This window comes from Prionailurus bengalensis, chromosome C1 (genome assembly GCF_016509475.1).
Source record: "Prionailurus bengalensis isolate Pbe53 chromosome C1, Fcat_Pben_1.1_paternal_pri, whole genome shotgun sequence".
NCBI lineage: Eukaryota > Metazoa > Chordata > Mammalia > Carnivora > Felidae > Prionailurus > Prionailurus bengalensis.
This window is the reverse complement of record NC_057345.1, coordinates 31,444,346-31,516,434: the sequence shown is the minus strand read 5'-3', so window position 1 is coordinate 31,516,434 and position 72,089 is coordinate 31,444,346. Positions and strand designations below refer to the sequence as shown.

The 72,089-nt window shown below is 39.5% G+C and overlaps 2 protein-coding genes and 2 long non-coding RNA genes across 5 annotated transcripts in view; all 4 read right to left on the bottom strand.

The window, feature by feature from the left end:
* Positions 1 to 15,542: 15,542 nt before the first annotated feature.
* Positions 15,543 to 17,559, bottom strand: LOC122480331. Its single transcript, XR_006296556.1, has 2 exons — positions 17,230 to 17,559; positions 15,543 to 16,605 (listed from the first exon to the last, which is right to left on the bottom strand). It is a non-coding gene; the product is annotated as an uncharacterized LOC122480331 (long non-coding RNA).
* A 43-nt stretch (positions 17,560 to 17,602) lies between these two features.
* LOC122480330 lies at positions 17,603 to 43,098 on the bottom strand. Of its 2 annotated transcripts, none has more exons than XR_006296554.1 (4): positions 42,483 to 43,098; positions 41,897 to 41,955; positions 29,198 to 29,324; positions 17,603 to 17,867 (listed from the first exon to the last, which is right to left on the bottom strand). It is a non-coding gene; the product is annotated as an uncharacterized LOC122480330 (long non-coding RNA). The 2 variants fall into 2 exon arrangements; XR_006296555.1 differs by having other exon boundaries at positions 29,235 to 29,324; positions 42,483 to 43,094.
* Positions 43,099 to 49,684: 6,586 nt separating this feature from the next.
* LOC122479384 (zinc finger protein 684-like) lies at positions 49,685 to 60,105 on the bottom strand. The gene is made up of 4 exons (XM_043573331.1): positions 59,904 to 60,105; positions 58,674 to 58,740; positions 55,269 to 55,435; positions 49,685 to 50,799 (listed from the first exon to the last, which is right to left on the bottom strand). The coding sequence occupies exons 1-4, from the start codon at positions 60,103 to 60,105 to the stop codon at positions 50,189 to 50,191; spliced, it is 1,047 nt and encodes a 348-aa protein (XP_043429266.1). The 3' UTR covers positions 49,685 to 50,188.
* Positions 60,106 to 66,022: 5,917 nt separating this feature from the next.
* Positions 66,023 to 72,089, bottom strand: part of ZNF684 (zinc finger protein 684) — a 15,452-nt gene continuing 9,385 nt past the window's right edge. The window contains exon 5 of the mRNA XM_043574561.1: positions 66,023 to 67,572. Within this exon, the coding sequence (XP_043430496.1) occupies positions 66,668 to 67,572 (905 nt within the window). The 3' untranslated portion in view covers positions 66,023 to 66,667. The remainder of the gene's footprint in view (positions 67,573 to 72,089) is intronic.

Below are 72,089 nucleotides of genomic sequence, written 5' to 3'. Positions count from 1 at the left end.
TGCAACAGATTTCTGTATGTTAAATTTGTTACTTGTAACCTTATTGAACTCATTTATTTTAATAGGGTTTTTTTGTGGAGTTTTTTAAAAAAAATTTAGCGTTTATTTATTATTGAGAGACAGAGAGAGAGAGAGAGAGAGAGCGCGAGCATGAGCATGAGCAGGGGAGGGGCAGAGAGAAGGGGACACAGAATCTGAAGCAGGTTCCAGGCTCTGAGGTGGCAGCACAGAGCCCGACGCGGGGCTCGAACTCACAAACTGCGAGATCATGACCTGAGCCGAAGTCAGACACTTAACTGACTGAGCCACCCAGGCGCCCCTTTGGTGGAGTTTTTAGGGATGTCTATATGTAGTATCATGTCCTCTGCAAATAGTGCAAGTTTTACTTCTCCCTTACCAACTTGGTTGCCTTTTATTTCTTTTTCTTGTCTGATTACTGCAGCTAGAACTTCCAGTACTATGTTAAATAAAAGTGGTGAGAATGGACATCCTTATCTTGTTCCTGATCTTGGGGGCAATGGTTTCAGTTTTTCACCATTGAATATGATGTTAGCTGTAGGCTTGTCATACATGGCCTTTATTATGTTGAGGTATGTTCCCTCTAAATCCACTTTGTCAAGAGCTTTTATCATAAATGAATGTTGTTTTGTCAAATGCTTTTCCTGCATCTGTTGAGATGATCATGTGGTTCTTTCCTTTCCTCTTGTTAATGTGATGTATCGTGTTGACTTTGCAAGAATTGAATCACCCTTTCATCCCCAGAATAAATCCTACCTGGTTGTGGTGAATGATCCTTTTAAATATGTTGTTGAATTTGGTTTGCTACTATTGTGTTAAGGAGTTTTACATTTATGTTCATCAGGGATATTGGCCTGTAGTGTTCTTTTTTGCAGTGTCTTTGTCTGGTATTGGTATCTGGGTAGTGCTGGTCTCATAGAATGAATTTAGAAGTTTTCCTTATTCTTCTAGATTTTGGAACAGTTTGAGAAGAATAGGTACTAACTGTTCTTTAAATATTTGGCAGAATTCACCTGTGAAGCCATCTGGTCCTTGACTTTTTGCGGGGAGTGTTTGGATTGCCAATTCAATTTTGTTACTAGTAATCAGGCTGTTCAGATTTCCTATTTTTTCCAAATTCAGTTTTGGAAGATTATATGTTTCTAGGAATTTCTTGTAGGACACCCAATTTTTTGCATATAATTTTATATTAGTGTCATAATTATATTTTGTAGTGTTGCTATTTCTCCTTCATTTCTGATTTTATTGAAGTACTCACTCTTTTATTCATTTTTTAAGTTTACTTATTTATTTTGAGAGCAAGAAAGCGGTGGAGAGACAGAGAGGGAGAGAGAAAGAATCCCAAGCAAGCTCCACACTCTCAGTGCAGAGCCCAATGTGCAGCACAAACTCATGACCTGAGCCAAAATCAAGAGTTGGACATTTAACCGATAGTCACCTAGCTGCTCCTCTCTCTTTTATTCTTAATTAAAAAAAATTTTTTAATTTTAGAGCGCAAGTCGGGGAGGAGGCAGAGGGAAAGAGAGAGAGAATCTTTCTTTTAAAAAGTTTATTTGTTTTTGAGAGAGAAAGCACAAGTCGGGGAGGGACAGAGAAAGAGAGGGAGACACAGAATCTGAAGCAGGCTCCAGGCTCCGAGCTGTCAGCACAGAGCCCAACACAGGGTTTGAACCCACGAGCTGTGAGATCATGACCTGAGCTGAAGTCAGATGCTCAACCAACTGAGCCACCCAGGAAGCCCCAAGAGAGAAAATCTTTGGCAGTCTCCACGCTCAGCAAGGAGCTTGACACAGGGCTTAATCCCACAACACTGGGATCATGACCTGAGTCAAAATCAAGAGTTGGCCACTCAACTGACTGAGCCACCCAGGTGCCCCTTCTCTCTTTTATTCTTAATGAATCTGGCTAAATGTCTATCAATTTTGTTTATCTTTCCAAAGAACTAGTTCTGGTTTCATTGATTTTTTTTTTTTTTGTCTCTTTCATTTATTTCCACCATAATCTTTATTTCCTTCTTTTCACTAACTTTGGTTCTGTTTGTTCTGTAAGGTTAGATTATTTGAGATTTTTATTTCTTTATGTAGGCCTGTATTGCTATAACCTTCTCTCTTACAACTACTTTTGCTGTGTTCCAAAGATTTTGGACCTTGTGCTTTCATTTTCGTTGGTCTCCAGGTGTGTGTATTTTTTTTTTTAATTTTTTTTTCAACGTTTATTTTATTTTTGGGACAGAGACAGAGCATGAACGGGGGAGGGGCAGAGAGAGAGGGAGACACAGAATCGGAAACAGGCTCCAGGCTCTGAGCCATCAGCCCAGAGCCTGACGCGGGGCTCGAACTCAGGGACCGCGAGATCGTGACCTGGCTGAAGTCGGACGCTTAACCGACTGCGCCACCCAGGCGCCCCTGTATTTTTTTTTTTTTAATTTCCTCTTTTATTTCTTCATTGACCCATTGGTTGTTTAGTAGCATGTTGTTTAGTCTCCATGTGTTTGTGTTTTTCCAGTATTTTTTTTTCTTGTAATTGTTTTCTAATTTCATATCATTTTGGTCAGCAAATATGCTTGATGCGATTTCAGTCTTTAAATTTATTGAAACTTATTTTGTGGTCTAAAATGTGATCGATCCTGGAGAACGTTCCATGTGCACTTGAAAAGAATGTGTATGCTGCTGTTTTTATTTATTTACTTACTTATTTATTTAATTTAATTTTAATTTTATTTTTTTAACTTCCATCCAAATTAGTTAGCACATAGTATGCTGCTGTTTTTAGATAGAACGTTCTGTGTATATCAGTTAGGTCCATCTGGTCTAATGTGTCTTTCAAAGCCACTGTTCCTTTATTAATTTTCTGTCTGGATCATCTATCTGTTGATGGAAGTGGAGTGTTAAAGTCCCCTGCTATTGTATTACTGTCAGTTTCTCCCTTTATGTCTGTTACTATTTGCTTTATGTATTTAGGTGCTGCTATGTTGGGTGCATAGATATTTTCAATTGCTGTATCTTCTTGCTGAATTGATCCCTTTATTATTATGTAATGTCCTTATTTGTCTCCTGTGACAGTCTTTAAAATCTATTTTGTCCAATGTAAGTATTGCTACACTGGCTTTCTTTTTCCCCCTGTTGCATGGAATATCTTTTTCCATCCCTTCGCTTTCAGTCCGTATGTGTTTTTAGGTCTGAATTGAGTCTCTTGTAGGCAGCACATATATGGGTCTTGTGTTTTTATTCATTCAGTCACCCTGTATCTTTTGATTAGAGCAATTAGTCCGTTTATGTTTTTTAAAATGTTTTTAATGTAATGTTTTCTAAATATATATATACACATACTTCTATATGTATGTGTATATGTGTATTTGCATGTATAGTTCATTTACATTTGAAGTTATTAAAATATTGCCATTTAACTTTTTTGGGAGGGTTGTTTTTGTAGTTCTTTTCTCTTCCTTTCCTCTTGTTCTCCTCTCTTGTGACTTAGTGATAGCCTTGGATTCCTTTCTCTTTATTTTTTTGTGTGTATATATTTTAGGTTTTTAATTGGTGTTACCACTGGATTCATTTATAACACCCTATGTAGATAACAGTCTATAATAAGTTGGCCACTTAAGTCTGAACAACATTCTAAAAGCACTAAAATTTTACTACCCCATCCATGTTTTATGTTTGTCATGTTTTAAATCTTTTTAAAAAATGTTTATTTTGAGAGAGAGAGCAAGAGAGTGAGTGAGAATATGAGTGGGGAAGGGGCAGGAGAGAAGGAGAGAAAATCCCAAGCAGGCTCCATGCTCAGCGCAGAGAGTGATGCAGGGCTCGATCTCGGAACCCCGAGATCATGACCCAAACCAAAATCAAGAGTCGAATGCTTAACTGAATGAGCCACCCAGGTGCCCCATCTTTTTATTTTGTGTACCCCTTGACTCATTTTTGTAGCTATAATTGATTTTACTAATTTTGTGTTTTAACCTCCATACTGGCTTGTAAGTGATGGATCTACTACCTTTACATGTTTGCTTTTACCTATGAATTGTTTTCCTTTCATGATTTTCTACTAGTTATGATCTTGTCTTTCCACTTAAAGATGTCCCTTTAACATTTCTTGTAAGGCTAGCTTGGCAATGATTAACTCCTTTAACTTTTGTCTGGGAAACTCTTTATCTCTCCTTCAGTTCTGAATACTAACCTTCTGGAGCCGAGTATTCTTGGTTGCAGATTTTTTTTACTTTTATAACTTTGAATATATCATGCCAGTATCTTCTGACCTGTAAAGTTTTTGGTAACAAATAAGCCGATAGACTTATGGGGTTTCCCTTCCATGTAACCGTTTTCCTTTTTCTTGCTGCTTTGAAGATTCTCTTTTTATCTCTACTTTTTGCCATTTTAATTATTATGTGTCTTGGCATGTACCTCCATGGCTTCTTATTAGGGTCTCTGTTTCCTTGACCTGGATGTCTGTTCCCTTCCCCAAATAAGGGAAGTTTGCAGCTATTGTTCCTTCAAATCTGCACTATTGTCTCTCTCTCCTCCTTCTGAGATCCTCATGTTGTGAATCTTATGTTTGATGATGTCACCTATTTTCATTTCTTATTTTTTACTTTTTGCTGTTTGGCTTAGTTGCTTTCTATCATCCTGTCTTCCAGATCACTGATCCATTCTTCTGCATCCTTGAATCTGCTGTTGATTCTCTCTAGTCTATTTTTTCATTTCAGCTATTGTATGCTTCAACTCTGGTTCTTTCTTTTATTTTCTATCCACTCTTTTTTCAAGTCCACTGAGTATCTTTGTGACTATTACTTTGAACTCTTTATTGGGTTTATTGCTTATTTCTAGTCCATTTAGTTCGTCCATGATTTTGTCTTGTGATTTCATTGGAGACCTATTGCTTTGTCTCCTCATTTTGTTTGACACTCTGTGTTTGTTTCTACATACCAGGTAGGTCAGCTACATCTTAGTTTTGAAAGTAGTGCCCTGTATAGAAGTTCCCATGGTGTCCTGTAGCACGATCCCTTCTGGTCACCAGAACCAGGCTTTCCAGGGGTGTGCCCTGGGTGGGCTGCAGGCACCTTTCTGTTGTGGCCGAGGCATGATTGCCTTCATCTCACCTAGTTGCAATGACCAACTTTGTCTGCTATGGGTGCACTGAGTAGGGTTTACTCACCTTACTGCTGAGAGGCCCAGCTGCTGCTGCCATGGGCTCTTTGGTGGGTGGGGTCAGCACTCAACCTAGTTGTCTGCAATTAGCTTCTCTGCCATAGCTGAAGGTGCTCCTGTGCGAGCAGTCGGCAGATCCAGCTGTGCTCACTGTGGCTGGTGGAGCATTCAGGCCAGGCTGCTGCTCTAATTATAACCATGCTTTTCACCTAAACCCATCACTGGCTGAACCAGCAACTTGTGCAAGTGACATGCGGTCCTGTTTCTGTTTCTCCTATTTCTTGTCATGACAAAAATTTCCAGACTGTGGTTTGGATGAAGGTACCAAGCACACTTCAAGGAATCAGACAGACCTTTACTATTGACTTGGTCTTGGAGCTTTGATTGTGACTTGCCACTTATCCATGGGAAGATGCAGAGATGCAGAAGAAAGACAGTGCAATAAATGCAACTGTTATTTTCAACTCTTCACTATTGCTGTCTCTACCCTTTTCTAGGTCTATTACAAAATATATATTCACTTCTGAAATGTGTAGAAGATTAAATCTTTCCCTAGTACAAAATCTCTATGGACTTAAGGAGCCCTCCCTGATGGAATAAAGTTGGTGTCTCACTGGTCCCAGCAAATGTGCTCTGCTTCAGTCAAGGAGAAGTATCTATCTAGGATGTGCAACTGTCCTGGCAGATATTTTTTTGCATGGCCCCTGTCTTCACAAACAATTTTATTTTTGAGTACATCAACAATTTCATGCGTTCATGTAATGCGTGGTGATATACTGATGAAGATTTAGACCAGGTAGAGAAGACGTATTTATTGTTTAGTCAGTGTTTATTGTCTAGTCAGCGCCCGTGAAGATTCCTTATAGTGACTGGGTACCCTCTCTTCCTCTTCAGGTTCAGAAACCATCTCTGTGCTTTCTTATTGTCAAATATACTATTCCTCGCTAATTTGTATTCAGACTCCTCCCCCTGTCCCTAACCCTGGCAACCACTGATCTGTTCTCTATTGATTTATTTTTGCCTTTTCCAAAATGTCCTATGACCTATACATGAAATCATACAGTATGTAACCTTTGGGGACTGAGTTCTTCACTTCGAATAATTCATTTGTGACTCATCCATGTTGTTGCATGCATCAGGAGTTCATTTCGTTCTCTTCTGCTGGATAGTGCTGGATACTACAATCTGTTTATCCACTTACCCATTCAGGGACATTTGGATTGGTTCCAGCTTTGGGTGATTATCAATGCTGCTTTATACCTTTGGTACGTGTTTTGTGTGAATGTAAATTTTCATTTTTCTAGGATAAATATCTAGAAGTGGAATTGCTGGGTCACATAGTATATATTTAACATTTTAGGAAACTCAGTTTTCCAGAGTGGCTGTAACATTTTGCATTCCCAACAGCAGTGTATGAAAGTGCTGTTGCTTTGCTCCCTTGCTAGCCCTTCGGATTGTCAGTACTTTAAAATTTTAGCTCATCTAAAAAGGGTGTGTGGAAGGATGCTTCTGACATGGCTCCCATAGTGTTCATTCTTCCAGATAATCACATCTTTGGTTAATCCCCTCCTCTTGAATTTAGGTTGGACCTAATAACTTGCTTCTAACCAACAGAATGAGCAATACTAATGATATTAATTTCCTTTGCATTTTCTTAGAAATGATTATGGCAGCAGTAACGGGGCGGGGGGGGGGGTGGTGTTACTTCTGTGATTAGATTACAAAAGAAAAAGACTGTGACTCTTATCTTGCTGACCTTCTCCTTCTGGCTTTTCTTGAGAGAGAAAATCTCTCCCTGACGGAGAGAGAAAATCTCTCCCTGATGGAGAGAGTCGCCTGGCAAAAAGGATTAAGGCAGCCTTTAGCCAAGAGCCAGCAAGGAACTAAGGCCCAAAGTCCAATAGTCATCAAGTAATTGAATCCTACCTATGGCCATGCCTGGCAGCAGGTCCTTTGCCAGCGGAGCTCCCATTTGAGGCTGCCCCCATCTCCTGCAGAGCCAACATCCTGATTGAAACCTTACGAAAGACTCTAAAAGAGAGGACCCAGTGAAGCTGCGCCAAAAACCATGACCCGCAGAAAGTGAGATAAGAAATATATGTTGGTTAGGGGCGCCTGGGTGGTTCAGTTGGTTGAGCGTCCAACTGCGGCTCAGGTCACGATCTTGTGGTCTGTGGGTTCGAGCCCCGCGTCAGGCTCTGTGCTGACAGCTTGGAGCCTGGAGCCTGCTTTAGATTCTATGTCTCTCTCTCTCTCTCTCTCTCTCTCTCTCTCTCTCTGCCCCTCCCTTGCTCATACTCTCTCTCTCTCTCAAAAATGAACTTTAGGGGCGCCTGGGTGGCGCAGTCGGTTAAGCGTCCGACTTCAGCCAGGTCACGATCTCACGGTCCGGGAGTTCGAGCCCCGCGTCGGGCTCTGGGCTGATGGCTCAGAGCCTGGAGCCTGTTTCTGATTCTGTGTCTCCCTCTCTCTCTGCCCCTCCCCCGTTCATGCTCTGTCTCTCTCTGTCCCAAAAATAAATAAACGTTGAAAAAAAAAATTAAAAAAAAAAAAAATGAACTTTAAAAAATTAAAAAAAAATAAATGTATGTTGTTTAAAGTTGCTAAATTGGGGGATCATTTGTTATAGCAATAGATGACTAAAACAGTATGTCATAATACCTCATTGTGGTTTTAGTTAGCACTTCCCTAAGGGCTAATAATATTGAGCATCTGTATATTCTCTGCTGTACTGTCCATTCATATTGGTTTTTTTTTTTTTAATTTTTTTTTGTTTCTTTTTAAATTGAGTTCTTTGGTTGAGTTTTTGGGAGGTTTTTTAAAAGATGTATTCTGGATATATTCCTTTATTTGTTTTGTGTCATACAAATGTTCTCTCCCAGTTTGCGATTTTGTCTTTTTATGCTCTTTACAATGTCCTTCCCAGAACAAAAGTTTTAAATTTTGAGGATATCAAGGTTTTTATCTTGCCTATGCTTTTGGTATCCTAAGAACTCTGCTTGACTAAAGGTCATGAAGATTTTCTCCTGTGTTTTCTTCTAAGGGTTTTATAAACTTACACTTTACACTTAGGTCTCTGATCCATATTAAAAAGATAGCTTAATTAAAGTATAATCTACACACCATACAACTCACCCATTTAACATGTACATGTAATGTTTAAGATTTTTACTTTATTTTTAGTATATTCAAGTTGTGTAATCATCACCACAATCTACTTTTGGAACATTTGCATCCGCACCTCAAAGAACTCCTTGCCCGTTAGCCATCAATCCCCTTCTCCGCTTCCCATCCTTAGCCTTAGCAACCACTAATCTATCTTCTGTCTGTATAAATTTGCCTGTTCCGAGCATTTCATGTAATTGGAATCATACAATATGACTTTTTGTGACTTCTTTTCACTTAGCATATCTTCAAAGTCCGTCCATGTTATGACATGTATCAGTACTTCATTTCTTTTTATAGCCGAACAATATTCTATTGTATGAATACTCTATGCTTATGTATTCATCAGTTGAACATTTTGGTTGTTTCAACCCCTTAGCTATGATGAATGCTGCTGCTATGAACATTTGTGTACACATTAAAAAAATGTTTTTAAATGTTTATTTTTGAGAGAGACAGAGACAGGATGTGAGTGGGTTAGGGGCAGAGAGAGTGAGGGAGACACAGAATCCAAAGCAGGCTCCAGGCTCTGAGCTGTCAGCACAGAGCCAGACGTGGGGTTAGAACTCACCGCGAGATCATGACCTGAGCCGAAGTCAGACGCTCAACCGACTGAGCCACCCAGGTGCCCCTTGCATTTTTATGTGGACGTACATTTTCATTTCTCTTGGATATACCTAGGAGTGGAATTACTGGGTCTTTTGGTAACTAACTTTTTGAAGAACTGACAAACTATTTTCTAAAGTGGAAAACTTTACATTCCACCATGGATATATGAGCATTCCAACCACCATCACTTGACTATTTTGACTATTGCCATGCTAGTGGTGGTAAAGTGGTATCTCACTGTGGTTTCATTGTGATCCGTTTTGAGTTAATTTTTGTATAGTGTAACATGTAGATCAAGGTTCATATTTTTGCATATAGATGTCCAGTTCTAGCACCATTTGTTGAAGACTGTCCTTTCTCTGAATTATTGTACCTTTGTCAAAAATCAATAGATTCACAGGAATATAATCAATTTCTGGATTTTCTATCCTGTTCCATTATTCTACACTATCCTTCAGCCCATAATACACTGTCTTGACTACTGTAGATCTATAGTATGTCTTACAAATCATATACAGATCCTTCAACTTGTTCGTCTTCAGAAAGCATCTTGGTTAGGGGCACCTGGGTGGCTCAGACAGAGGAGCATATGACTCTTGATCTTGGGGTTGTTCAAGCCCCACAGTGGATACAGAGGTTACTCTGAAAATTATATCTTTAAAAAAAATTGTCTTGGCTAATCTAGTCTCTTCACCTTCCTATATAGATTTTTTTGTTTGGGATTGCATTAAATCTATAGATTAGTTTGGGTAGAACGAACATCTTAACTATATCGAGTCTTCCCATCTGTGAACATATGTCTTCATTTTTTAAGTTTTTTTGTCACCTCTCTCATTAACACTTTGTATTTTTTAGCATGTAGAACCTACATGTATTTTATTACATAAGTATTTCTCTTTCTCTTTTGGAGCTCTTATAAATGGTAGTTTAAAATTTTTCAGTTTTCGCTTGTTCATTGGTATAGAAATACAATAGATTTTGTATATGGATTTTGTATCCTGCAACCCTGATAAACTTATTAGTTCCAGGAGCTTTATAGGTTCCTTGGGATTTTCTACAAAGACAATCGTATCAGCTGCGAATAGTTTACTTCTTCCTTCTCAACCAGAATGCCTTTTATTTTTCACTAGCCTTATTGCATTTGCTAAGACTTCCAGAGCAATATTCAATAGAAGTGATAGTGGACATTTTTGTCTTAGTTTCCAATCATAGGAAGAAAGCATTCCATCTTTCACTATTAAATGTTAGCTGTAGTATTTTGCATATGACCTTTACCAGATTGAAGAAGTTCCCTTCTATTCTTCGTCTGCTGAATCTTTATTATGAATGGATGTTAATGCTTTTTCTGCACCTATTGATATAATCATGTGGTTTTTCTTAAGTCTGTGGAGAATTACATTGATTTTCAAGTGTGACACCAATCCTATATTCCTGGGATAAATACCATTTGGTTGTTTTGTGTTAATTTTTACATATTGAATTTGATTTGCTAATAATTTGAGGCATGTCTGCATCTATATTAATGGGGGATGTTGGGCTGCAGTTTTCTTGCATTACTTTGTCTAGTTTTGATATGAAGGTACTCTTAGCTTTATAAAATGCCTCTTTGTCTTCTGGAAGAGATTTCGAAGGATTGCTAATTCTTCCTTGTATGTTTGGTAGAATTCACTAGTGAAATTATTTGGACCTGGAGTATTCTTTTTTGGAAGCCATGAATTAGATTTCTTTAATAGCTTTAGTACTGTTCACTTTATTTCTCCTTGAATGAGTTTTGGTAACTTGTGTCTTTCAAGGAACTGGTCCATTTCATTTAAGTTGTTGCATGTGTATGTAGAGTGTTCATAGTATTTCCTTATTCTTTTAATGTTTGTAGGGACAAGAGTAATGTCCTCTCATTTTCGTCAATTTGTCTTTTTTTTTTCTAGGTCAGTCTGGTTAGACATTTATCAACTCTCTCTTTTTAAAGAATCAACTTTTGGTTTCATTGATTTTTTTTTTTTCTGTTTTCGATTTCATTGATTTCTTGCCTTTATTATTTTCTTCTGCTTGCTTTTGAGTATATTTTATATTTGTTTTTATAGGTTACTTGGGTGAATTACCCCATTTTTGAGACTGTAAAACCATAATAACAAATCCTGACTAAAATAAAACAAAAACTCAGACAAACCTATAGGTGCAAAACTTATGTATATTTTATTAAAAATAACATAAAATAGGGAAGCTGATGTAATATCAATAAATGCTAAAAGCCATTGGCTTTCATTCAGCATTGTTTTAAAAATACCATGTTCAGGGGCGCCTGGATGGCTCAGTCGGTTAAGCCTCCAACTTCAGCTCTGGTCCTGATCTTATGGCCTGTGGGTTCAAGCCCCGGGTCAGGCTCTGTGCTGTCCTAACAGCTTCAGAGTCTCCCTCTCTCTTTCCCCCTCCCCCACTTATGCTCTATTTCTCTCTCTCTCTCTTTAAAAATTAACATTAAAAAATTTTAAATAGCATGTTCAAATAAAAACTATATTTAAAAATACAAAAACAGAAAACCCTCACTCTGACCCCTGGTCCCCAGACAACCATTTCATTAGCCCCTTGTTAATCCTGTCAGTGACATTATGCAAATATAAGCAAACATGGATATACTCATTGTTTTTAATAAACTATATAATTTTATATACTATATTTTATATATTTATATATACATGCATATATGCACATTGTTCTTCACCTTGTATTCATTTCATATTCTATCTTGGAGATCTTTCCATTTCAGCATGAGACGTTCCTTTTCATTACAGCTGCACACTGTACATCCACAGAATAGTCTATTAAACCAGTCCTCTATTGGCAGACATTTGTGGTGGTTTCCATTTGTTACTATTGGAAACAATGCCAGATATTTTCAAAGCACACCTGCAGGTGTATCTGTGGGATAAATTCTCAGAAATGGGATATCTGGGGAAAAGGTAAAAGTATCTGTAGTTTTGGTAGATACTATCAAATTCCCCTCCCTAGGAGTTGTATTTTATAATCCCCACAGCAATGCATGAGAATGCCTGTGTCTCTATAGCCTCATTAACAATGAATTTAACTTTTCAATTTTCTGCAAATCTGTTAAGTGAGAAATGGTATCTTAGCATGGTTTAGATTTGCATTTCTCATATTATGAGAAAAGTCTGACACCTCTGTACATTTTAGAGATAATATAAATGGCCCTTCATCTCTTCACATTTTTTAATGCTTTGCTTGATTTCTAAGAGCTCTTCATAAATAGGGAGATGAATCCCTTTGTGATATGGGTTGCAAATACTCTCACCAGTTTATAATCTTTACCTAGTTTGGACTCTTCCTCAGGGAAGAGAAAATCCTCCTCTTTCCTAAAGCCCTCCGTCCCTTGGGGCCTCTCTTTCCCACTCAATATTCATTCAACCCAGCAATCAATCAGGGGAATTCAACAGAATTCAATGAGTGAAGAATTCACAGCATGAAGGCAGTGGCTGGAAAAAAAATAAAACTGTTTCATGATCTTATATGCCCCACTGAATTGACACTCCAAACCAGTTACTTTTGCTTCATAATATTGTGATATTTTACAACAAAAGAACCAGCATTTTTGTCAGTAGGGACTGGGAAGCATTAGAGACTGCTTGCAAAATAATGAAAAGCACAAAATAGAAAATAAAAAGCAAACATCTACACTGTTAATATATTAGAGGGAAAAACTTGAAAAATACACTATTTGTGTCTTTACATCTATTATATTGGATGCATTTTTCTAAGTCATTAAAAATGACCCAGAATATTTTCCTTGCTGAATACTGCATTGTATAAATCCTTTCCTTTTTAAAAAATGGTAGAAATGACATTGTAATACATGCCTTTTATATATAATTCATCTGATTATGTCCTTAATATAGATTCTTAGAGGAGCACCTGGCTGGCTCAGCCTGTTAAGTGTCCAACACTTGGTTTCAGCTCAGATCATGATCTCACAGTTTGCGGGTTTGGGTCCTGTGTCAGGTTCTGTGCTGATAGCAGGGAGCTTGCTTAGGATTGTCTCTCTCTCCCTCTCTCTCTACCCCTCCCCTGTTTGCATGTTCTTCTCTCTAAATATATTTTTTTAACGAAAAAAAATATATAGATTCTTAGACATGAAATTTGAGTCAAATGGTATAAACACTTTAAAGGCCTTTGACACAGATTGCCAGACTATGTTCTGGAAAAGATGCTGCCAAAGTATTCACAGAAAATTTAAGTCCCTGAAATACAGAAAATATTAGAAAATAAATGCTAAAAATAAATAAGTTCTAAACGTGTAACTCAAGCTAGAAAAAATGACAAACCTAAAAGTACAAGGATAGAATTTAAAAAAAATTAATAGAATAGAAAATAGCATGTAGAAGCACAATATGTCCTGATTAGAAAAAACAGAAGTAAACCCACACCTAGATATACTTCATAAAATGGAAGAACACTTTTCTACTTTTCACGGTTTTGCTAAACCTTTTTAAAGATAAGGTAATCGGGGTTGTCTGGATGGCTCAGTTGGTGGTGTGTGTGACTTCTGGTCTTGGGATTGTGAGTTCAAGTCAAATGTTGGGTGTAGAGATTTCTTAAAAAATAAGATCCTAAAAAGGTAACCTGAAAATTGACCAGAGAAAAGACAGTGTCTCAGAGGGAACAATAAATTGGTTAATTATGGACTTTATTTATTTTTGTATTTATTTTGGGGAGAGCACAAGTGGGGAAGGCTCTGAGGGAGGGGGACAGAGGATCTGAAGTAGGCTCTGTGCTGACAGGTTGACAACAGTGAGCCCAATGTGGGGCTCGAGCTCACAAACCATGAGATCATGACCTGAGCCAAAGTTGGACACTCAACCGAGCCACCCAGGTGCCCCAATTATGGATTTTTTAATTTTTTTTTTCAACGTTTATTTATTTTTGGGACAGAGAGAGACAGAGCATGAACGGGGGAGGGGCAGAGAGAGAGGGAGACACAGAATCGGAAACAGGCTCCAGGCTCTGAGCCATCAGCCCAGAGCCTGACGCGGGGCTCGAACTTGCGGACCGCGAGATCGTGACCTGGCTGAAGTCGGACGCTTAACCGACTGCACCACCCAGGTGCCCCTTTTTTTTTTTTAATTTTTTTTTCAACGTTTATTTATTTTTGGGACAGAGAGACAGAGCATGAACGGGGGAGGGGCAGAGAGAGAGGGAGACACAGAATCGGAACCCAATTATGGATTTTAAAAAGCAGCCCCAGAGGCTAAGGCACTGCTAAGTAAAAATAAATGTCAATTTAGAATTCTATACCTAGCTATGCTATAATTCAAGAGTAAGGGAGAAATAACTTACACTCAGGGAATAATTTACTTCTATAAGAAACTCTTATAAGGCTTACTATGTGCTAAGCACTATTGTAACCATTCCACAAATATTAATTCATCTGATCCTTATAACAACCCCATGAAGTAGATATTATCATCCCTGTTTTATAAATATAAAAACTGAGGCACAAAGAGATTCAGTAATCAAGGTCAAAGGTCACAGAGCTAGTGATCAATAACAGAGCTGCATAGCCACCACAGGTCATCTGGCTGCAGAGTTGGTGCTTTTGACCAATGCACAAGCTGTCTCTGCTCTAGGATGCCGAGGAGTGGAATTCACAAGGAAGGAGGAAATACAAGAACCTGTGGTAAGAAGCTGGCAAATGTGCAGGTTAATCTAAACTTGCACGGTCTACTTACAACAAAATAGTGAAATATTACACAACCATAACATGTAAGGAGAAGCAAAGCAAGTGTTCTAGTCTCTACCGTTAATAAAGTTTGCATTAATGCCTCTTCTTAAGTTATGAATGTTAACAGCAAACAAAAAGAGATCAAATGTAACTACTATCTTCTAGAACAAAATAGAGAATAAATAAAACATAACCCAATGGAAGGAATGAAAAGAAAACCCAAAAATTCCAATCTGACAAATTTTCAAGGACTTTGACAAGCTGATTCTACAACTTACATGAAAGAATAAAGGGCTTTAAATAGCCAGGATGATTTTTATAAAGCTAGATCACTCAAAAATGTATTATTGGCACAGAGGCACACAAATAATGTCTTCAGTAGATTATCTGTCTGATAGCTTAGATGACAGAAGCTAAAATCCCTTAATTAGTTCTAAAACATCAGCATTAAAAAATCTCAAAAATGGAATGCTTGGGGCATAAAGCAAATTGCAAAAAAACAAAAACAAAAACAAAACAAAAAAAACTAAGATATCATGGACACACAGGTAATTAAAAAAAAAAAAACCCGAACACACACAGAAATAATACACAGCAACTTGAGCATAATGGTTACCTCTGAGCAGGGCTGAGGGAAAAGACAGCATGAGGCTGCAGTTCAATCTGTTTTTTCCTTACCACCCGCCCCCCCCCAAAAAAACCTGATGCTAATGTGGCAAAATTTAACATACTATTGTTATATTTTCTGAACTTTTCTGTATGCCTGAAATATTTTATAATTAAAGTATTTTTTAAATCTAAAAACAGAAAAGAGAAGAAGAGTTGGAGAGGAAAAAGCAAAGAGGAAGAAGGAAAAGAAACTAATATAAATGTGAGTTGTTGGAATTTTATTAATACCCTCATTCAATATTTGAGGGCCTCTCACAAGCCAGTTGCCATTATAGCCCTTGGGCATACCAACACCGGCTCCCAATGTGAGCCGATGGTCTCTGGACAGGTCAGCTGCCAGTCCTCCTAGAGCCCCAAAGTCTCTCTAATGGTGGATATCCTTCCCCTTGCAATGGCTGCCTAGGGGCACATAGTACAAAGAATTTCGACAAAAAGCTCTCTTCCTTACTCACATTTAATGATGAAGCTGGGTCCCTAACCTCTTCCTAACCTCCTGGCCCCAGTCTTCCTGCTTCATGGCCAGGCCCTCAGGCTCCGTCTCTGATTAATTTATGCCTCCTGAAGGGAGTCAGCCTTATTACTGCCTTCCTATAGGATCCCTCCTTCCATTGGGGGGGATAATGGTCCCACCTGACTTGGGCCACTTGGGGAAACAATGAAGCATGGAGTTGCTTTCCAAGGCCCTTCACAGCAGCTTTTCCACCTCTGGTCCCAACTGGCCCTAACGCTGATGGGGTCCGTCTCTACCCACTACAGCTCACCCTCTACTCAGCTCAGACTACTCAGGGAAAGCCCTGTACTGGGGTCACCACACTTGTTTGAAACTTTGGAGAAGCCTCTGGGCTTTCTACCCCCACCATCCCACAACCTCCCTCCTAGGCACTGTTCTTTTTCCTTTCCCTCGAATCATTTCCTTTCAGACTTGCTTTCCTCTCCTGACCCAGCCCCTTTCTTTAGCTGTCTCTTCTACAGACATCTACTCTGAAGATGCCTTACCTCGAGACTTCTATAATCCATGCTGCAAGGCACCCAGAAGCCTGGTGACATGATGGACGGGGAGATGCTCAATTACAGCCAGGAGGCTTTCAGTCTAGAAGGGCCTCTGCCAGGTAAGGGGCATCTTTCCAGGAGGAAAACCTTGTTTGGCACGGGTGCTGGGTTACTTACTGGTTATGTCTAACATAAACCTCTTTGTGATGGAATCAACCTTCTGTGGAGCTTGTCAGTCCAGAGCTTGACACATAATTTCATGTCACAGGATTTTTCCTGAATAATACAATAGATACATGTTTTAGCATGAGTTTTGACAAAAGTATTTTTACAATTGATAGTTTAGGGGTGAGAATTCTTATGTTAAAGGCATATAAATTTACTATAGCGGCTTAATAACATGAATATTATCTCAAGTCCATTAGTATATTCATCAGTTTGACAGGACTTCTCCCCTGCAGGGATTAACTAACGATGAAACCCATGATCTGACTGAAATCTTTACCATGCGGTATTTCAATGTGTGGACTGTGAAGTCTTTACTGCACATCACACTTAAAGGGGTTCTCTCCCAAGTGGATCTGCATTCAAGAGATATTTGTTGAATAGCTACTTGTACCAGGCAGTATGTCAGGAGCTGGGGACAAAATGGTGAACAAAGCATGTGTAACGAGACGCTCATGGGGCTCACAGAATTGTTGCAGAAACAGACTCTGGTAAAGGGGGAGGGAGGCACTCTAATAGAAGTTCTGACCACACGTTCCACACCTGAAGGGTTTGTCTCCCACGTGGGATCTGATGAAGATGAAGGTAACAAACTCTTACAGCATCTATCCTATCTAATGGTTTGTGTGAATTCTTTGATAAACTTGGAGATCTATGCTCTGAAGAAGTTCTTACCACACACACTTGTTGAGTTTCTCTCCTCTGTGGACTTTCAGACGAGCATATAAGTCTGTGTTTTCAGTTTGACGTTTGTGTGGACTCTCTGATGCACTTGGCGATCTATGTTCTGACTGAAGCCCTTACCACATTTATCACATGTGTAGAGTCTCTCTCCAGTGTGGACTCTCTGATGGATGCGAAGGTTGGAGCTATGAGGGGAGCCCTTGCCACACTCACACTTAAAAGGTTTCTCTCCTGGGGCGCCTGGGTGGCTCAGTCGGTTGAGCGGCCGACTTCGGCTCAGGTCATGATCTCGCGGTCCGTGAGTTCGAGCCCCGCATCGGGCTCTGTGCTGACAGCTCAGAGCCTGGAGCCTGCTTCCGATTCTGTGTCTCCCTCTCTCTCTGACCCTCCCCCATTCATGCTCTGTCTCTGTCTCAAAAATAAAATAAACGGTAAAAAAAAAAAAAAAAAAGGTTTCTCTCCTGTGTGAACTCTCCAATGAACACGAAGATTTGTGTTATAACTGAAGCCTTTGCCGCACGTATCACATATGAAAGGTTTCTCTCCACGGTGAATTCTCTGATGATAGCGAAGATCTGTGCTTCGACTAAAGCTCTTCCCACATTCAGCACAGTCGTCAAGTTTCTTCGCTGTGTGGAAAAGAGGATGTTTTGAGAAAAAGAAAATGTTAACTAAAAATCTCAATCAAGGCTGCAAGCAACAGGATATCAGACTGGAGAATGTGGAAAACTATATTAAAAAACCAACTTGAAGAGTTCTACTAGGATTCAAAGGGAAAGGATCAAGAAAGTGAAATTGTGAAAATGAAATTATGAGAAAAATATTAAGTCGTGAAGGCTAGATCTAGAAGATCTTACAAATGTATAGGAGATCCAGAAAGAGCAAACAAATAGAATTCATGAAAGTGTTACTTAAGCTGAAAGAGACTTTCAATCTAGAAAATCAAATAACCCTCCCCACCCAGTACCATGTAGGAGCTGAAAAAAGGACAAACATATTCACATATCTAGATGAAATTTCTGAATTTCAAGGATCAAGAAAACAAAAGCATATACAACATTTTAAAAAAAATAAAACAAGTTACTCCCCTGAAAAGAGAGTAAGAGCAGCAGAAGACAATAGTACAAGGTCTCCAGTATCCTGAAGGAAAAAGATGATACTCAATAATTCTAAAACCTCACCTGATGGTTCCTTTACATAGGCAAAAGGAAGATACCCTCAAAAAAGCAAAGACAACCAAAATTAAAATAAAAACTCATGAAGAGGGAAAACACGAAATATAAAAAGTAGAAATAAATAATAAAAATGTAAAAGCTTGGGGTGTCTGGGTGGCTCAGTCGGTTAAGCTTCCAACTTTGGTTTCAGGTCAGGTCATGATTTCATGGTTTGTCAGTATAAGCCCCCCATCAGGGTCTATGCTGACAGCACAGAGCCTGCTTGGGATTTTCTCTCTTCCTCTTTCTCTGTGCCCTGCTCGTTCTCTCTCTCTCTCTCTCTCAAGATAAACTTAAAAAAAGTAAAAGCTTTACCTCCTTTTCACCCAACAAAATCTCATGAAACAATAAGGGGAAACTTCTCTGATCTGATTCAGAGATGAACAGGCTCAATGACTGGCAAACATGATTACTTAAAAAAATTTTTTTCACACCTAGATATATTCTGTTAAATTTCAAAATTCCAAGGAGAAAAAGATGAAAGTTCTAAATGTTTTCAGAAGGAAGGGGGAAAAAAGAACAGGTTAAACAAAAATGAGAGAATTACTAAATGAATGAATCAAATTGAAGTAAGCAATAGCAGGAGGTTAAAAACAAAGATAGGATGGCTAAAACATTCTCAGGGAAAAATGATTTTGAATCTAGAGGTCTCTGCTACACTAGTATCCAAGACTGGGGTAAATATAAATACCCTTACAAACATGTAGAGATTCAGAAAGTTTGTTGGCAAATGAAAAATAGATCCAAGCAAAAAACAGATGTGGGATTTAAGAAATTATGGAAAAAATTAAAGCCACCTTAATCTCTGAAAAAATAAAGACACGATGTAAAAAAATTAAGAATTATATCTTGTTTCAACTAAACACAGGCCATGGGGAAAAGGGTGTGTGTGTGTGAGAATGCTAAGTGAAAGTTTGTTAATAGGTCTGTATTGTTCTGGAAAGTAGAAGTTATAAAGAACTGTTTAACACTTGCCACTGACAGAAAAATAACATGTTAAAATCTTAAGGGTAATTAAAGAATAAAAATGGAGGGGGAAAAGGCAAGTAACAATTCGTTTAGAACTCCCAAATAAGGGAAGGGGGTGAGGAATTAGAATGCATAAAATGTCAAGAATCATTATTACAGTAAACGTAAAAGGACTAAATTCCCCAAGAGTCTTAAAGACTCCAAGATTAGGTTTAAAAATGCAGCCATTTTCAGCTTGCAAGAGACAAATCTATAGCAGGCAAATGCTAACTAGGAGAACAGAAGAACAACATTAATATCTGACAAAGCAGACTTCAAGGCAAAAGACACTAGGGGATTTCTGGGGAAGATGGTGGAGTAGGAGGACCCAGTTCACCTCATCCATGGCCACAGCTAGATAACACTCATATCAGTATAAGTAACCCAGAAAACAACCCAAAGGTAGAAAAAACTCTACAACTCAATGTAAAGAAGCAGCACCTCAAAGAGGGTATAAATAATATGGCAGGGAGCTAAACATAAATTGTGGGATACCCGAGGAAGGGAGGGAGCAACAGGCGTGGAGAGGGGGGAAAAAGATGATCACACTAGGGAACCTGTACAGGGTACATCACTCGCCATAGCATTTGGCTCTGAAAACTGGAGGGGCCAAATTTTGTGGGTTCTTACAACCAGCAGAACTCGAACCCTGGAACATCAAAAATCAGCAGGCTTTGCTCTGGGAGAGCCCAGAGGGCAATAGGAAACAGAGTCACTGCCATTAAAGAGCTAGCATGACAGACAACCCATGGAGACACAGTGTAGAAGCAGCAGCTGGAAAAATGGGGCATATGGGAGGGAGAAAGATATCCAGATCCAGGAGGCACTGAGATCTCCCGACAAAAATCAACCCGAGGAGGTTCACACCAAGACACGGTAATCAAAATAGCAGAAAGTAGCGATGGAGAATTTTGAAAGCAGCAAAAGAAAGACAGTTATATACAAGGGAAACCCCATATGGCTATAAGTGGATTTTTCAGTAGAAACTTTGCAGGACAGAAGGAAATGGCATGATATGTTCAAAGTGGTGAAAGAAAAAAAATCTACAGCCAAGAATACTCTATCCACTAAGGCTATCATTGAGAATACAAGAGAGAAAGAACTTCCCAAACGGAAGCTAAAGGGGTTCTTGACCACTAAACCAGCCCTACAAGAAATGTTAAAGGGGACTCAGTGGAAAGGAAAGATCATAAGAAAAAGAAAAGTAGGAAGCACAAAAGCAGTAAAAATAAGTGTATCTGTAAAACTCAGCCAAGGGACTCACAACATAAAAAGATGTAAAGTATGACACCATGTACCTAAAATGTAGGGGGTGGGAAAGAGTAAAGAATGGACTCAAACTTAAGTGACCACCAACTTAGTGTAGACTGCTATATGCGGAACATGTTATATACAAACCTAATGGTAACCACAAATCAAACACCAGTAATAAATGTGCAGAAAGGAAAGGAATCCAAGTACATCACTAAAGAAAGCCAACTTACGGTGAGAGAAGAAAGCAATGGAAAAAAGAAACAGATAAGATCTACAAAAACAACCATAAAACAACAAAATGGCAACAAAATATCAATAATTTCTTTGAATGTAAATGGACTAAATGCTGTAATAAAAAGATATAGGGTGATGGACTAGATAATAAAAACAAGACCCATCTATATGCTGCCTCCAGGAGACTCATTTCAGATCTATAGGTACATGAAGATTGAAAGCGAGGGGATGGAGGTGCCTGGGTGGCTTAGTTGGTTAAGTGTCTGACTCTTGATTTCAGCTTACGTCATGATCTCACAACTCATGAGTTCGAGCTCCACATCAGGCTCCATGCTGACAGTGTAGAGCCTGTTTGGGATTTTCTCTCTCTCCCTCTCTTTCTCCCCCTCTCCCACTCACACTGTAAGTAAATTTTTTTTTTTTTAAAACGAGGGGATGGGAAACATTTATCACGCAAATGGATGTGAAAAGAAAGCCAAAGTAGCAATACTTACATCAGACAAAATAGACTTTAAAACAAAGATTGTAACAAGAGACAAAGAAGGATATTATGTAATCATCAAGGGGACAATCCAACAAGACATAACAATGGTGAATATTTACACACCCAGCATAGAAGTACCCAAATACATAAAACAGTTAATAACAAACACAAACTGATAGTAATACAATACTAGTAGGGGACTTTAACACCTCACTTACATCAATGGACAGGTTATCTAAAGGGAAAATCAATAAGAAAACAGTGACTTTGAATGACATACTAGACCAGATGGATTTAGTAGATATATTCAGAACATTCCATTCTAAAACATCAGAATACACATTCTTTTCAAGTGAACATGGAACATTGTCCAGAATATATCACATATTAGGCCACAAAACAAGTATCAACAAATTCAAAAAGATCAAAGTCCTACCATACATCTTTTCTGACCACAATGCAATGAAACTGGAAATCAACCACAAGAAAAAATCTGGAAAGAGCACAAATACATGGAGGTTAAATAACGTGTTACTAAACAATGAATGGATCAACCAAAAAATCAAAAAATACATAAAGATAAGTGAAAATGAAGACACAATGATTCAAAATCTTTGGGATGCAGCAAAAGCAATTCTAAGAGGGAAGTTTACAGCAGTACAAGCCTACCTCAGGAAGCAAGGTTGGGGATAGGGTTAGGGTGAGGGTTACACAACCTAACCTTACACCTATAGGAACTAGAAAAAGAAGAAAAAATCCAAAACTAGCAGAAGGACAGAAATTATAATAAAGATTAGAGCAGAAATAAATGATACAGAAGCTAAAAAAACAATAGAACAGATCAATGAAACCAGGAGCTAGTTCTTTGGGAAGATCAACAAAATCAATAAGCCTCTGGCCAGACTCATCACAAAAAAAGAGGACTCAAATAAAATCAGAAACAAAAGAGGAGAAATAACAATCAACACCACAGAAATACAAAGGATTGTAAGAGAATATTATGAAAAATTATATGCTAACAAATTGGACAACCTAGAAGAAATGGATAAATTCCTAGAAAGCTACCTAGGAATTGCTAGATTGAACCACCTTCAATCTACCCAAATTGAAGCAGGAATAAATAGAAAATTTGAACAGACCAATTACCAGCAGTGAATTGAATCAGTAATCAAAAAACTCCCAGGGGAAGAAAAAAAAAAAAAGCCCAGGACCAGTTGGCTTCACAGATTAATTCTGCCAAACATTTAAAGAAGAGTTAATACCTGTTCTTCTCAAACTTTTCCAAAATATAGAAGGGAAAGAAAATTTGCAAATTCATTCTATGAGGCCAGCATTACCCCAATTCCAAAACTAGACAAAGACATCACAAAAAAAGAGAACTACAGGACAATACCTCTGATGAGCACAGATACAAAAATATTAGCAAACCGAATCCAACAATACATTAAAAAATCAATCACTATGATCAAGTGGGATTTATTCCTGGATGGCAAGGGTGGTTCAATTTTCACAAATCAATTCAATGTGACACATCACATCAATAAGAGAAAGGATAAAAACCATATGATCATCTCAATAGACACAGAAAAAGCATTTGACAAAGTACAACATCCAGTCATGATAAAAACACTCAACAAAGTAGGTTTAGAGAGAACATATCTCAACATAATAAAAGCCTTATATGAAAAACCCACAGTGAACATCCAACTCAATAGGGGAAAAGTGAGAGCCTTCCTCCTAAGGTCAGGAACAAGACAAGGATGTCCACTCTCACCACTTTTATTCAACATAGTGATGGAAGTCCTAGCTGCAGCAATCATACAAGATAAAGGACTAAAAGGCATCTAAATTGGTAAGGAAGAAGTAAAACTTTCACTCTTTGCAGATGACAAGATACGATATATAGAAAACCCTAAAGACTACACCAAAAAAACTATTAGAACTGATACATAAATCCAATAAAGTTGCAGGATACAAATGCAATATATACAAATCTGTTGCATTTCTATACATCAATAACAAAGTGTCCGAAAGAGAAATTAAGAAAATAATCTCATTTACAATTGCACTAAAATGAATAAAATACCTAGGAATAAGCTTAACCAAGGAGGTGAAAGACCTATACTCTGAAAACTATAAGACATTGATCAGAGAAATTAAAGACAACACAAATAAATGGAAAGATACAGCATGGTCACAGATTGGGAAAACAAGTATTGTTAAAATGTCCATACTATCCAAAGCTTTTAGAATGTTGTTCAAACTGGGATGCCCAGGTGGCTTAGTTGGTTAAGCATCTGACTCTTAATTTTGGCTGAGGTCATGATCTCACGGTTCACGGGATCAAACCCCACGTTGGGCTCTGTACTGACAGCATGGAGCCTCCTTGGGATTCTCTCTCTCCCTCTCTGCCCCACTCACATGCTTTCTCTAAATAAATAAATAAACTTAAAAAAGAATATTGTTTGAACTTAAGTGACCATCAACTTAATATAGATTGCTATAGAGGTGCCCAGGTGGCTCAGTCGGTTGAGCATCCAACTTCGGCTCATGTCATGATCTCACAGTTTATGAGTTCAAGCCCTGTTCCAGGCTCTGTGCTGACAGTTCAGAGCCTGGAGCCTGCTTTGGATTCTGTGTCTCCCTCTCTCTGCCCCTCCCCTGCTCGTACTCTGCCTCTCTCTCTCAAAAATAAATAAACATTAAAAAAAATTTTTTTTATCCTCAAAAAACTAAAAATAGAACTACCCTACAACCCAGCAATTGCACTACTAGGCATTTATCCAAGGGATATAGGTGTGCTGTTTCGAAGGGACACATGCACCCCCATGTTTATAGCAGCACTATCAACAATAGCCAAAGTGTGGAAAGAGCCCAAATGTCCATTGATGGATGAATGGATAAAGAAGATGTGGTATATATATACAATGGAGTATTGGCAATCAAAAAGAATGAAATCTTGCCATTTGCAACTACGTGGATGGAACTGGAGGGTATTATGCGAAGTGAAATTAGTCAGAGAAAGGCAAAAATCATATGACTTCACTCGTATGAGGACTTTACGAGACAAAACAGATGAACATAAGGGAAGGGAAACAAAAATAATATAAAAACAGGGAAGGGGACAAAACAGAAGAGACTCATAAACATGGAGAACAAACTGAGGGTTACTGGACAGGTTGTGGGAGGGGGGGATGGGCTAAATGGGTAAGGGGCACTAAGGAATCTACTCCTGAAATCATTGTTGCACTTATATGCTAACTAATTTGGATATAAATTTAAAAAAATAAAAAAACAATAAAAAATTTTTTTAATAAAATATAGATTGCTATCTACACAGTCTGTTCTATATGAACCCAATCAATGATAACCACAAATCAAAAACCTAAAATAAATACACAAAAAATAAAGAGAAAAGAATCCAATCATAATGCTAAAGAAATCCAGTAAGCCACAAAGGAAGAGAGCAAGAGAAGAGGAAAGGAATAGAAAAGAACTATGACCAGAAAAAATAAATAAATAAATAAATAACAAAATGGCAATAAGTACATGCTTATCTATAATTACTTTAAATGTAAATAGACTAAATGCTCCAATCAAAAGACAGGGTGACTGAATGGATTAAAAAACAAGACCCATCTATATGCTGCCTATAAGAGACTCACTTCAGACCTAAAGACTCAAAGAGACTGAAAGTGAAGGAATGGAAAACGATACCCATGCAATAAAAAGGGAAAAAGAGCTGTAGTAACAATACTGATATCAGACAAAACAGACGTTGAAACAAAGGCTGTAGCAAGAGACAAATAGGGTAATACATAATGATAAAGTGATCAATCCAACATGAGGGTATAGCAATTGAAAATATCTATGCACCCAATATAGGAGCACCTAAATACATGAAGCAAATAGTAACAGACATAAAGGGAAAAAATGACACTAATACAGTAATAGCAGGGGACTTTCACACCTCACATCAATAGATAGATGATCAAGACAAAATCATTAAGGAAACAGTGCTTTGGAAGATACATTAGACCAGACAGACCTAACAGATATATACAGAATGTTCTATCTAAAAACAGCAGTATACACATTCTTTTTGAGTGCACATGGAACATTCTCCAGGATAGATCACGTTAGTCCACAAAATAAGTCTCAATAAATTTAAAGAAGACTGAAATCACATCAAGCATCTTTTCTGACCAAACGATATGAAACTAGGAAACAATACTAAGAAAAAAAAAACACGAAAAAACAACAAACACACAGAGGCTAGACAACATGCTACTGAACACCAATGGATCAATGAAGAAATCAAAGAGGAAACAAAAAATACTTGGAGACCAATGAAAATGAAAACATAATGGTCCAAAATCTTTGGAACACAGCAAAAGGAGTTCTAAGAGGGAAGGTTATAGAGATGCAGGCCTACCAAAAGAAACAAGAAAAATCTCATATGAACAATCTAACCTTATACCTAAAAGAATTAAAAAAAAAAAAAAAAAAACCCTTGGGTTAGGAGAAAGTAGGAAATAATAGAGTGGAAATATATGATACAGATTAAAAAAAAATAGAAAAGATCAATGAAACCAAGAACTGTTCTTTGAAAAGATAAAGAAAAAAAAAGCTGAGAAACCTTTAGCCATACTCATCAGGAATAAAGCAGAACTGAAATAAATAAAATCAGAAATGAAAAAGGAGAGGTAATAACTGAGACCACAGAAATACAAAGAATTATAAGACACTACTATTAAAAAATTATATGCAAACAAACTGCACATCCTAGGAGAAATGGATAAATTCCTAGAAACACATTCATCCAAAACTAAATCTGAAAGAAATAAAACATCTGAACAGACTGATTACTACTGATTCAATTAACAAAATTGAATTGGTAAATTCCCAACAAATAAAAGTCTGGGACCAGATAGCTTCACAGATAAATCCTGCCAAACATTTAATGAAGAGCTAATACCTGTTCTTAAACTATTCTAGAAAATAGAAGAGGAAAGAAAGCCTCCAAATTCACTCTATGAGACCAGAATTACCTTGATACAAAGATAGACAAAGACACTATAAAAAAAGAAAACTCTAGGCCAATATTCCTGATGAACACACATGTAAAAATCCTCAACAAAATAATAAGCAAATCAAATTCAACAATACAATTAAAAGGATCATTCACCATGATCAAGAGGGATTTATTCCAAGGATGCAAAAGTGGTTCAATATTCTCAAATAAGTCAATGTGATACATCACATTGACAAGAGAAAGGATAAAAACCACAGGATTATTTCAATAGACGCAGAAAGGCATCTGACAAAGTACAACATCCATTCATGATAAAATCTCTCAACAAAGTAGGTTTAGAGGGAAAATATCTCAACATAATAAAGGCCATAAATGATAAACACAGTGTTAACATCATACTCAATGGTGAAAAACTGAAAGCATTTCTTCAAAGATCAGGAACAAGACAAAGATACCTGCTCCCACCACTTTTATTCAACATAGTAGGGAAGTCCTAGCTGCAACAATTAGACGAGAAAAAGAAATAAAAGGCATCCAAATTGATGAGGAAGTAAAATTGTCACTATTTACAGATGACATGATATGATAGGTTTAAAAACGCCACCAAAAAACCCTTCTAGAGCTGATAAACGAATTTAGTAAAGTTGGAGTTTACAAAATTAATATACAGATATCTGCTGCATTTCTTTTTTATCTTTGCATTTCTATACATTAATAATGAAGTAGCAGAAAGAAAAATTAATCCCATTGACAAATGCACCAAAAAGAATACCAAGGAATAAACTTAACCAAAGACATGAAAGATCTATACTCTGAAAATGATAAGACATTGATGAAGGAAACTGAAGACAACATAAACAAATGGAAAGCTATACGTGCTCGTGGACTGGAAGAATTAATATTGTAAAAATGCCCACTGTACCCAAAGCAAGCTACCAATTCAACGCAATCCTAATCAGAATACCAATACTATTTTTCATAGCAGAACAAATAATCCTAAAATTCATACTGAACCACAAAAGATCCTGAACAGCCAAAGCAATCTTGAGAAAGAAGAATAAAGCTAGAGGTATCACAATCCCAGATTTCAAGATATACTACAAAGCTACAGCAATCAAAACAGTGTGATACTGGCACAAAAATAGACACAAGATCAACAGAATAGGATAGAGAGCCCGGAAACAAACCCACGCCTATATGGTCAATCTATGACAAAGGAGGCAAAAATATACAACGGGGAAAAGATAGTCTCTTCGATACTGGACAGCTACATGCATAAAAATGAAATTGGACCACTTTCTTACACCATACACAAAAATAAACTGAAAATGGATTAAAGACTTAAATATGAGACCTGAAACCATAAAATTCCTGAAGGAAAACATAGGCAGTAATCTCTTGGATGTTAGCCTTAGCAACGTATTTATGGATATGTCTCCTGAGGCATGGGAAACAAAAGCAAAAATAAACTATTGGGGCTACACCAAAATAAAAAGCTTTTCATAGCAAAGGAAACCATCAACAAAACAAAAAGGCAACCAATTGAATGAGAGAAGATATTTGCAAATGACATATCCGATAAGGGGTTAATATCCAAATATTTAAAAACTTCTACAACTCAACACCAAAAAAACAATCTGACTAAAAAAATGGACAGAAGATGCGATTAGACATTGTTCCAAAGAAGACATCCAGATGGCCAACAGACACAGGAAAAGATATTCAACATCACTCATCATCAGGGAAATCCAAATTAAAACCACAATGAGATATCACCTCATACCGGTCAGAATGGCTAGTACCAGAGGGAATTAAGTGTTGGAGAGGATCTGGGGAAAAGGGAAGCCTTATGCTCTGTTGGTGAGAATGCAAACTGATGCAACTACTATGGAAAACAGGATGGAGGTTCCTCAAAAATTTTAAAACAGAAATATCATAGGATCCAGTAATTCCACTACTGGATATTTACCCAGAGAAAATGAAAACATTAATTCAAAATGATATATACAGCCCTATGTTCACTGCAGCATTATTTACAATAGCTGAGATATGGAAGTAATCCAAGAGTCCATTGGCAGATGAATGGATAAGGAAAATGAGGTATATACATATACAATGGAATATTACTTAGTCATAAAAAAATAAGATCTTGCAATTTGCAATAGCATGCATGGAGAATACTATGCTAAGTGAAACAAGTCAGACAAGAAAGACAAATACTATATGATTTCACTTATATGTGGAATCTAAAAAACAATACAAACGAAGTAACAGTAACAACAACAACAACAAAAACCCAGAGAACAGATTCATAAATAGAGAACAAACTGGTGGTTGTCAGAGGGAAGATGGAAAGGGGGATGGGCAACATAGGTGAAGGGGATTAAGAGGTACAGACTTCCAATTACAAAATACATAAGTCATGGAGATGAATACTACAGCATAGGGACAGTCAATAATATTGTAACAACACTGCATAGTGACAGATGGTAAGTGCACTTATCATGGTGATCATTGTGTAATGTATAGAATTGTCAAATCACTATGTTGTGCACCTGAAACCAATACAACATTGTATGTCGACTATATTTCAATAAATTTTTTTTTTAAATAGTGATTTGGATACTCTGATATTTGAATCTCAAGCCCTTACTTAGTTAAAAACTGTAAGAGCCCACAGATTTTAACCACCATGGAAGCAAAAATCCTCCAAAGAGTGGTTGTCCTCACCCACTAAGACCAGGTTGTCATAGATTTCCAGCATCACTTCTTTATACAGGGCCCTTTGTGCAGGATCTAGTTGCCTCCACTCCTCCTCAGTGAAGTCCATGGCCACATCCTTGAATGTAACAGGTTCCTAAAACACCAAAGAACAGTCATTCCTCTTAAACATCTACACCAATGATTGTGGTACAAAAGGCTAAACTTGGGAACACTGACAAAGGTAGACAGAATAAAGAGAACTTCAGAGTTCTGCCCCAAGACATAAGAATAATTAAAAGAGAGGTGCCTGGGTGGCTCAGTTGGTTAAGCGTCCAACTTCAGTTCAGGTCATGATCTTGCGGTTCGTGGGTTCAAGCCCCGCGTCGGGCCCTGTGCTGACAGCTCAGAGCCTGGAGCCTGCTTTGGATTCTGTGTTTCCCTCTCTGTCTGCCCCTCCCCTGCTCATGCTCTGTCTCTCTCTCTCAGAAATAAATAAACATTAAAAAATTAAAACATTTTAAAAGATAACATCTTATGCAGAGGTTCACTAACCCTAATAATACGAAGAGCTCTTAAAAGTCAGTTAGAAGAAAAAATTGGCATTCTCTCTCTCCCTCTCTCTCTGCTCCTTCCCCACTCATATGTGCACTCTCTGAAAATAAATACATAAACTTAAAAAAAAACCATACAAGTGAAAAGTGATCTGAATAATCTCTAAAAGAAAAATAAATGGCCAATAAACACCAGGTAAAAACTTTGGAGAACAATTTGGCGGTATCTATCAAACATATACTTTGATCTAACATTCCCAATTCTAGAAATTTATCCTCATTAAGATAATCAATGACTTCCTTGCTAATAGATCCAATGGAAAGCTTTCAAGCTTTTTTATGCTTGACTTTTTTGCATTATTTGGCTCCACCCACATGGTCTTCCTCAAAACTCTCTCCTCCTAGAGCCTGGATATCATAGTAACCCAGTTTTTCTCCTGACTCTCTGATCACTCGTTCTCAATCTCTTTTTCTACTCATCAATGTTGGGGTTCCCAGGCCCTCCTCTCGCTCTCCCTATGTGATCTCATCTATTCTGACAGCTTCAAATGCCTTCAAATGCTGGCAACCCTCAAATGCACTTTGGCAGCCAAGACCTCAAGCCAGACCTAGAGTTCCAGACCCCATTAGCTGCATGATGAACATCCAGTGTGAAGTAGGTAATTGATTAATATCTACCAAATGAAATAAATACCCACCTGCATGTTTCAAAGCCATCTAAATCAACCTGCTCAATTCTGACTTTATCTCCCTTTTCAGATCTGCTTCCCTCCCAATGTTCCCTAATTCAGGCAACCACACCTCCACCACTCAGATGTTCAAGTCAGCAAAAGAGGCATCATCATTTCCTTCCTCTGTGTCCTCTCTCACACCTGCTCCATCACTAAATCTTCCTAAAGATCTCTCTTCTCTCTGCTGACACCACTTTTCTGAGCCACCACCTCACCTCTGCCTCCTAACTAGTTTATACCATCTTGCCTCCCTGCAACATAACCTCTACTCTGGCCCCTCTTATTGTGACCAGTCCTTAAATAGTTGTGTTCCTCAAGGCTTTTCTCTAGTCACCTTCTTTTTCTTCTTTTGTCACATATTTGCTGGATGATCTTAACCAAGCCCATGACTTTAGTCACCACATACATGGTGACAACTCATAAATTTGTATCGTTAACCTGGATCTGTCTCAGACCTTGATATCTTTCTTCTAGACTTCTTTAATTGGATGTCCCAGAGGCACTTCAAAGTGTCTTCTAACTCCCCCTCCACACACACACACACGCAAACACACAAGTACATACACATTCCATCTCCTCTGTTTCTTATCACAGTGAAGAGCTCACCATTCACCCAGCCGCCCAAAACTTGTGTTGCAGCCTTAACCAGGCCCCTTTCCCCCACTCCCCACAACTATACACAGACCCATAGTGTTTTATCTGTTTTAGATACAAACTTGAAGATGTCCATATTCTTTATATACTTATTTATCTACACAGCCAGCTTCCATTTCATTTCAAAGTTATAGTTCAACATTAAGTTCCCTGAACTCTGCCTAATTAGGCACGCTAACAGATACATTTATTATTAAACAAATCTAAGGATTCCTTGATCTATCATTCTTTTTTGGCAACCCAGCAACTTTAAACACCCTAAGTCTAAGGAATTTTTCACCTTATGAATCTGTGTCCTCAAGATAAAAGCCAGAAACTTGCTTGCCAGCATCCCTCATAGCTTGATCAGCCAACCAGAAGTACTTGCACAAGTTTTTAATTCAGAAGCTAATGGTTGGAAAGAGTAAGGATGGCATCAGAGGCATCTAGTTACAGAAGCAGTAGAAGCAAATGTTCTAGGGGTGGTGTTTGCAGCCCTGGGTCAGCAGTGCAAACTGAGTGTCCAGCAGAAGTGGTCACTCCATTGGGATGGTCCAACTGTGGGATTTGAGCATCGTTCCAAATTGTGTGGCTTCCAGGCCTGTCTTTCTGGCCTTTGAAGAGATTCTGCGAGCTACCAAATATCCCTCAATAAATTCCTTTTAGCTAATGAGGATTTTGGCTATTTGAACAGTTGGCATTAGAAAATCTATTACTTTTGTAATCATAGCAAGTGAAAAAGGAAAATTTATGTGATCATCTCACAGGATGGCAAAACAACATTTAATAAAATAAACTTCTGTGTCAACTATACTTCAATTAAAAGAAAGAAAAAAGAAAATAAACGTCTAATTTAAAAACCCTTCTAAAGGACAATGGTTTAGGCAGTTGGGATGCATCGGTGAAATAAACAGAGGAAATATAAACCAAAATGAGAATAACATATCAACATGCAATGATGATTTTTTTAAAAACAACAGCCATTTGCTTAGGAGTTCAAAACCCTTCTGATCATATTGATGATCTTTTGACCCCCATTTTCACAAAATTTATAGTTTTTACTTGACTAGGAAGATATCATTCCTATTTTCAAGCAAACTTATAGATTCTTGAACTATCTTATAGACTAACTACTGACTGTAAACATAGCTGCATTCATACCCAAATAGAGTGGCTAGGTATTAAAATGCCCTTGAGGGGCGCCTGGGTGGCGCAGTCAGTTAAGCGTCCGACTTCAGCCAGGTCACGATCTCGCGGTCCGTGAGTTCGAGCCCCGCGTCGGGCTCTGGGCTGACAGCTTGGAGCCTGGAACCTGCTTCCGATTCTGTGTCTCCCTCTCTCTCTGCCCCTCCCCCACTCATGCTCTGTCTCTCTCTGTCTCAAAAAATAAATAAACGTTAAAAAAAATATTTAAAATGCCCTTGGTAAGAACTGGCAGTTTGCACAATAGACGAGCATGTGTCCTATGAACTGAAAATGATTTTATGGGATTAATGAAAAGCTAGTGCTTTTCTTCCCAATTACTGTACTATAAAACAACCAATATGAATAAGGATGTGACAGATCTTTTAGTGTGCTTATTTGTATTTATTATGGTTCTAGAAGAAAGATTAAGTTGTACTGTAGGAAGACTCTAAGAATGAAATTCAATGCCTTTTATAAAGATTTAAAATAATTCACTAATGATTTGTCAATCTTGAAATTCAAACATCAACATCAATAATATTCAGTGTATAATAATCATAACTCATTTTCTAGGACTATGTATTATATGTGACTTAAAGACTGAAAATTAATAAAGGAAACCTCGGTTAGAATGGAGTCAGGAGGCCAGCAGGGGGAGCTCTCACACACTACCAGCGGATCAACTGCAGACCCAACAGGAGAAGCACCTGTACCTTGCAAGTCCACACTACTTTAGCTACTACTTCGCTATCCCAGCAGAAGGAAGAAAGGTTTCCTCCTTCCCTGACAACAGCCCAGCCAATGAGAGGCTGTCACAACTCAGCCACTATATGGGGCACCTGGGTGGCTCAGTTAAGTGTCTGGCTCTTGATTTTGGCTCAGGTCATAATCTCACAGTTCATGAGATAGAACCTCACATCAGGCTCTGCACTGATAGCATGGAGCCTGATTGGGATTTTTTCTCTCTCCTCTCTCTGCTCCTTCCCTGCTTGTGCGTGGGTGCTGTCTCTCGCGCACGTGCTCTCTCTCTCTCTCTGAAAATAAATAAATAAACTTTAAAAAGCCACTATTCAAAATTCCTAGTTTACTCCAATGGACTTTTTGCTTATAACAGCCCTCCCAACTTCCCCCACCCCCTTCCTCTATAAAAGAGCATTCCTCTCCTTGGTTCTATAGACTTGACTATGGCTTTGCCTTAGCTTGCTTGTCTCTGGTTGCAATTCTCTGCTATTCTTGAATAAACCCATTTTTTTGCTGGTAAAATAAGTGGTAGTTTTAATAAGACATATTTAAGACATATGTTCTAGATAACTAGCCCCTATCTTAATTCTGTTTCTCAATCATCACAAACTTATTTCCTATATAAGTCATTTGTTATCATGCAGTGAATTAATGCAAAATTGCTACATCCAGAGATATAGCAACCTCAGAAACAAAGCTGATCGAAATAAATTCCCAATAATTAGGCGTGTTCATACGGTAGCACTCATTTTCTTCCTTTCTTTTTTTAATGTTCATGTATTTTTGAGAGCGAGCGAGTGCGAGTGGGGGAGGTGCAGAGAAAGAGGGGAACAGAGGCTCCAAAGCGGGCCCTGCACTGATAGCAGAAAGCCCAATGCGGGGCTAGAACTCACAAACCATGAGAACATGCCTGAGACAAAGTTGGATGCTCAACCAACTGAGCCACCCAGTTGCCCCTGTATCACCCAATTTCAATTCTTAATCATGAGAAGCGTTTGGGAACTCCCTGTAAAAATGAAAATATTCACATTGGTCTTGAATATGGAAACAATGCTAATATTTTGACTTGGTCTTGAATAGCAGGATATTGACAATATTTGTTAAAGAGTCTGTTTTATAAATTTACAAATATAAAATCGATTTATCTGTAGTCAATAATGAATAATCGCGTCAGTTACATTTTGTTATTTTCTAAAATGCATTCCTAAATATAATAGAGATGTATCATTATACATGCCTAAAGCCACAGTTTTTAACGCCCAACGCTAGGTTTTATTCCGGCTGTTAAAGAAAAAGCAACATAAGTGTATATACAGCTGTACCGCTACCAAGTATGTGGAAAAATCCCTGGCAGTGTTGAAATGTCTCATATTTATAATGATCCTACACTCAGTGAGCAGTACTAACACACATAAATTAACTGCTGATATAAACATATAGTCTCAGTCTCTGTTCTGGTTGATCTTACGTAAAGAAAGTACAACCTCTGGTTCTTCTTCATATTCCTTGTTTCTAGAATGTCTGTGCAATACAGCTGTACTACCACTTGGTTGGGGATTTTTTTTCTCAATGCTGCATACTCTCTTTACATATATAAAACCCCACCGATGTAGCTCACTAATTTGGCAGAGTGCTAGCTTGCATTCTAGGCTAGACAACTTAAATTATGACCTCCCCCCCACACCAGGGTATGTACTAATATAATTACTATTCATATATGGTAAGAAAACTTGATAATAAAACAACAAACATCTCTAATAACCCTCTGCCCCCCAAAAGGGAGTCACATTTCATTTGCTATTTTTTTCTGATAACAAAAGTGCTATAGAAAATAAGAGAAAACTATAGGAAAAAAATACAAAATACATAATCGCATTTTCCAAAAGAACTGCTATTTATATTCTGGCATACATATGTAGATTTTTAAATTGGGAATATTCTTTACAGCTTAAAAATAATTTTCTCTTAAAATATCATTTTCCCTTGTTAGTAACTATTCTTCTACACCTTGTTTTTTTTTTTTTTTTAAACGTTTATTTGTTTTTGAGACAGAGAGAGACAGAGCATGAACAGGGGAGGGGCAGAGAGAGAGGGAGACACAGAATCGGAAGCAGGCTCCAGGCTCCGAGCCATCAGGCCAGAGCCCGATGCGGGGCTCGAACTCGCGGACCGCGATATCGTGACCTGAGCTGAAGTCGGACGCTTAACCGTGACCTGAGCTGAAGTCAGACGCTTAACCGACTGAGCCACCCAGGCGCCCCCTTCTACACCTTGTTAATAGCGACAGAGTGGTTCATGTTATGGTTACATCATTATTTATTTAACAATTGCCCTATATTGAACACCTCAACTCCTTCCCAATCTTTATTACTATACTGATACTGCAAGTTTTATCACTGTATTTCAAATTTATTTACTTAACTCTTTCCTTTGGGTAGATTCCTAGAAGTAGGATTGCTAGGTCAAAGATATAGGCACTTTAAAGACTTCTGATACGTATTTCCCAAAGCCCTCCAAAAAGTGTGTGGCAAAAGGACATTTAATTTAAAAGTATTTGGCAGTCTCAGTTTACCAGAAAGTGTTTTTAAAAAACACATACCTGGAGGCGCCTGGGTGGCTCAGTTAGTTAAGAGTCCAACTCTTGATTTTGGTTCGGGTCATGATCTCATGGTTTATAAGTTCAAGACCTATGTCAGGCTCTGCACTGACAGCATGGAGCCTGCTTAGGATTCTCTCTCTCCCTCTCTCTTTCTGCCCCTCCCGCACTTATGTGTGTGCACTTTCTTTCAAATAAATTTTTAAAAAGCACTAAAAAACACCTATCTGCCAATTTGATAGGTGGCAAAAATGCCATTTCATTATATTATAATTAACATTTCTTGGATTACTAGTGAAGTTGAAAAATACTAAACCAGATGTAAAAATATTTATAAGTTCGCCACAAAACACCTAGGAATAAACCTATCCAAAGAGGTGCAAAATTTGTACACTGAAACCTATAGAAAGCTATAAAAGAAATTGAAGAAGACATTAAAAAATGGAAAAACATTCCATGCTTATGGATTGAAAGACCAAATAATGTTCAAATGTTGATACTACCTAAAGCAATCTCCACATTCAATGCAATTCCTATCAAAATAACATCAGCATTCTTTACAGAGCTAGAAGAAAGAATCCTAAAATTTATACAGAACCAGAAAAGATCCCAAATAGCCAAAGCAATCCTAAAAAGAAAACCAAAGCTGGAGGCATCACGATTCCAGACTTCAAGCCATATTACAAAGCTGTAATCCTCAAGACAGTATGGTACTGTCACAAAAACAGACACATAGATCAATGGAACAGAACAGAGAACCCAGAAATGGACCACAAAAGTATGGCCAACTAATCTTTGACAAAGCAGGAAAGAATATCCAATGGAAAGAAGACACTCTCTTCAGCAAATAGTATTGGGAAAACTGGACAGTGACTTACAGAAGAATAAACTTGGACCACTTTCTCACACCATACATAAAAACAACTCGAAATGGATGAAAGACCTAAATGTAAGACAGGAAGCCATCAAAATCCTAGAGGAAAAAACAGGCAACAACCTCTTTGACTTTGGCTGCAGCAAATTCTTACTTGACACGTCTCCAGAGGCAAGGGAAACAAAAGCAAAAATGAACTATTGGGACCTCATCAAGATAAAAAGCTTCTTCACAGTGAAGGAAACAATCAGCAAAACTAAAAGGCAACTGATGGAATGGGAGAAGATATTTACAAATGACATATCAGATGAAGGGTTAGTATCCAAAATCTATAAATAACTTATCAAACTCAACACCCCCAAAACAAATAATCCAATGAAGAAATGGGCAAAGACATGCATAGACAGTTTTCCAAAGAAGATATCCAGATAGCTAACAGACACATGAAAAAATGCTCAACATCACTCATCATCAGGGAAAGAGAAGTCAAAACCACAATGAGATACCGCCTCATATCCGTCAGAATGGCTAAAATTAACAACTCAGGCAACAACAGATGTTGGTGAAGATGTGGAGAAAGAGGAACATTTTTGCACTGCGGGTGGGAATGCAAACTGGTGCAGGCACTCTGGGAAAACAGTATGGAGGTTCCTCAAAAAATTAAAACTAGAACTACCATACGACCCAGCAATAGCACTACTAGGTATTTGTCCAAGGGATGCAGGTGTGCTGTTTCGAAGGAGCACACACACCCAATGTTTACGGCAGGGCTATCAACAATAGACAAAGTAAGGAAAGAGCCCAAATTCATCAACTGATGAATGGATAAAGGAGATGTGGTGTGTGTGTGTGTGTGTGTGTGTGTGTGTATATATATATATATATATAATGTATATATTCCATATATAATGTATATATATTATATATATAATGTATATATATATTCCATATATATATAATGTATATATATATTCCATATATATATATAATGTATATATATATATATTCCATATATATATATAATGGAATATTACTCAGTGATAAAAAAAATGAAATCTTGCCATTTGCAACAATGTGGATGGAACTAGAGGGTATTATGCTAGGCGATATCAGTCAGTCAGAGAAAGACAAATATCATATGATTTCACTCATATGTGGAATTTAAGATACAAAACAGATGAACATAAGGGAAGGGAAGCAAAAATAATATAAAAACAGGGAGGGAGACAAACCATAAGAGACTCTTAAATACAGAGAACAAACTGAAGGTTGCTGGAGGGGTGTTGGGTGGCGGGATGGCTAAATGGGCAAAGGGCATTAAGGAGGAGACTTGTGGGGCGCCTGGGTGGCTCAGTCAGCTAAGCGTCTGACTTCAGCTCAGGTCATGATCTCATGGTTTGTGGGTTTGAGCCCCGCGTTGGTCTCTGTGCTGACAGCTCAGAGCCTGGAGCCTGCTTCCGATTCTGTGTCTCCCTCTCTCTCTGCCCCTCCCCTGCTCGTGCTCTGTCTCTCTCTCTCTCAAAAACAAATAAACGTTAAAAAAAAAAAAAAAAAGGACACCTGTTGGGATGAGCAATGGGTGTTATATGCAAGTGATGAATCACTAAATTCTATTCCTGAAATCATTGTTAAACTATGTTAACTAAATTGGATTTAAGCTAAAAAATATACATTTGGGAGTTCGACAGGTCAATCACACTATTTTACTGAAACAAGTAATTTCACCTAACTAGAAACGATGAAAAAGGACTATTCTTTTCCCCCAAAACTGAAAATGAAAACTATAACAAAACCACAGAGTGAGCTGAAATTACAGTGGGAGGCAGCTGGAAGGCATAGGTTTGTCCCACAGAGAGATGTCAACAGCAGCACTACTATGTGACACAGAACCTTGTGCCAGCTGCAGGGTGGGGGGTTTAGACTGACTCTAAGGAACTGAAATCATCCCATGTTAGTAGCACCTCTAAGCTGCTACCAGAAATAGAAGCAAATTCCCTCTGGCGGAAAATTTCTCATAGGACTCATGTATATTAAGATCAATCAGTGAGTTCACAATTTAAGTCACCAAAGGTGAGGGTCAGCAGAAAATAAATTTAGACTACCAACAACTATAGATATTTAAACCACCAGATACGGAATCAGAGCAGCAATACATAAATTAGTTGAAAAAATTAAAAAGGCAACTATAAAATGATCAAGCAAAGAAATTACCTGGAAATAACATTCAACTGTGGAAAAACAACAAATTGAACATCTAAAGAGGACATTAAAAAGCAACTTCTAGGGGGACCTGGGTGGCTCAGTTGGTTAAGCATCTGACTCTTGATTTCAGCTCAGGGCATGATCTCACAGTTAGTGAGATCGAGCCCTGTGTAGGGCTCTGTGCTGACAGTTCGGAACCTGCTTGGGAATCTCTCTCTCCCTCTCTGTCTGCCCCTCCCCTGTGCTCTCTCTCTTTCTCTCTCAAAATAAATAAATAAACTTTAAAAAAAGAAACTTCTAAAGAATGGACTTGAGGAAAAAGAAAATTGATCCCAAAAGGCTAAGAAGGAATGGCAAGCAAATAAGTGATAAATATGTACATAAATCCAGACACTGTACAAAATAATAATTCTAATAATATCTAATTTATTAAGTTAAAAAAACAGAATTAAAATGCAGAAAATAATAGCTTATAAGTCAAGCAAGGATACAATCAGTAACAAAGAATTTTAAAGTCTCTGCAATATTCTTAAAGTTGTTTATTACCTTTTTTTTTTTTTTTTGAGAGAGAGTGAGAGAGTGAGTGGGGAAGGGGCAGAGAGAGAGAGAGGGAAAAGGAGAATCTTAAGTAGGTTCAACACTCAGCACAGAGCCCAACGCGGGGCTCAATCTCACAATCCTGAGATCATGACCTGAGCCAAAAGCAAGAGTTAGATGCTTAACCAACTGGCCATCCACGCACCCCTGAAAGTTGTTTCAATGTAGACTAGCAAATACATGGTACAATTTCAAGGATAATCACCAAAAGAACAGATTTAGGTTATAAATTTAAAACAAGAGGGGGGAAAAAAACCCTTGCCACTTAAAAAAACAATATATATTAAAAAAAAATCAAAGGTAAGAAAGGAGGAAAAAAGCAAAAAATGGACAAATATAATTAAAATGTAAGATAGTATAAACACATCAAATACATCAATAATTACACTAAATGTAAATAGACTAAACTTGCCAGTTAAAAAAGCAGAGATGATCAGATTGAGGAGGAAGAGGGAGAATTCAGCCTTAAACTGTTAACAAGAGGGGTGCCTGGATTGCTCAGTTGGTTATGCATCTGACTCTTGATTTCTCCTCAGGTCATTATCTCAGGGTTCATAGATTCAAGCCCCCGAGTCAGGCTCTGTGCTGCCAGTGCAGAGCCTGCTTGGGATTCTCTCTCACCCCCCCACTCTGCCCCTCCCCAATTCATGCTCAAACTCTCTCTCTCTCTCTCTCTCTCTCTCGCAAAATAAATAAATAGTTAACAAGATATATACCTAAAGCATAAGGCCACGAAACAGTTGAAAGTATGGAAAAAGATAAACCAGGCAAATAACAACCAAAAGAAAGAAAAGCTATATCAGTATCAAACAAAGTAGATTTCTAGATAAAAAGCATCACTAGTGAAAAAAAAAAGGTCACTACATAGAGTTTTAAAAATCCAATTCTCGGGGCGCCTGGGTGGCGCAGTCGGTTAAGCGTCCGACTTCAGCCAGGTCATGATCTCGCGGTTCGTGAGTTCGAGCCCCGCGTCAGGCTCTGGGCTGATGGCTCGGAGCCTGGAGCCTGTTTCCGATTCTGTGTCTCCCTCTCTCTCTGCCCCTCCCCCGTTCATGCTCTGTCTCTCTCTGTCCCAAAAATAAATAAACGTTGAAAAAAAAATTAAAAAAAAAAATCCAATCCTCCATGAAGATATCACAACTCTAAATTTGTATATACCTCTTAAAACATCCATGAATTACATTTTTTTAGGTTTTTTTTTACATTTATTTATTTTTGAGAGACAGAGTGAGACAAAGTGAGAGTGGGGGAGGGGCAGAGAGAGAGGGAGACACAGGATAGGAAGCAGACGCCAGGCTCTGATCTGTCAGCACAGAGCAGGGCTCGAACCCACAGACCGTGAGATCATGACCTGAGCCGAAGTCGGACACTCAACCGACTGACTGAGCCACCCAGGTGCCCCCACGAATTGCATATTTTTAAAGTGTAAATACTGTACAGAGAAACTGGCATACCTACTACTCAAAGAAATTCCACACATTTTTTTTCTCAATTATTGATAGGTCAAGCAAACAAAAATAAATGAACGCATATAGACATTGGCACCTAACATTAGAGAATACATAATTTACTCAAGCACACATGAAACGCTGTAAAAATTGATCATATAGGGGCGCCTGGGTGGCGCAGTCGGTTAAGCGTCCGACTTCAGCCAGGTCACGATCTCGCGGTTCGTGAGTTCGAGCCCCGCGTCAGGCTCTGGGCTGATGGCTCGGAGCCTGGAGCCTGTTTCCGATTCTGTGTCTCCCTCTCTCTCTGCCCCTCCCCCGTTCATGCTCTGTCTCTCTCTGTCCCAAAAATAAATAAAACGTTGAAAAAAAAATTTTTTTTTAAATTGATCATATATTAGGCCATAAACAATTATCAACAACGAAAAAAGTAAAGACTTGAAAGAGGTATGGAAGTTCATATACTCAAATCTTCTCTTTAAGAAACAAAAGTTCACCGAAGTCTTCCTCAGGCACCCTTCTCTCACGCTGATACCACTGACACTTAAATATAGCTTCTTTCATTTTACTTAGCGTATACATGAGTCGTAATCACCACTTTACACATGTGTATATAAGTCTCCCTCAAAGAAACCACATACTTTGAAGAACTGTATCTAAGTCAATTTGTCTTGCTCTTACAAATAAAATGAGCAACCATAACTAAGTGGATAAATGAAGGAGCAACATGTTAGGTAGAGAACAAACTTAAAAGGAGGGCATCAGGCCAGAAGGGAGCATTCTCTTTGGAGTCCTTAATTTCATGGATTAGATCCAGCCCTTTGGATGTGGACGATTTATGCCCAGTCCATGGATGAGAAGACCTGTCCATTGACAACATGTACAGCAGACACAAGGGACCTAGAGATGAATACTGGCTTCCCCATTTAATAGCTTAGTGAACTTGACAAGTCTCTAAGCCTCACTGGACCAGTTGATACGTCTGCAAAATGGGAATAATATCCACTTCTCACACCTATTGTGAGAATTAAAAGAAAAGTCAATGTTGAGTGTACCTAGCATGCAGTAAGTGCTCCATAAAGGTTTCCCTCTCCTTTCCTAAGGGAGAAAGAGGAACTTACGTTCTTCCTCAAGAGTCGGGACTGAAAAAAGGAAAACTGCATCTCACCTGGGAATTGGTCATCTCTTCTTCCTCCTGGGCAAGGTCAGGGAGTTAAGGAGGCAGAGCTGGAGGAGAAAGGAGCCATGAGACATCAAGCCTTCCTTGTAGCTCCCAGAGTGGCCATTGTTTCTGCCTTGTCTGAACCATTCCCTCAACCATCCTGCCCTATGTTGCTTTCTTTTCTCCACACTGCAGATGGTTCACCATCTCAGCTAACTCGTCTTTCCCCTGTTCTGAGTCAAAACCTCCACGGTCTCTCCCTGTTCTCCGCAAGTGGTCATGTGACCCAAGACTTGCAGCCCCAGCAGCTCCAAAATCCCGTCTTCCTCCACACCCCAGTCTTGGCTCAGTTTTGGCAGGGCTCAGGTCCCAGGTGTGCCCCCTCAAGGATGGGTTCCAGCTGCTGTGGAGCTGCGGCCTTCATTCGTTACAGCATGGCTTGCTCCTACTGGCTCAGGACAAGCTGGCTCCCACAGCCTGTCCTCGACTGGCATCTTTGTCCTGGGCTCCGAATCTCTGTACCCTCCAGCAAGAGTCTCCGGAAACCCAGCCGGGGTCAAAGTTAACGCTAAGCACCTCTCAGGATACATACCTGCAGGAACTCAGGCTAGGGACCACTGGACACAGGAATGGCAAAGCAGGAGACCTGAGGCACCAAAGAGGGGAGGCCCCCGGGGCACACTGCTCTGTGGGGAGACGCGGGATCGCGGGCCAGACCTGGGGGCGCGCTCAGACCCGAGCGGCCGGCACAGGGTTGTGGAGCCAAACTTGGACTCGGAAAGAGAAAGGGGTCCTGGAGCCCCTGGGGCGGCAGACGCCACTAACCCCAGTCGGAGATAAGTAGGGCCAGCTGGAGTGCGTTAGAGTCCCTGGAAGGTTCCCACCCTCCACAGCCAAATCTCGGCAGCATATTCTTTTCAGGACCATAGCTCCCGAGGCCCCTGATTTGGAGGTTCAAGTCCCTCCATCGCACCCGCACTCCGATCTCCATCTTCCTGCTGACGCAGGGTGTCCCTGTGAGCCCCAGTCTCTCCGCGAGAAACCGCGGCGATGCGAAGAGCCGCCCGGACTCACCTGCCGGCGCCGGCCTGCGCCAAGCCCTCCACCCGGCAGCACTGCGCCTGCGCCGAGCGAGCCCAGGTCACCTCCCACAAGACCCCGCGGCGCACCGCCCCACTGCGGTCCCTGGCCCCGGGTGACCGACCTGCGTGGTCCCAGGGTCTGCGGAGGTTCCTCGGCCAGCCCTGTCGGTGCGGAGGTGGGGGTAGAAAAGTCACTTAAAAAAAAAAAAATGTTTATTTGAGAGAGAGAGAGCACCAGCAGGGAAGGGAACAGAGGATCTGAAGCGGGCTCTGCCTGGACAGCAGAGAGCCCGATGGGAGGGCTCGAACTCACAAACCTCAGATCATGGCATGAGCCCAACTCATCTGCTTACCTATTGGAGCCACCCAGACGCCCTGAAAGTCGTTTTTAAATTTAAGTTCCTGGGATCCTGCAATGGAAAAACGGCCTCCCTCCTTCGATGTGGAAGCTAGCCCCGCACCTAGGACCTCGGGGCCCGCGCCTGGCACTTGAGAGTCTGGCTGCTTAGGGGTTGGAGCTAAGAGATGGGGATACTGGTGCCCCTCATTTGGCCGGTGGTCCTATCTGGAATGTCACCACAAAGGCTCCACTGGGCCGGCAGGTATTCTCAGGGTGGCCCTCCGTCCTGCACGGTTTTCTGATGCGTAGCCCCTCCTAGTGTGACCCTTGCTAACCCCCTGGGCCCGTCCCCCGCCTCCAGCCAGTACGCTTAAGGTGATGTCCATTTGGCCGGCCCGCCTCCTTCCTGATTCTATACAGGCTTCCAATCTCCTTGCAAGCAGCCCCAGTCTCCACGTGGAATCTCTTGGACACCTTCTCACTTGGTTTTTGGAGCCAAACTCGGGAGGCGCGGGGCTGCTTCTCCAAGGCTGATTCATGGCTGCTGGTTCCCATCCCCCCCCCCCCCCCCCCCCTCTAACTAATCTCGTAGTTAGGAATTGTCTAACTAATCTTGTAGTGGAAATTGTCAGGTCTGGGAAAATGGTTGAAGATGGAGAAGCCTGGTTGGTCTTAGTAAGTCCTGGAAGTGGAGAGGTTGTCTGGCCCCCGGTTATTTATGGCTCTTTTTACATTGTAGGGTACTTGATGCCTCACCTCTTAATCCTAGTTTCCATCCTGGGCTAAAGGACAAATCCCAGCTAACATCATGTTCTGCACCTGTGACTGTAGTAGTCACAAATATTCTGGATTCCCACTTCTTTCCAGGATGTGGTAGACCTGCAGTTTCCCATCCCTTGGAATTTAGCGGTGACAGTGCGACCTGTTTGGCCACAAAATACAAGTAGTAATGTATGCCACTTTCAAAAGGAATCTTTTAAGAGCCAATACACAATTTGTCCTGTTTCTTTTCTCTTTGCCCCCAGAAATTGTAACATTCGATGTGCAGGCAGCCTCTAAAATGGCTCCCAGTTGTTCCCTGTGCACTTCACGTCTCTGACACATTTTATTAACTTCACAAAATTTCAAACTTGCTCATTATTATATTTGTTACGACAATCTAAGATCGGTGATTACCATTTGCTGAAACCTCAGATGACAATTAGCATTTTTAAGAAAAAATTTTTAAGTGTATTTATTTATTTTGAGAGAGAGAGTACAAGCCAGGAGAGGGACAGAGAGAAAGGGAGAGAATCCCAAGCAGCCTCTGTGCTGTCAAGCGTGGAGACTGACGCAGGACTCCATCTCATGAACCATGAGATCATGACCTGAGTCAAAATCAAGAGGTGGAAGCTTAACGGACTGAGCCACCCAGGCACCACAAGCAGCATTTTTCAGTTAAGGTGTGTATATTGTTAGACATAATGCTATTGCACACTTAATAGACTATAATATACATAGTATATATATACATATACATGCTTACATAGTGTAACATGACTTTTATATGTACTGCAAAACCAGAAAAATTTGACTTGCTTTGTTGCAGCAGTCTGGAACTGAATCTGCAATATTTCCAGCATATACCTATATTTCAATGACAACCCCTATGTCAGTTATAGGAGACTAAACTGCTGTCACAAATAGACTTCCCAATGCATTGGCTCAGCCAAAATAGAAGTTCCTTATTCCTCATTTCACAGTACAAGGCAGGTGGTCCATGTTGGTGGGCAGCTTCTTTTCCACGTGGTTTTCAGCGACATAGTCCATTAAGGCTGCTATAACAAAATGTCATAGACTGGGTAGCCTATAGCCACAGAAATCTCCCACAGTTCTGAAGGTTGGAAGTCTGAGATCAGGGTGCCAGCATGGTCAAGAGAGGACCTTCTTCAGGCTGGCAGACTTCTTATTTCCTCACATGGCAAAAGGGGCTCGTGAACTCTATGGGGCCTCTTTTCTAAGGGCACTAATCCCAACCATGAAGTCGCTACCCTAATGACCTAATCATCTTCCCAAGGCCTCACCTCCTAATACCATCACCGTGGGCATGAGGTTTTCAACAGAGGAATTTTGAGAGGACCCAAAAACCCAGACCATAGCGATGATCCAGACTGACAGTGGCTCTACCCTCTTCAACACGTTGCTTCCAAGGTTGCTCTGGCTGACACGGTCCAGCCCCCCAGAGGAGCATCTCCACTCCCAACACCCTAGTCCAAAACACCATCATCTACTGTCTGGGCAATTGCCTCTTACCTGGTCTCCCTATTTGCCCTCTTGCCATCCCTACTGTCTATTCCCCACACACAGCCAGGGAAAAGTTTTCAAAAGTAAATCAGACTATACCACTCTTCTCGAAATCTTCAAAACCTTCCCATCACATTTAGAGTGAAATCTCACATAGTCTGGCACCTATCTAATGCACAGAACTCATCTCCGCATCTTTCCTCCAGCCACACTGAACTTGCTGATTTGCAACAGGCTAGACTCACTCTTGCCTCAGGACCCTTGCAGGATCTTTCCAAGGCTCCTTCCTTCATTGCATTCAAGTCTCTGTTTAAAGGTTCCCTCTTCTCAGAGGACTTCCTTAGTCACTCCAAATTAGTTTCCTATCATCTTCAATCTCCTTACAGGTTTTAAAAAGTGTTTTGCTTATCATTACCTAAGATGATCATTTATTTGTTTACTGTTGGGTCGCATGCTGGTATCTTGCCTTTTTTGCTCACTGCTGTATTATCAGTATACAAGAGAACAGGGGTCAGCAATCTACATCAGATCTGGTTTTATGCCTGTTTTTGGAAATAGTTTTATTAGAATACAGTCACACTCATTTGTGTACACGTCTTCAGCTGCTTTCATGCTACAGCAACAGAGTAGTTGTAACAGACTGAATTGCCCACAAAGCCCAAGATAATTAATATCTAGCCCCTTACAGGAAAAGTTTAGCAACCCCTGATCTATAGCAATTATTGATATATCAGCTTTCTATTATTTGCTGAGTGGATCTTGTACCATTCCTTTATTTTCTATCCTTTCTGAATGATTTGGTTTCAATCTTGTATGCAGCTTATATTTGGATTTTAAAAAACAATCTGATAGTCTCTGCTTTGGAAAAGTATGGATTTTCAGGCCTTTCTTTTGCTAAGACAAAAGATGGAGGAATAAAAAGTATCTCCTTCTCCCTCTTGATTAAAGTGGAACAAACTGGGGCGCCTGGGCGACTCAGTCGGTTAAACAACCGACTTCGGCTCAGGTCGTGATCTCACAGTTGGTGAGTTCAAGCCCCGCATCGGGCTCTGTGCTGACAGCTCAGAGCCTGAAGCCTGCTTCAGATTCTGTGTCTCCCTCTCTCTCTACCCCTCCCACTCCCCTGCTCATGCTCTGTCTCTCTCTCAAAAATAAATAAACATTAAAAAAAAATTTTTTTAATGCAGCAAAGATGGAGAGCCTGATGCAAAGAAAACAGTAATTCCTACCTCAAAGACATTTATACTGCTGCTGTGTGAAGGGCCTAGCTCAAAAATCAGACTACATTAATCCTTTCTCTGCCCAACATAAAGATAACTCTTAAACTAATTAAACGTGCTTACTGCTTTATTAGCTAGAACTAATTTCTAGAATTGAAAAAAATTATTTGAAGAAAACATTTCGTGTTACAAGAGATAGTATTAGTTCATGAAATAAATCAATCACATCACCAATTTACCTTCTTTCTTCCTTTTCTCCAAAAAGGTATCAGCTTGATTGATTGATTGGGGTTTTTTGTTGCTTTTTTTTAAATTTTTTTTTTTTGCTCTTTTTTTAATATGAAATTTATTGTCAAATTTGTTTCCATACAACACCCAGTGCGCATCCCAGCAGGGGCCCTCCTCAATGCCCATCACCCACCTTCCCCTCCCTCCCACCCCCCATCAACCCTCAGTTTATTCTCAGTTTTTAAGAGTCTCTTATGGTTTGGCCCCCTCCCTCTCTAACTTGTTTTTTTTCTTCCCCTCCCCCATGGGTTCCTGTTAAGTTTCTCAGGATCCACATAAGAGTGAAAACATATGGTATCTGTCTTTCTCCGTATGACTTATTTCACTTAGCATAACACTCTCCAGTTCCATCCACGTTGCTACAAAAGGTCATATTTCATTCTTTCTCATTGCAAAGTAGTATTCCATTGTGTATATAAACCACAATTTCTTTATCCATTCGTCAGTTGATGGACATTTAGGCTCTTTCCGTCATTTGGCTATTTTTGAAAGTGCTGCTATAAACATTGGGGTACAAGTGCCCCTATGCATCAGCACTCCAGTATCCCTTGGGTAAATTCCTAGCAGTGCTATTGCTGGGTCATAGGGTAGATTTATTTATTTAGTTAGTTAGTTGTTATTTTTTGGAGAGCACCTAATTATCTCCCTTTTGCAACCTAAGTTTTAAAGTGTTTCTGACACGTTAAAAAAGTAACCCTAAAATATAACACACTTTATTATTCCTCAGGATAAGTGATTCAATCCATTTGCCTTTCTTGTGATTAGTGATATACTTGGACACATCCCTGAGTTCTGCCTTCTATTCACTGTGCCTTTCCTTTGTTGCTTTAGTTTTCCTTTCCTGTGTTCTACTGTATTTATAGTTCTCTTTATTCCCTTTCCTCTCCCTAGTGACTTGTGACATAGTGTGTTTCTTTTAGTGGGTAGCCTTCAGTTTTTGTCATGCATCTTCAGTAAGGTATGAATTTAATATCTATCCCAGAACGTGGACTTTAAAAGACTTTAACCCTGATTCCTCCCACTTTTCTAATGTTATTATGTATAATATTCATTTCACCTTATTTCTAGCCCTCTCCCAAATTAATCCTTATTTAAATTACTCAGACCGGACATAAATTCAGATTTAGCAACATGTTTACAATTTGTTTGTTCACCAGTGCCTCTTGCATTCTATTCCCCCCAGTGGCCTGATGTTAATGAAGGTCTTCTCAGAAAAATGAGATTCCAGGTGGTATTTTATTAAATATTTTTTTTTGTATTTTATATGTTTTTTTTTAAACGTCTATTTTTGAGAGAGATAGAGAGAGGCACAGAGTGTGAACAGGGGAGGGGCAAAGAGAGAGGGAGACACAGAATCCGAAGCAGGCTCCAGGCTCTGAGCTGTCAGCACAGAGCCCAATGCAGGGCTCGAACTCATGAGCTGTGAGATTATGACCTGAGCCAAAGTCGGACACCCAACCGACTGAGCCACCCAGGCACCCCTGTATTTTATATATGTCTTTTTTTTTCTAATGAGGTACATCTGGGTGGCTCAGTCAGTTAAGCATCCGACTTCAGCTTTAGTATTAGTATTAAGTATTTAGTATTAAGTATTTAGTATTGGAAACTTTGTGAGACACGGCTTAACTTTAGATCTGATGGATATTCAGAAAATCACTCAGGTATAGTAAGTCTTCACCCATCATCACCCTGCAAAAATGCTCGTGACATTAAAACAATTCCAAGTTCACACATTTAATCCAACAACTTTGCTTGCAAGAGAAAACCTGATTTGGTGAATTTAGGTTCAAGTTCAATGCTGTCTGTACCTAAGCCTCACAACCACTGAAAGGCTTAAAGACTTTTTTACATTATCAAGTAACACTTAAACTTAAATCACTGTTGGTTCACGTGTTTCTAAAAGGAAAACACAAAATGTACCTAATGTCAAATTATACAAGAGCTGGTAAGCAGCTCAAGAAAGCAGAAAAGCTTTTCAAAGAGCTGGATTGGACACCTGTGCTAGTCACCTGGAAACTTCCAAACAGGCCTGAGAGACCTCTGAATCAATTTCCACAACAAAAAAGTAATAATTTTCTTCCAGAAGTTTCTGGAAGTAGTAGGTTCTGTCCTACTAAGGTAGCCGTGCCAGTTAAATAGGATGGGCTTTTATTTACATGACTATTTACCTGAAGAAATGCCTCTCTTCCCGTACTAAGTGCTTAGGGTATTACAAAACACAGCTGATTTCTTTCTTCAGTATCCAGTTAATCAGGATTAAATACACACATACACACACGCTTTGGTGTTCTGCAGAGACAAGAAAACATATTACCCAATGTCTTCAGCTCAGCAGAGGCAGTACAAGATTTCATCACTGTCCCTGACTCCTATTATTTAAAAGGAGGCTCCAGAAGGCTCAGTAAAAACCTTCACGACTATTCACAGGTGCCAAGAAATGGTCAGAGATAAAATTCATAGTACTGAACTTCATTCTACATAATAAGGCACTGATTTCACTTATAATTAGCAATTCTGCATATGGTGATTTTAGATTTGAAGAGACAATGACGGTGTTTACCAGACATTTTACCAGACATAGTTTTGGTTTCAAGTTTTATTTATATGTTTTTTCTTGCAATAAAATATACACACCATAAAATGTACTATTTTAACCATTTTAAGTAATTCATGGCATTAAGTACAATCACAATGCTGTGCAACCATCGTCATAACAGATATAATTTCGTGTAATGTGCAGAGCACAAATTTCAAACCTATGGTTATACAAATTTCTTAAGCAGTGCACTTGTATAACTTGTATAAAAATCATAAATTGGGGCAATACATATATGTAATTATAGTCAGCTTGATGCCTTGATTTTTAAATTGTTTACAACTTCTTCAGTTTTATGCTATGCAGTAAAATTCTCAACTTGTAAACTCAAAATCTTCTGTAATCTTCTCAATAAAATTAGCAGTACCACTTACAGAATATGAATTTCAGAACATGCTTTTCCACATTCATCCAATTGGTGTTTTTTTTTTTTCTCATTATTAATTCTTTGCTGCTTTACTAAAAGGCTAACTGCACGTTCTCCCACATTCACAAGGCTTCCATGTGTTCATGAGTTCTTTGATGGACAGTGAGATGTGTCTTCCGGTTAAAACATCTCCCACATGCACTACATTTGTTTTGTTGCTCTGCTGTAGGAGTTAAGTAATGTTTAAGGAGATGTGACTTCTTGATGAGGGCTTTTCCACAGTTCGTACACCCGTGGGGTCTCTCGCCTGTATGAATCCTCTGATGCATGACAAGCACTGAGGCTTTGCCACATTCTCTACATCTATAGGATTTCTCTCCTATATGAAATCTAGAACGTTTATAAAGGGATGAACTGTACTCAAAGGTTTTCCCGCATTCCTTACATTCAAACGAGTTCTCGAGTGCATGAGATTTCACATGTTGGGTAAAGGAGGAGTTGTGAGTGAACAACTTCCCGCACGGATGGCATTCATAAGGCTTCTCTCTAGTGTGAAGTCTCTGGGGGACCACCAGTTGTGCTTCGCGCACAAATGCTTTCCCACAATCACTGCACACAAAGGATCTCTCTCCACTATGAATTCTTTGATGGGCTATAAGGTGTCCCTTACTGTTAAAGGCTTTCCCACAGTCATTGAATTCAAAGGGTTTTTTTCTCTTGTATGCTTTTTTTCATGTCTAACAAGACGAGACCTCTTTTGGAAGGCTTTCCCACATTCAGTGCAGCCAAAGCTTTTTTCCTTCTGTGCTTTTTTTCTCATGTCTAATAAGACAAAACTTGTTTTTGAAGGCTTTTCCACAGTCCTTGGATTCATAAGAATTTTCTCCGGTATAACTTTTATTATAACTAAGCCAGTGTGAATTAGGTTGCAGACTCTTTCCATTTGAAAACTCACATTTATGTTGTGTTTGTCTTGAAGAAATAAATTTTATATTCAGGTTACGATTTTGGACTCTCTTCATGGTCAGTGTTTTCTTGAAGGGGAACATATCTTGATTCAAAAAATTGTCTTTGCTTCCCTCCTGTCTCTCTAGTGCATCATCAAGTAAGCAGATAACTTCTAAAAACGTATAAAATTAAACATTCCCAGTTACTCTTTCCAATCTCATGTTAGGAAAAGAAAAATTTTAAAGTCTATAATATCAACAAGGATGCCTATTCTGACCACTTCTATTCAACATAGTCCTAAAGCCCTAGCTAGACCAATTAGGTAAGAAAAAGAAATAAAGGCACCCAAACTGGAAAGGGAGGCATAAAGTATCTCTGTTCACAGATGGCATGATCTTATATGTAGAAAACCCTAAAGAACACACACACATACACACACACACACACACACACACACACAAACCTATTTAGAACTAATACACAAATTTGGCAAAGTTGCAGGATGCAAAGTCAATATACAAAAATCAGTTGTGTTTCCATACACTAAAACAAATAATCCAAAAAGGAAATTGAGAAAACAATTCTATAATAGCATCAGAAAGAATTAATTAGGAATAAACTTAACCAAGGAAGTGAAAGACTTCTATATGGACAACTACAAAATACTGCTGAAACTAAAGACAAGTAAACTGACTTCACAGACTAGAAGACTTAATATTGTTAAAAATGTCCATACTTCCCAAAGCGATCTACAGATTCAATACAATTCCAGGGGTATTTTTTGCAGAAATAGAAAAAAACGATTCTAGAAGTCATATGGAACCACAAAGGACTCAAATCGTTAAAACATTCTTGAGAAAGAGAACAAAGCAGGAGACTTCATACTTCCTGATTGAAACCATATTTCAAAATTATAGTAATCAAAATAGTATAGTACTGGCATAAAGACAGGCACCTAGACCAATGGAACAGAAGAGAGAGCCCAGAAACAAACGCATGCATATATGGTCTTCAACAAGGAAGCCAAGACTACACAATGGGGAAAGGATGGTCTCTTCAACAAAGAGTGCTAGGGAAACCAGATATCCACATGTAAAAGAGTGAAATTGGACGCTAATCTTACACCACACACAAAAATCAACTCAAAATGTATTAGAGACTTAAATGTGAGACCTGAAACTATAAAACTCCTAGAAGAAAACACAGGGGGAAAGCTTTGTAAGGTTGGTCTTGGCAAGAGTTGTTGAATGACTCCAAAAGCATTGGCAACAAAAGCAAACAGACAACTGGAACCACATCAAATCCAAAGGCTTCGGTGCAGCAAAGGAGACAACCAACAAAGTGAAAAGGCAACCTACAGAATGGGAGAAAAAAATGTTTAAAAAACACTTTCCAGGTAAGAGGTTAATATCTCAAATCTGTAAGGAACCCCCACAACTCAATAGCAAAAAATGGGCAAAGGACGTTAATAGACCCGTCTCCAAAGGAGACATACAAATAAATGGTCAACAAGTACACGAAAAGATGCTCAACATCATTAATCATCAGGGAAATGCAAGTCAAAACCACAATAAGAGAACACCTCGCATCTGTTAGGATGTCTATTATAAACAACAACAACAACAGAAAATAACCAGTATTGGCACAAACACATGGAGATAACGGGACCTTGTGCACTGTTTGTGGGAATGTAAAATGGTACAACCACTGTGGGAAACACTATGGAGTTTCCTCAAAATACCAAAAAGGGAACCAACATATGATCCAGAAATCCCACTTCCGGACATTTATCAAAACAACTGAAAACAGGATTTCTAGAGATGTTTACACTCCCGTGTTCATCGCAGTATTGTTCACAATAGCCAAGAGTTAGAAACAATCTAATGTCAATTAAAAGGTAAAGGGATATGGGGCACCTGGGTGGCTCAGTAGGTTAAGCGGCTGACTTCGGCTCAGGTGATGATCTATCTCATAGTTTGTGGGTTTGAGCCCTGCGTCGGACTCTGGGCTGACAGCTCAGAGCCTGGAGCCTGCTTCACATTCTGTGTCTCCCTCTCTGTCCCTCCCTGTCTCGCGCGCTCTGTCTCTCTCTCTCAAAAATGAATAAACATTAAAAAAAAATTTTTTTTAAAGGTAAAGGGATAAAGAAAATGTAGTATCTACATACATACTATTTAAAAAAAGAAGGAAATTGTATCATAACCTACAACATGGATGAACCCTGAGGGCATTAGGCCAAGTGAAATAAACCAGTCACAGAAGGATAAATACTGCAAGATTCCACTCATATGAGGAATTTAAAATAGCCAAACACGTAGATATAGAAGGTAGGACGGTGGTTGCCAGGGGCTGGGAGGGGTGGAGAGATGGGGAGTTGTCATTCAGGAGGTACAAAGTTTCAGTCACACAAGATGAAAAGGCTCTAGAGACCTGCTGTTCGACGATGTGCGAACAGTTAACAAAATTGTACTGTACACATAAAAATCTGTCCAGAGGGTAGATCTCATAGTCTGTGTTTTTTTTACCACACACACACAAATCTCTCTTGGAGTCTACTTCCCCACTCTGGACAGCAAAACAAAAGAAATTTGTATTTGCCCTGCCCCTGGGCTTTAAGAAAAAATTGCTGAAATGGGGTCTTGTGGAAAACAATAATGACAAATAGCTTTTTCTATTTATAAACAAGACTTTCCAACCTGTGGAAGATGGTGAACCGGGAACAAGGTAAAGTTATAAGGACAAAGGATGTTAGAAGGCACTCTTAACAAGGACACAAAGTTTTAAGCTCTGAGAACAGAAGAGCCATGTCAGAGAAATGAAAGGGTAATCAGAGAAGCAAGACATAAAAGTATCATGGGGAAATGAGAAGATGTGGATTGGTTTGGAGAAGCTTAATAAGAGTCAAGGCCAACAACATCTAAAAACTAGATTATCCTGGGGGCCCCTGGGTGACTCAGTCGGTTAAGCGACTGACTTCAGCTCAGGTCATGATCTCGCAGTTCGTGAGTTTCAACCCTGTGTCTGGCTCTTATGCTGACAGCTCAGAGCCTGGAGCCTGTTTTGGATTCTGTGTCTCCCTCTTTGCCCCTCCCCCATGCTCTCTCTCTCTCTCTCTCTTTCTCTCTGTCAATAATAAATAAACATTAAATTAAAAGAAACAAGGTTATCCTGTTAGGATCTTCCTAATTTCCTTCATACAACTCTCTTTCTCCTTCCCCTGCACACAACCACCAAATGACTATGACACCATTAACTCCCTTTTATCCATAAGCACACTCCTATATCCTCTCAAATCATCCAAATCACGGCTGAGGCCTCTGTGTATAAAACTGTCCAACTCCACTTCCAGCTAGGATTCAGCCCCCAAAGCCTGCATATACCCAGGAACACAAGGAGAGGCCCGGAGGAACATTTGAGAGACCGGCCATAAATTTTTGTTTGCGTCTATCATCAGCTATTTCTACCACTTTTCATGACTTTGTCCTGAAAATTAACTGCTTTTTACAACCTCTTTCAATTTCCTAGATATAACACTCTCCAGAACCCTGCTTTGCCCATGACACCACACCCTTCAACTCAAAGTTTCCATTTTGGTTTCCACACTTATGATTTCTCTTAACTTTGGGGACCTGAAACACAAGGCTTCTAGTTTATAGCAACATTTGCCTTTATATATTTTGAGGTCAAGGTCAATTCTGATGGTTACCATGAAGTCAATGTAACCTTGTCCAATGTAACAAAATCACTGCCAAGCTCAAATCCCTACAAGGCTAAGTCCGCTGATAATAATGTTAGGGAAATGGGGAGAAGATGGTTCTTCACTATTTCTGAGATTTGATTCCCTTCCATCAAGACGGAGTATTATTAGTGCAACACTCTAGACTCTTACCTCATTCCTTGTTTCTGAAAACCACACAATCTGACTACACTGTAAGAGCCAGACACACAGAAAATATCTGCGACCACGTTTAGGAAGGAAGAAGAATGAGGATTTGGGGAATTAAGAGAACAAAGCAAGGACCTACATAAAACAGGCAACGTAGGAGCCCGGGCAGAGAGGAGAGGAGGGAGGTGGAAGCATAAACACACATTCTCTGTTTACGCTTCATGTCAAAGGGGATCAAGAGTCTGTGACCACTGACATTCAGGGCCAAACTCCGTAATGCTTTAGAATGTCCACAAGTCCCACAGGAAGGGCACTATGAGTACATGCTCAGTTACAGTGAAGAGTTAGTCACCACCCACTGTCCTTACCCACGGCGGTGAGGTTTCTAAAGTTCTCCAGCATCACATCCCAATACAAGGTTCTCTGATCACAGTCCAGCAGCTGCCACTCTTCTGGGGTGAAGTCCACAGCCACATCCTGGAATGTCACCGATCCCTGTAATGGCACATTCGTCTTTAACCTGTAGTGAGTACCGCTGGGGGAAGTGGAGGGGATTCAGAGCAATTGCTCTGATTATGTTCATTGTTCTCAGTCTGCAATAAGTTACACAGGGTAACTAAAAACTACTATGTACTAGACTCAGAATTAAAATTTGTGAGAGAACAAAATCATATTCAAATTGCCCCACTACATACACATATACACACATGTATATATACACACACACATATATATACATTCATATATAATGGGGAGGTACAGAGGAAGAGAAGGAAAAAGAGAGAGAAAATATTAAGTTCACTGAGCATGGCCTTGGCCTCATGTATGTTTACATAAAAAGGACACCAAAAATGGTCATATGAAAACCCCTACCGCATTTATAACAAATCTCCTACATGATAAACACTTATCAAATTTTTTCTTTCATAGTACATGCGAGGCAAACCTTATCTATGGAATTGTTATGCCTTATTCTCTAGGACAAGGCCAATAATTCATTGACTGGCTACGTTTTTTCTGACTGACCAAGATTACTCACACATTTGCATTCAACATTACAGTGTGCAGACCCTATCACCTTCATATCAGCTTTCTAAGTGTGTGTTCAATTTAAATTTCTATCTATATTTTTCCTGTTTCTTATATACTTATACTTTCCCATTGCAGTATATGGATTCTGGTAAGTCACTGCAAATTCACTAGGAAACGAAGTGAAATTTGAATGAATAAATGGATGAACAGGTGGACAGATGGATAAGTGTCTTGCCTAGAAATTGGTCATTTTCTGGTGCTCATGGGAAAGGACGCAGATCTATGAAAACAAGACTAGGGGGATTTCTCTGCTTTTCCAGCCTAGAAATAAGTACAGCACTCATATGCCTGCTAGAATAGGCTACTGATGAATGAAATGAATGACTATTCAAACAAGTAACACAAGTCCACATTCTGGAAGCACCAACTTGTCCACTTTTTTTTTTTTTAATTTTTTAGTGTTTATTTATTTTTGAGACAATGCGAGAGACAGAGTGCAAGCAGTGGAGGGGCAGACAGAGGGAGACACAGAATCCGAAGTGGGCTCCAGGCTCTGAGTTGTCAGCCCAGAGCCTGACGCGGGGCTCAAACTCACGAGCCGTGAGACCATGACCTGAGCCAAAGTCGGACGCTTAACCGACTGAGCCACTCAGGCGCCCCACCAACTTGTCCACTTTTAATTCTGCTATGATCGTAGGAAAGTTGGACAAGGATGTGCTCTCTTGGGTAGATGTATACATTTCTTCCCATTGATATATTACAACTTATTGTTAATTTCTTATCTAAGGATTTCTTTTCACCCAGAAATTTATCCTAAAGAAATAAAAACGGACGGATACAAACATTAAAGTTTGGGCTCTGGAGCCAGGCAGCCTGGGTTCAAATTCAGCTACTCCTCTTACTAGCAGTGTGACCCTGATAGAGTTACCTTAACCACTCTGTATCTCACTTCTCTTATCTGCAAAATGCTGGTAATAATAGTACACGTCATAGGATTTTTATGATGATTAACTAAGTTAATACATGTAAAGCATTAAGAACAATATATGGCACATGGTAAGCACTCAATAAAATTGTAATTATTTTTAAAAATAAAAAAGGCAAGGAGAGATAAAAAGTAATGTTTTCACATCATTGTTTACAATATGAAAACACTGACAACAGCTTAAATGTCCACTAATATGGTGTTGATTTTTCTAAAAATGCTATAGAAAGACATTGTTATGGAAAGAGGTTCCATTTATATTTGTAGGTGAAAAAAGTACATTAAAGTACATAATATGATCCTTCCCTGTGTTGTTTTTTTTTTATTTTTTTATTTAAAAAAATTTTTTTTCAACGTTTATTTATTTTTGGGACAGAGAGAGACAGAGCATGAACGGGGGAAGGGCAGAGAGAGAGGGAGACACAGAATCGGAAACAGGCTCAGGCTCTGAGCCATCAGCCCAGAGCCCGACGTGGGGCTCAAACTCACGGACCACGAGATCGTGACCTGGCTGAAGTCGGACGCTTAACCGACTGCGCCACCCAGGCGCCCCAAATTATTTATTTTTTAATATTTACTGTAGTGTTGTTGTTTTGAGAGACAGAGTATGAGTGGGGGAGGGTCAGAGAGAGAGGGAGACACAGAATCCGAAGCAGGCTCCAGGCTCTGAGCTGTCAGCACAGAGCTCGACGCGGGGCTCGAACTTGTGAACTGCGAGATCATGACCTGAGCCGAAGTCAGATGCTTAACCGACTGAGCCACTTAGGCGTCCCTCACTCTCTAAATTCTTTTAGGTCCCTGCCTACATGTCACTTAGCAGTGAAGCTTTTCTTGACCCCCTCATATAAAACAGCTTCTCTCACTGTCACCATCAGGCCATACACCCTTACTCCTTTTCCTCATACCACTTGCCACCAGGTGACAGGTTATTTGGTTTTTGCTTATTTCCTTCCACCAAAAGGGACTCTGCTTTGCTCAGTGTGGACTCTGTTTTGCTCACCAAGCAACAGAACGGTGTTTGGCTCACATCAGATACTTAGCAAATGTTTGCTGAATGCATTAATGGATGAACCGCTTTTAGTGCTGGTTCTCTCCTTGCTACGCATTTTCAAAAGAAACTTATTAAGCAACTTTGGCCCAAATGAACTGTGGGGCAGGAAAAAGTCAATGATCTGGGAATCAAAGACTGGACTGGCACCTGACTTAGCCACTAACAAGCTGTTTAGTTCCAGGCACTCAATCGCGATCTCCGGGCTAGTTTCATTCCTCCTTAAAATGAGGAAGCAGAACTAGAAGTTGCCTAAAAAATCTTCTGGCGCTACCAGTCTGTGATTACTCCGTAAACTCTTTCTGCATTTAGGCAAGGGGACAGAGGGAACCAGTACACCAAAAGGCAAAGGTAACAACTCCAACAGTTTGGAACCAGCCTTGAAAGAACCAATGGACCAATAGGAAATGAAAGGGATGCACTGGTGCTAATGTGTGTTTGTGAGAGCCCAGAGAGGGAGAGAGAAGGAGAGAAAGAAGGACGGGCAGGGGCAGGCAGATGGGGAGGGGAGGAGAGAAGGTGTTTAGGAAAGACACAATTTCTTCTGTAGCAGTTCTTGATTCTTCCTTCCCTTGATCATACCCTCAATTTCCTCCTGTGAGTTTCCTTCTCCTGTGGAGCCGGACCACATACACCCAACTCTCCATTTTTCTGTAATTCTCAGCTCTCTCCTCAAACACTTAGGACAACACCTCTGAAGCCACTCACTTGTAATGCCATGAGTCAAGGTCTACTCTCACCAGATAGGTGGGATGAAAGATGATTCCTGTCTCTCCTGAAATGGGATAAAAAGTCACAGGTCAGGAGAGTCTTCCCAGGATTAATCTCTTTCTTCTTTCCTTCTTCTAGAAAAGATGGACTGGAGGACAGAGAAGCAACTGGAACCTTCACTCTGGGCCCCAAGACTGTAAACTCACAATCATCTGTGGCCCTAGATTGGCCTTGCGTAGATTTTTTTTTTTTAACGTTTTATTTATTTTTGAGACAGACAGAGACAGAGCATGAACGGGGGAGGGTCAGAGAGAGGGAGACACAGAATCGGAAGCAGGCTCCAGGCTCTGAGCTCTGAGCCATCAGCCCAGAGCCCGACACGGGGCTTGAACTCACGGACCGCGAGATCATGACCTGGCTGAAGTCGGACGCTTAACCGACTGAGCCACCCAGGCGCCCCGGCCTTGTGTAGATTTTAACCAGGGCTGCTGGAAACTGAAACAGGCAGGTACATGCAAGAAGAACCCACAGGTTGCATTACAGTCTTCCTGCAGAGACACTAAGGGTTCTCTCAAAAACAAACAAACAAACAAACAAACAAACAATGATCCCAGGTCGAAATTCACTTAACCTTCACTCCTCTGAAAGAATACAAACTAACTTTATTGTTTCAGAGTACTATGCTGCAAAAAGGAATGAAATTTCAGGTAAAACTGCTCTGGGTTTGAACACCATCTCCTCCACTTACTACTAGCTGTGTGCTTTGAAGCAGGTAACTCCACATCTCTCTGTGAAATGATGAGGACCCTTAACAACGCTGAGTAACCATGATAAATAAATGCACTTTGAAAAGTGTTTAACAGTGTTTGGCTTTCGATATGCTGGCTCTCGTCTCCGCCACCTTGAGGGGGTTCACTGCAGTTTGAGAGTCAAAAGGCTCCTAGAATAAGGTGAGGGGCAGTTCAACGCCCAGGCGTGGGCTCCCTACGCAGTGCACAGCACCTACAACACGGCGACGCAAACAGATCCGCCGCACCCCAGCCAGACCTGGGCTCCACCCCAGGGCAGCGGGAGCCTCGTCCTTCCTCGGCTTTCTGAGTCACATGCTACCGTGCAGCGGGGTTACCTACAGTTTTTATTTCCTTTGCATGAACCAACACGCCGGTCTTTGCCCTTCAACTGTCCCTGCAGCCCTTCACGATCACTAGCAGCTCAGCAACCAAGCACGCCGAGGAACATAGGCCACTTCCGGAGGGCCCTCCTGCGCGTGCGCGGGAATAACAACGCGCCGAGATTTCGCAGGGTCTTCCCGGCAAAGCCACCTGAGACTACATTTCCCACAAGGCTCGTGGAATTTATGTCGGCAAAGCCTTAGGGGTTTCCCCTTCATCTGGTGGAAATTTCTAGTTTGGTGGCACTTGAGCTTCATGGAGCGCTCTGGTTATATTGAAGAGACACGTGTATGTAATTTTGAGTTATTTATATAGAGATGACATATGGAAAATATATAGCATATCGACATGGCAAATAGGAAACGTAATTTATTGAAAGGAAAATGTATCATGGCCAAATGTGATTTCTTCTTTCATTTTCTTTTTAAAAACAAACTTATTTTAGCAACACAGGAATAACATAAATATGTTTTAATTTTAAATAATTTTTAAATATTAACTGTTTAATGTATTAGAGCCCTGCTAAAAAGGTTCTTTACTTCAGACAGCCTAATTATGAGTAAGTTTCAGTCTTTTTTATTACGGTCTTGCTGTAAAGTAACATTGGCAGTCCAATTTCAAGTTTCACTCAGGGAAAAGACTTTATAAAAAGAAAAGAGGGGCGCCTGGATGGTGCAGTCGGTTAAGCGTCCGACTTCAGCTCAGGTCACGATCTTGCGGTCCGTGAGTTCGAGCCCCGCGTCAGGCTCTGGGCTGATGGCTCAGAGCCTGGAGCCTGCTTCCGATTCTGTGTCTCCTTCTCTCTCTGCCCCTCCCCCCTTCATGCTCTGTCTCTCTGTGTCTCAAAAATAAATAAACGTTAAAAAAATTTTTTTTTTAAAAAAAGGAAAAGAGAAGGATTACCTAATCATTTTTGGCTAGCTACAAAAAGGAGAGTGTATCTCTCAGGAATCAAGGTGGGGAAATGACTAGTTTCTAGAGCAAGTCTTAATCAATGAAAGCCATTTTAAAATTTCTTATTAGGAATGATAGTTTCTCCCAGAATTGTACCAGAATGATAATTTTCCCCATGAATTATAGTGTGCAAAACAAAAACAAAACCCTTTTGCCCAGAGTGGGTTTGAGACACTTTCTCTTTTACATGGTTTTTTATTTGTTTGTTTTTTGGTTTTTGCAGATCTTTTTACCTCAATCCTCTGCCCCCACCCTTTAAAATAAAATGTGTGGAGGCACCTGGGTGGCTCAGTCCGTTCAGCCTCCAACTTTGGCTCAGGTCATGATCTCACTGTTCATGAGGTTGAGCCCTGAGTGAGACTGCACACTGACATCACGGAGCCTGCTTGGGATTCTCTCTCTCCCTGTCTCTCTCTCTCTCTCTCTCTCTCTCTCTCTGCCCCTCCCCCATTCATACTCTCTCAAAAATAAATATACATAAAATAAAATGTGTGTATACTATCAGGCCTTATTGTAAGCATATATCTAATATTCATTCAACAAAAACATGTCGATCAAGCTCATGTTATGTACCAGGCATTGATTTAGGTGTGTACTAATGAACAAAACAGATGAAAATACCAGCCCTCATGGAGCACTTGTTGTATTTTATTTGATACTAATAAATTTTTTATGAAAAAAAGGATATTTCTCCTACAAATTACTTAATTACAAAGGAAAAAAATGGTAATTTTGCAATGGAGAAACCTGGTAGATGCCACCTTAACCAAGTGATCAAAGTTAAAATTACCAGTAATGAAACAAGTCAACATTGTGCCTCCTGTCCTGAAATGTTGAGAATATCACTTCTGTGATATACTTGCCGAAAATGCATTCCTTGAATCTAATTATGAGAAAACATCAGACCAACTAAACACGAGGGACATTCAACAAAATAACTGGCTTGTACTTTCCAAAAATAACAAAGTCATGAAAGATGTTGAAAGGATGAGGAATTATTTCAGATTAAGGGAATCTAAAGAAATGCAGTGGGAAAAGACCCTGAATAGCCAAAGTAATGTTGAAAAAGAAAATCAAAGTTGGAGGCATCACAATCCCGGACTTTAGCTTGTACTACAAAGCCGTAATCATCAAGACAGTAGGGTATTGGCACAGAAACAGACACATAGACCAATCGAACAGAATAGAGAACCCAGAATTGGACCAAAAAATGTATGGCCAACTAATCTCTCATAGCAGGAAAGAGTATCCAATGGAAAAAAGACAGTCTCTTTAGCAAATGGCGCTGGGAAAACCGGACAGCAACATGTAAAAGAATGAAACTGGACCACTTTCTTATACCAGACACAAAAATAAACTCAAAATAGATGAAAGACCTAAATGTGAGACAGGAAACCATCAAAATCCTATAGGGGAAAACAGTCAACAACCTCTGACCTCAGCTGCAGCAACTTCTTACTCAACGCGTCTCCAGAGGCAAGGGAAATAAAAGCAAAAATGAACTATTGGGAATTCATCAAGATAAAAAGCTTCTGCACAGCAAGGGAAACAATAAACTAAAAGGCAACCAACGGAATGGGAGACGATATTTGCAAATGACGTATTGGATAAAGGGTTATAATCCAAAATCTATAAAGAATTTATCAAACTCAACACCTGAAAAACAAATAATCCAATGAAGAAATGGGCAGGAGACATGAATAGACACTTTTCAAAAGAAGAACATCCAGATGGCTAACAGACACATGAAAAGACGTTCAACATCACTCATCATCAAGGAAATACAAATCAAAACCACATTGAGATACCACTGCACCGGTCAGAGTGGCTAAAATGAACAACTCAGGCAATAATAGATGTTGGCAAGGATGTGGAGAAAGGGGAACCCTCTTGCACTGTTGGTGGGAATGCAAACTGGTGCAGCCACTCTGAAAAACAGTGTGGAGGCTCCTCAAAAAATTAAAAATAGAACCACCCTATGACCCAGCAGTAACACTACTAGGAATACACTACTAGGAATGTATCCAAAGGATACAGGAGTGCTGATTCATAGCCCCAATGTTTATAGCAGGGCTATCAACAATAGCCAAAGTATGTAAAGAGCCCAGATGTCCATCAACTGATGAAGGGATCAAGATGATGTGGTATATATATACAATGGAATACTACTTGGCAATGAAAAAAAATGAAATCTTGACATTTGCAACAATGTGGATGGAACTGAAGGGTATTATGCTAAGTGAAATAAGTCAGCCAGAGAAAGATCTATGTTCTCACTAATACGTGGAATTTGAGAAACTTAATAGAAGACCATGGGGGAAGGGAAAGAAAAAAAATAGTCTGAGAGAAAAAAAAACTGAGAGGGAGTCAAATCACAAGACTCTTAAATACAGAGAACAAACTGAGGGTTGACGGCGGGGCCAGGAGGGGAAAATGGTGATGACCATTGAGGAGGGCACTTGTTGGGATAAGGACTGAGTGTTATATATAAGTGATGAATCATGGGAATCTACTCCCGAAGCTAAGAGCACACTGTATACTCTGTGTGTTAGCTAACTTGACAATAAATTATATTAAAAAAATAATAATAAAGTTATGCCACTAAAGAAATAAATTAAATAAATACATAAATCCATATGCTCTTTGTGAGAGAGAAAGAAAGAAGGAAAGAAAAAGAAAGGAAGAAAAGGAAAAAAGAAATGCAATGGTAATCCTGGTTTGGATCCTGGACTGGAAAAAAAAAAAAATTTGTTAAAAAGAACATTGTTGGTTTAAATACAATGTGGTATCTTGGATTGGATCGTAGAACAGAAAAAGGACATTTGTGGGGAAAGTAGTGAAATATGAATAAAGTGTAGAGTTTTTCTGCACTTTTCACTTTCCCTGATCTCTGTTGGATTTATTAAGTTCTCATTATTCCTCTCTTCAGATTTGTAAGTTACATATTCTATTTCTATGCTTTTCTACTCTTAATTTTTTACATCTTAGAAGGCCTAAATGTTCTTTTTTCTAGAACATGAAGACTCCTAAACTCAGATTTCCCTTTCCATTTTTTGTTTTCTCATTACATTTTTCATATTTGGTTCTTAAAAATTACCATATATAATCAGAAAAATGAACAGTTTCACTGGGGGAGGAAATGCCAGTACACCATCTATGTATAAATAAAAGAGAGAAAAGGCATTTTGAATTATCTTTTTATAGAGTAAAACAAACAACAAACCCCCATACCTCGAGGTATGACAAACTGTAAAGAGGTGGTAAAAATCAAGGGATTTCTCACCTAAATTGTGCGTGGCTGTCTCAGCCACAGAGCACAAATAAACTAGGGAGTTCTGGGAATCCAAGATGTTTAGATGAGTCCAAGCATAGTTCTGTTTTTCTTCTTGCCAAAATTTTGTACAGCCTGACAGTGAGGTCAGTGGCAAAAGCTGTCTAGGAGGCAGTTTATATCTGTCCAGTACTGGAAATATTTTTTTCTACTAGTGCATTCCTACTTCCACTTACAGAAGGGAGCAAAATAGTTTATGAACCCCAGATTACATGCTTCCTGATATATTACAATTAAAACTCCCTTGTTTTATTCCCTTATCCCCAGAGCAGATCACCGCACACTTCTTGCCACGTTGACCCACACAGCTGCTCTTTCAAGGGGCCTCACATCATGCTGGCAACAGTAGAGCCCCCTACCGCCTCTCTTCCTCCTACTAGCTTTAAGTAGTTTGGAGTTTCTCAGATGAGAGATATGGGCTTGGGAAAGGGAGACAGGATGGGAATGGTAACACTAAGTAGGACAAAATGAGGATCTCGTGTAGGAAGTGAGAAAAACGTTGAGCTGAAAAAAAGGCAAGTCCTGTGACTATAAATACCTAAAGAATTGCCTGCATGGCTATCAAACTGATTCTGAAAGACAATTCCAAAAGAAAGGGGTTCCAGAAATTTTTGGAACTACGAGAGTAAAACCAGCCTGTAGGCTCCTGAAACACTTGGGGAGTATGAAAGAAAGAAGATATTCGGGGCATCTGGGTGGCTCAGTCGGTTGAGGGTCCGACTTCAGCTCAGGTCATGATCTCGCGGTTCGTGAGTTTGAGCCCGGCATCGGGCTGTGTGCCGACAGTTCGGAGCCTGGAGCCTGCTTTGGATTGTGTCTCCGTCTCTGTCTGCCCCTCCCCCACTTGTGCTTTCTCGAAAATAAAAATTAAAAAAAGAAAGAAGATATTCAAGGTCACTTGTTAAAGATGGCAAGACAGGACCATTGCAATAGGTATAAGAACCACTGTATTGAGATTTCAATTGGGTAGAGAGATTGGTCTTAACTCTGAATACAGCATGGGCAAGTGGGAATTTATAGCAAAGGAGCAAGGTGGGAATCAATGGGTGGAAAATCGGAGGTAAGGAGGATTCTGGCTAAATCGACCTAACAAACGCGACTGTTGCTGAAGACAGGCCAGGGTGATGGATGGTAGAGGATGAGGAATCTGATCAAATACCAAGGGTAGGGAGTGCTGGTTAAACTGACTCCATGCGATTCTTGCTAAAACCATTTTACAAGGAAGTGCACAGAAGAGAAGGCCTAGGAGAAGGTGCAGGCGACTGATAAAAGTTTGGTCAAGCGAAGAATTCTTGTCAGTAGACAAGATTTAACTTAGTTCCGTAAGTTCTTGTGTGCTTGTTCAAAAAAGCACTATCTCTCACAATCATTACTCAATGTTACTCTTCAAAAAATGGCTAATGAAAGAAAAACAATGCAACAGTTATAACTCAGCTTAAACTTGAAAAGGCTTGATATCCAAATTTAGGTTCAGGTTGTTTTGTCACTACTCAGGAAAAGGCATAAAGGTTTTTTGACATTATCAAGGAATACTGTGGATAGCAATTAAAAACTCCAGCTTAAATAATGGGTGGTTCATCCTTTTAAGGGACTATGCATGACTTACATAATATCACATTCCAAAGTGAAGTTGCTAAGGAGGGACACGCTCTCTGCAACTTAACGCCGCCTATGCTGTCACAAGGACAACTCCAGGCACCCCTAAGAGCTAAGCCTGTCTCAATTTCTTACAAGAAAACAAAAACAGACACAAAAACTCACTCCCCCAAAGTTGCAAAGTATCAGGACACCCTAGTCTATTAAAATCAAATACCGATGGTACCTCAGTTAAACATTACTTGAGCTGTGCTTACACCTTATGTAGATACACCAGTGAAAAAGAACACGAATGTGTGAAGGGCAAATGTTTTATTTACAAACTTATTTTCAACTGAATGCTTACCGTGATACAGAATACAAATGCCTTTCCCTCTCAATTGGTATATTGTTTGTTTTGCTGCTTACATACACAGGAAAACATCTTTTTAACAAGTTTTATAATTAAAGAGGAGACTGAGATTCAGTAACACTGCCTTGCCCATTAAAAGTGCCAGTAAATGGATGAAAATATTACTGAAATTCATACTTCGTATTAAACCACATTTTTTCACTTGCAGGTTTTTAGGATTGGAAGAAAAAATGGTATGTGCTTCACTCTTAACAGATATAATTTAATACGTAAACATTTTATACTCACACTTGCATATTTGATAATTTGTTATAAAAATAAAAATCAGAGACGGTAAATGTAGTTTTCACTAATTCCTTCATTAATTTATGCTACTTTTTAAGCTCCATGCTCTATTATTTATAAATCAATGTTTTCTGTGATCTTTTTAACACTTTATTATCACTTTCAGAACATGACTGGCATTATTTTTTTATGGGAATCTACTTTGCCAAATCCAAATTGGTAGATTTCTCTTCACCATGAATTTTCGATTTAATAAGATTTATCTAATATTTAAGGCTTTGTCATATTCACAGCATGAATATTATGTATGAGTTTTCTGATGTACAATAAGATTTGACTTCTGGGAAAAAGCTTTCCCACATTTGTTACATTGATAGGGCTTTTCTCCTGTATGAGTTATCTGATGTCTAAGGAGATGTGACTTCTTGATGAAGGCTTTGCCACATTCAATACACCCATATGGTTTCTCTCCTGTATGAATTCTTTGATGCGTAACAAGCACAGATGTGTTACCAAAGGCTTTGCCACATACGATACATCGGTAGGGTTTCTCTCCTGTATGAAATCTAGAATGTTTATAAAGGGATGAGCTATACCTGAAGGTTTTCCCACATTCTTTACATTCAAACGAGTTTTCGAGTGTATGAGATTTCACATGTTGGGTAAAGGAAGAGTTCCAAGTGAATGACTTCCCACACTGATGGCATTCATAAGGCTTCTCTCCAGTGTGAAGTCTCTGGTGGACCACCAGTTGTGCTCTGTACATAAATGCTTTCCCACAATCACTGCACACAAAGGCTCCCTCTCCATTATGGATTTTCTGATGAGATGTAAGGTGAGACTTCCTGCTATAGGCTTTCCCACAGTCGTTGCATTCAAAGGGCTTTTTTCTTGTATGATTTTTTTCATGTCTAATGAAATGAAACTTCTTTTTGAAGGTTTTCCCACATTGAGTGCATTCATAAGAGTTTTCTCCAGTATAGTATGTATTATAATTAAGTAAATCTAAAGTAGACTGCACACTCTTCCCATATGATTTACATTCATATGGTTTTTTTCTTGTAAGATTAAGGCTTGTGCTCATGTTATAACCATGGAGTCTCTCCATAGTCAGAATTTTATTGAAGGTGAACAAAACTGAATTCAAAAAATTGTCTTTGCTTTCTTGGTTCTTCTCTGATTCATCAACAAGTAGCCAATCAGCTTCTAAAAAGGAGTACAATAAGACATGCCTCGTTAATTTTTTCCATCAACAGTTATTGAAAGAAACATGATTTCAAATCTAGTATCTAATTCTGAAATAAATCCTGTATTTGCCTTGCTCTTGAGCTTTTTTTTTTTTTTTTTAATTTTTTTTTTCAATGTTTTTTATTTATTTTTGGGACAGAGAGAGACAGAGCATGAACGGGGGAGGGGCAGAGAGAGAGGGAGACACAGAATCGGAAACAGGCTCCAGGCTCCGAGCCATCAGCCCAGAGCCTGACGCGGGGCTCGAACTCACGGACCACGAGATCGTGACCTGGCTGAAGTCGGACGCTTAACCGACTGTGCCACCCAGGCGCCCCGCTCTTGAGCTTTAAGAATAAAACTGCTGAAGAGGAAATGGGAGCAGATGAATGACAATAATGAGAACAGATGGCTTATCTTGTGACCTACGGAAAGACAGTTAAATAGGCACAAGTTACAGTGAGTAGGGCACAAAGGAAGTCAAAAGGTTGCTCAACATTGATGCATGGTTATCTCACAGAATGGAGACCTACTGCAGGGATCTACCAATGGATGAGTGACCAGAGGAACAAGAGACTCTGGAGTTAAGGGAAAATATCAGAGGAAAAACCAGATCTGGAGGCAGCAGATCAGAATCAGAGTCCCCACCACCCCGGTCCTAGATTACCCTGGTAGGACAGCTCCCCGTTTCCCTCAATCACATCTCTTTCTCCTCTTAATCACCTGGCACAATGGCAGTTACCTTCAAGAACATTCTTACATCTCCAGTCCTCTAACTCCATCCAAATCACAGGTGAGACATGTCTGCAGAGGACACCAATCTACAACAGCTGGGATTCATTCTCCTGTGTCCTTGGAAGCCCAGGCATAGATTCTGTCTGCTTGCTATTGCTTTTATTCTGGTTGGGTTTCTATATATGACAACTATTTGTTGTATTTTTATTTGACAAGTACAGTTTTTACATTTTCTTTAAATCTACCCAACAACCTAGTCCTTAGAAAGCTGAAGTCACTTTATCCTGAAGTTACATTTTTTCATTCCTATCCTCAAGACACTACAAATCCCCAGTCGATCTCTCCACTAAAAAAGGGGGGAGGGTGCCTGACTGGCTCAATTGGAGGAGCACATGGCTCTTGATCTTGGGGTCATGAGTTTGAGCCTCATATTGTGTGTAGAAACTGCTTAAATAAATAAACTTAAAAAAAGAGGGAGAAGGAGTTATATCCCCCCTCCTGAATTTCTCTCCTTGTGGAGTGTTAGTACAACACCCCAGCTTTTAACCTCACGCCTTCTTCTCTGTGGAGCTGCTCCAAGCAGTGGGCTATAGCCACCGGTACACATTTTTTTTTTAAATTTTCTTAACATTTATTCATTTTTGAGAGACAGAGAGAGACAGAGTGTGAGCGGGGGAGGGGCAGAGAGCGAGGGAGACAGAATCCGAAGCAGGCTCCAGGCTCCGAGCTGTCAGCACAGAGCCCGATGTGGGGCTCGAACTCACCAGCAGAGAGATCATGACCTGAGCTGAAGTCGGACACTCAACCGACTAAGCCACCCAGGCACCCCTTCGGTACACATTTCTTTACGCAGAGTGAAGTTCCTGTCTTCTTTCCTCGCTGCTTCAACTAATGGGAAGCAGCGTCCTGGGTTCCCTCAACTAATAGTAACCAACTGAAATATCCAGGGCAATCAGCCTGGTGAACAAAACTATACATTATAATGAATTCATTCATGGTATCTAAGCACGCATTTTTCCAGTCCTGAACAAATACCTTCTGTTCCAAGAATTCTAGACTCTAAATAATTACAATATTTTGCTCATGTTCCTTTCCCATCTTAACTTGCTCTACCTCATCACCTCTCACCCTATTTAGTACTTACATATTCTTTAGGGAGGAGCCATTGTTCCATAATCTCAAAAAATGACTCCTCTCATCTTTTGCATACTTTAACTTTAAGCTCCATTTTCTCTGAACTTCCAGGACAGTCCCACTGCTGCCCGAAACCACTCATTCTGACAATTAGCTAGAAAAAAACTGCAATGTTATTGTACATCCAACAAATCTTCCACACTCATAAAATTTTAAAATATCTGATATGGCTGTTTTGCCTCTCAACTACAATTTTCACACCTTGGCAAATGGTAATGGGTTTTTTTTGCTTTCTTTGAATCCTCCTCAGGAAACGTAAAAAAAGCCTCACCGAAAGAATAAGAAGCATCCCACAGTGCCTGACTTTACAACAGTAAATTAATGAAATGTTCGTTAAATATCCAGTGTGTGCTCAGCAATGGTATAAAAACAAAAGATGATATAGGACTTTCTCTTCAGGGCATTATCATGAGAAAAGATGTCTTAAGAGCACAGAGGGTTTAAAAAAAAATTTTTTTTAACATTTATTTATTGTTGAGAGACAGAGAGAGAGCACGAGCAGGAGAAGGGCAAAAGAGAGAGGGAGACACAGAATCCAAAGCAGGCTCCAGGCTCTGAGCTGTCAGCACCGAGCCCAACGCGGGGCTTGAACCCACGAACCGTGAGATCATGACCTGAGCCAAAGTTGGACACGTAACCAATTGAGCCACCCAGGTGCCCCATGAGCATACAGGGTTTTAAATTGGTGCAGACACCCTGGAAAATAGTATGAAGGTTCCTTAAAAAATTAAAAATAGAACTACCCTACAACCCAGCAGTTACACTACTAAGTATTTAGCCAAGGGATACAGGTGTGCTGTTTCAAAGGCAGCACATACACCCCAATGTTTACAGCAGTGCTATTGACAATAACCAAAGTATGGAAAAGGCCCAAATGTCCATGGACAGATGAATGGATAAAGATGTGGTATATATATACAATGAAGTATTACTCAGCAATCAAAAAGAATGAAATCTTGCCATTTGCAACTATGTGGATGGAACTAGAGGGAATTAGTCAGAGAAAGACAAGTATCATATGACTTCACTCATATGAGGACTTTAAGACACAGAACAGATGAACATAAGGGAAGGGAAGCAAAAATAATATAAAAACAGGGAGGGGTCAAAACATCAGAGACTCTTAAATACAGAGAACAAACTGAGGGCTGCTGGAGGGGTTGTAGGTGGGGGAATGGGCTAAATGGGCAAGGGGCATTAAGGCACACACTTGTTGGGATGAGCACTGGGTGTTATACACAGGGGATGAATCACTGGAATCTACTCCTGAAATCATTATTGCACTACATGCTAACTTGGATGTAAATTTTAAAAAATAATAATAAATAAATAAAGTTTTAAAAAAATCTAAAAGAATATATGTCAAGTTTTCATGAAAGAGCCATAGTAGAGCTGGGACGGAGCTTCAAAGAAGGTAGAGATTAACACAGGCTGGAGTTATCATGAAAGAGGAGAACACTGAATTCAGACTTAGTAGCATGCTGGTTTTAGAGCACACCAGTATCAAAAGAACTGACACACAGAAGAAAATCGTGTACAAAGTTCACTAAAGAGCCCAACTGCCATGGAATAGGGAAAAGATGGACCATTCCAGATAAACAGAATGGGATCACCTTAAAGAGACCTTAAAGGCCATTTAAGTATCACTTAACAAAGGTTATAAAGGAATAACTCCTGCTAATTTGTCAGAAGAGTGACTCAGAAAATGAAATGATTTGGATAAATCTTGCAGGAACATCTAATATAAAACAGAAAATAGAACAGAATTGGCAATATAGAATCATGAATGGCCTAGACACCATAGCAGGAGTTAAAATTCACTTGGTTTGTATTAGAAGTTGGGGTCCCAGGAATGTAAAATACACTTAATTGGTGTCTTAATCATTTGAAACATACTTCTTTTACGGGCTCTGTGGAAAAAGAAAATTTTATTTTAAATCAGTCTTGGATAACCTAATAATTGAAATCACCGGTAATAAGTCTAACGGTATTTAAGGAAACACTCGTGACACAGAAAAGCTAAGTTGCTTACCGCAGTGATTCAGAGACTGCAAAGCAGCAGGCCAGTCATTATCCTTGATTATAATTTAAAGAGAAAGGTGAAGGTCGAAGCATATTAAATATTGGTTACTATGAAAAAACGGAGATTAAAGCCAGGTGGGGAAAATTACGGGAATGGGAAATTGGAGAGGCACAGATAGCACAAAGAAAATCATGCGAGTTCTTCAGAGGGATGCCGTTTCTGAAGGAGTTACTGTGGGAGAAGTTCTGGAGAGAGACACGAAGGCAAGAAACAAAGGTGGATAAGCAGGAAGTGAGGGTGAGGGCAGATTAGCGAGGAACCAACTCAAACGAAGTTGGAGAATTTCCAAATGACATCAGTATCACCAAGTGAAGCACACAGATGCACTATAAGGTAGATACCCCAAGTCAGCAGTGAGATGAAAGATGAGCAAGGTGGGGTACAGAGATGGGGCATATGCTATAAGGTTTTTTGGGGTTTTTTTTGAAAAGAGGAATAATTAGAGCATAATGTTCCTATAAGTTTTAAAATAAAAATCTCTTTA

What these genes read in the sequence shown, in the direction of transcription:
- LOC122479384 (XM_043573331.1), bottom strand. Translation starts at nt 60,105, where the DNA reads ATGAAGCTCAAGTGCCACCAAACTAGAAATTTCCACCAGATGAAGGGG. An exon ending in CTTGACTCATGGCATTACAA is followed by an intron (nt 55,436 to 58,673) that starts GTGAGTGGCTTC and finishes CACTTCCCCCAG; the next exon opens with CGGTACTCACTACAGGTTAA. An exon ending in TAGAAACCTCACCGCCGTGG is followed by an intron (nt 50,800 to 55,268) that starts GTAAGGACAGTG and finishes CTTGTTAGACAT; the next exon opens with GAAAAAAAGCATACAAGAGA.